This window comes from Lolium perenne, chromosome 1 (assembly GCF_019359855.2).
Source record: "Lolium perenne isolate Kyuss_39 chromosome 1, Kyuss_2.0, whole genome shotgun sequence".
In the NCBI taxonomy this organism is placed as follows: Eukaryota; Viridiplantae; Streptophyta; class Magnoliopsida; order Poales; family Poaceae; genus Lolium; species Lolium perenne.
Window position 1 is genome coordinate 170567522 of NC_067244.2, and position 72089 is coordinate 170639610.

The following is a 72089-nucleotide window of genomic DNA, read 5'->3' on the forward strand; positions in this document are numbered from 1 at the left end:
ACTAGAGAAGAAAATAAATAGGGTTTTGGAAATTTTTATTAAAATAAAGTAAGACTAAATTTGGGAAATATGATCTCAAGAGTAGATGATCACTAGATAATGTAACAATCATTTCCACACTTGGTTTTGTGAGGATTAAACTTGGGTTAAGGAAAAACAAGAGGTAAAAGTGGAATATGTGATCTTAAGTTTAAACAGTGGATATGGTACAAGATCAAGTGAAACATATGGGTTGCAAGGATAGCATGGGACATGTAAGACATTGGAGTTGTAGAGGGAGTTGGATAGATGAGATCCATGCCTTGAGTTCACCCATAACAGTTGTGGGTGCTTAGGAAACAACTGTCAAAGTTTGAAGATTTTTTTAATAGTGCCAAAAACAAGTTATTGACTTGGCTTCAAAACCACCAAGGGATTGTGGGTAGATGGGTGATCTGATCCAAAGAATTGGTAGGGTTGGGAAGTGCACACGACAAGGTAGCTCAAGGGCCAAGTGCACTGCATTATATGGAAACAGGGGTAAGTAAAGCTAGAGGCTCCGAAATTGATTCTGATAAGAGTTTTAGAACTTAGCCAAAATTTGGGTGTTGTTTTCTAGGGTACTTGGATAGGGGACAAAAGGCAGATGGATTTGGGAGCGGATCATTTTCAAAACCTGAATGCAACATGGGGTGAGCTAAAGTGCATCCCAGAGATGATCTCAAGATAGGTGCAAACATGGTTCCTCAAATGGAAGGATTTGAGTTGGTGAGTTACTAGTGATGGCGTGTAACACACACGTTCGTTGGGAACCCCAAGAGGAAGGTATGTTGCACACAGTAGCAAGTTTTCCCTCAGAAAGAAACCAAGGTTATCGAACCAGTAGGAGCCAAGAAGCACGTTGAAGGTTGATGGCGGCGAGATGTAGTGCGGCGCAACACCAGGGATTCCGGCGCCAACGTGGAACCTGCACAACACAACCAAAGTACTTTTCCCCAACGAAACAGTGAGGTTGTCAATCTCACTGACTTGCTGTAACAAAGGATTAGATGTATAGTGTGGATGATGATTGTTTGCAGAAAACAGTAGAAACAGTATTGCAGTAGATTGTATTCGATGTAAAAGAATGGACCGGGGTCCACAGTTCACTAGAGGTGTCTCTCCCATAAGAAATAGCATATTGGGTAAACAAATTATAGTTGGGCAATTGACAAATAGAGAGGGCATGACAATGCACATACATGACATGATGAGTATTGTGAGATTTAATTGGGCATTACGACAAAGTACATAGACCGCTATCCAGCATGCATCTATGCCTAAAAAGTCCACTTTCAGGTTATCATCCGAACCCCTTCCGGTATTAAGTTGCAAGCAACAGACAATTGCATTAAGTATGGTGCGTAATGTAATCAATAACTATATCCTCGAACATAGCATCAATGTTTTATCCCTAGTAGCAACAGCACATCCACAACCTTAGAACTTTACATCCTTGTCCCAGATTTAATGGAGGCATGAACCCACTATCGAGCATAAATACTCCCTCTTGGAGTTACTAGCAAAAACTTGGCCAGAGCCTCTACTAACAACGGAGAGCATGCAAGATCATAAACAACACATAGATTGATAATCAACATAACATAGTATTCTCTATTCATCGGATCCCAACAAACACACATGTAGCATTACAGATAGATGATCTTGATCATGATAGGCAGCTCACAAGATCAGACAATGATAGCACAATGGGGAGAAGACAACCATCTAGCTACTGCTATGGACCCATAGTCCAGGGGTGAACTACTCACACATCAATCCGGAGGCGACCATGGCGGTGTAGAGTCCTCCGGGAGATGATTCCCCTCTCCGGCAGGGTGCCGGAGGTGATCTCCAGAATCCCCCGAGATGGGATTGGCGGCGACGGCGTCTCAGTATGTTTTCTCGTATCGTGGCTCTCGGTACTGGGGGTTTCGCGACGAAGGCTATTTGTAGGCGGAAGGGTAGGTCAGGGGGGCGCCCGAGGGGCCCACACCATAGGTCGGCGCGGCCAGGGCCTGGGCCGCGCCGCCCTGGTGTGTCGCCACCTCGTGGCCCCACTTCATCTCTCCCTCGGACTTCTGGAAGCTTCGTGGAAAAATAGGACCCTGGGCGTTGATTTCGTCCAATTCCGAGAATATTTCCTTACTAGGATTTCTGAAACCAAAAACAGCAGAAAACAGCAACTGGCTCTTCGGCATCTCGTTAATAGGTTAGTGCCGGAAAATGCATAATAATGACATATAATGTGTATAAAACATGTGAGTATCATCATAAAAGTAGCATGGAACATAAGAAATTATAGATACGTTTGAGACGTATCAAGCGTCCCCAAGCTTAGTTCCTACTAGTCCCGAGTAGGTAAACGATAACAAAGATAATTTCTTAAGTGACAATGCTACCAACATAATCTTGATCATACTATTGTAAGCACATGTAATGAATGCAGCGATCAAAACAATGGTAAATGACATGAGTAAACAACTGAATCATAAAGCAAAGACTTTTCATGAATAGTACTTAAAGACAAGCATCCATAAGTCTTGCATAAGAGTTAACTCATAAAGCAATAATTCAAAGTAGAAAGCATTGAAGCAACACAAAGGAAGATTAAGTTTCAGCGGTTGCTTTCAACTTGTAACATGTATATCTCATGGATATTGTCAATGTAAAGTAATATAACAAGTGCAATATGCAAGTATGTAGGAATCAATGCACAGTTCACACAAGTGTTTGCTTCTTAAGGTGGAGAGAAATAGGTGAACTGACTCAACATAAAAGTAAAAGAATGCTCCTTCAAAAAGGAAAGCATCGATTGCTATATTTGTGCTAGAGCTTTTATTTTGAAAACAAGAAACAATTTTGTCAACGGTAGTAATAAAGCATATGAGTTATGTAAATTATATCCTACAAGTTGCAAGTCTCATGCATAGTATACTAATAGTGCCCGCACCTTGTCCTAATTAGCTTGGATTTACATGGATTATCACAGCATAGCACATGTTTCAACCAAGTGTCACAATGGGGTACCTCTATGCCGCCTGTACAAAGGTCTAAGGAGAAAGCTCGCATTGGATTTCTCGCTTTTGGTTATTCTCAAATTAGACATCCATACCGGGACAACATAGATAACAGATAATGGACTCCTCTTTTAATGCATAAGCATTCAACAACAGATAATATTCTCATAAGAGATTGAGGTTTGTTGTCCAAACTGAAACTTCCACCATGGATCATGGCTTTAGTTAGCGGCCCAATGTTCTTCTCTAACAATATGCATACTCAAACTATTTGATCATGATAAATCACTCTTACTTCAGACAAGACGAACATGCATAGCAACTCACATGATATTCAACAAAGAAATAGTTGATGGCGTCCCCAGGAACATGGTTATCGCACAACAAGCAACTTAATAAGAGATAAAGTGCATAAGTACATATTCAATACCACAATAGTTTTTTAAACTATTTGTCCCATGAGCTATATATTGTAAAGATAAAGAATGGAAATTTTAAAGGTAGCACTCAAGCAATTTACTTTGGAATGGCGGAGAAATACCATGTGGTAGGTAGGTATGGTGGACACAAATGGCATAGTGGTTGGCTCAAGGATTTTGGATGCATGAGAAGTATTCCCTCTCGATACAAGGTTTAGGCTAGCAAGGTTATTTGAAACAAACACAAGGATGAAGCGGTACAGCAAAACTCACATAAAAGACATATTGTAAACATTATAAGACTCTATACCGTCTTCCTTGTTGTTCAAACTCAATACTAGAAATTATCTAGACCTTAGAGAAACCAAACATGCAAATCAGATTTTAGCATGCTCTATGTATTTCTTCATTAATGGGTGCAAAGTATATGATGCAAGAGCTTAAACATGAGCACAACAATTGCCAAGTATCACATTATTCAAGATGTTATACCAATTACCACATATATCATTTTCCAATTCCAACCATATAACAATTTAACGAAGAAGAAACTTTCGCCATGAATACTATGAGTAAAGCTAAGGACATATTTGTCCATATGCAACAGCGGAGCGTGTCTCTCTCCCATACAATGAATGCTAGGATCCATTTTATTCAAACAAAACAAAAATGAAAACAAACATACGCTCCAAGCAAAGTACATAAGGTGTGACGGAATAAAAATATAGTTTCACTAGAGGAACCTGATAGTGCTGTCGATGAAGAAGGGGATGCCTTGGGCATCCCCAAGCTTAGACACTTGAGTCTTCTTGATATATGCAGGGGTGAACCACCGGGGCATCCCCAAGCTTAGAGCTTTCACTCTCCTTGATCATGTTGTATCATCCTCCTCTCTTGATCCTTGAAAACTTCCTCCACACCAAACTCAAAGCAACTCATTAGAGGGTTAGTGCACAATTAAAATTCACATATTCAGAGGTGACACAATCATTCTTTATACTTCTGGACATTGCACAAAGCTACTGAAAGTCAATGGAATCGAAAAATCCATCTAACATATCAAAACAGGCAATGCAAAATAAAAGGCAGAATCTGTCAAAACAGAACAGTTCGTAAAGACGAATTTTTAACATGCACCAGACTTGCTCAGATGAAAAAACTCAAAACTAATGAAAGTTGCGTACATATCTGAGGATCACTCACGTAAATTGGCATAATTTTCTGAGTTACCTACAGAGAATTAGACCCAAATTCGTGACATCAAAGAAAACTGTTTCTGCGCAGTAATCCAAATCTAGTATCATACTTCTATTAGAGACTTTACTTGGCACAGCAATGCAATAAAACTAAGATAAGGAGAGGTTGCTACAGTAGTAAACAACTTCCAAGACTCAAATATAAAACAAAAATACTGTAGTAAAAACATGGGTTGTCTCCCATAAGCGCTTTTCTTTAACGCCTTTCAGCTAGGCGCAGAAAGTGTATATCAAGTATTATCAAGAGATGAAGCATCAACATCATAATTTGTTCTAATAATAGAATGAAAAGGTAACTTCATTCTCTTTCTAGGGAAGTGTTCCATACCTTTCTTGAGAGGAAATTTAATATTACCTTCCTTCATATCAATGGTAGCACCAACAGTTCGAAGAAAAGGCCTTCCCAATATAATGGGACAAGATGCATTGCATTCAATATCCAAGACAACAAAATCAACGGGGACAAGGTTATTGTTAACGGTAATGCGAACATTATCAACTCTCCCCAAAGGTTTCTTTATAGCATTATCAACAAGATTAATATCCAAATAACAATTTTTCAATGGTGGCAAGTCAAGCATATTATAAATTTTCTTAGACATAACAGAAATACTCGCACCAAGATCACATAAAGCATTACAACCAAAGTCATTGACCTTCATCTTAATGATGGGCTCCCAACCATCCTCTAGCTTCCTAGGAATAGAAGTTTCGCGTTCTAGTTTCTCTTCTCTAGCTTTTATGAGAGCATTTGTAATATGTTTCGTGAAAGCCAAATTTATAGCACTAGCATTAGGACTCTTAGCAAGTTTTTGTAAGAACTTTATAACTTCAGAGATATGACAATCATCAAAATCCAAACCATTATGATCTAAAGCAATGGGATCATTGTCCCCAATGTTGGAAAAAATTTCAGCAGTTTTATCACAGTGATTTAAATAGCTTTTTTAGCAGTTTCAGGCAGTTTTGCTCGCTTTGCATTAGGAGTAGAAACATTGCTAACACCAATTATTTTACCATTAATAGTAGGAGGTGCAGCAACATGTGTAGCATTAGCATTGCTAGTGGTGGTAATAGTCCAAACTTTAGCTACATTATTCTCTTTAGCTAGTTTTTCATTTTCTTCTCTTTCCCACCTAGCATGCAATTCAGCCATTAATCTTATATTCTCATTAATTCTAACTTGGATGGCATTTGCTGTAGTAACAATTTTATTTTCATTATCCCTATTAGGCATAACTTTCAATTTCAAAAGATCAACATCAGCAGCAAGACTATCAACTTTAGAAGCAAGTATATCAATTTTCCCAAGCTTTTCTTCAACAGATTTGTTAAAAGTAGTTTGTGTACTAATAAATTCTTTAAGCATGACTTCAAGACCAGAGGGTGTATTCCTATTATTGTTGTAAGAATTCCCATAAGAATTACCATAGCCGTTGCCATTATTATAAGGATATGGCCTATAGTTGTTACTAGAATTGTTCCGGTAAGCATTGTTGTTGAAATTATTATTTTTAATGTAGTTTACATCAACATGTTCTTCTTGTGCAACCAATGAAGTTAACGGAACATTATTAGGATCAATATTTGTCCTATCATTCACAAGCATAGACATAATAGCATCAATCTTATCATTCAAGGAAGAGGTTTCTTCGACAGAATTTACCTTCTTACCTTGTGGAGCTCTTTCCGTGTGCCATTCAGAGTAATTAATCATCATATTATCAAGAAGCTTTGTTGCTTCACCAAGAGTGATGGACATAAAGGTACCTCCAGCAGCTGAATCCAATAGGTTCCTTGAAGAAAAATTCAGTCCTGCATAAAAGGTTTGGATGATCATCCAAGTAGTCAGTCCATGGGTTGGGCAATTTTTAACCAAAGATTTCATTCTTTCCCATGCTTGTGAAACATGCTCAGTATCTAACTGTTTAAAATTCATTATGCTACTCCTCAAAGATATAATTTTAGCAGGGGGATAATATCTACCAATAAAAGCATCCTTGCATTTAGTCTATGAATCAATACTATTCTTAGGCAGAGATAGCAACCAATCTTTAGCTCTTCCTCTTAATGAGAAAGGAAACAATTTTAACTTTATAATGTCACCATCTACATCTTTATACTTTTGCATTTCACAAAGTTCAACAAAATTATTGAGATGGGCAGCAACATCATCAGAACTAACACCAGAAAATTGCTCTCGCATAACAAGATTTAGTAAAGCAGGTTTAATTTCAAAGAATTCCGCTGTAGTAGCGGGTGGAGCAATAGGTGTGCATAAGAAATCATTATTATTTGTAGTTGTGAAGTCACACAACTTAGTATTTTCAGGAGTACCCATTTTAGTAACAGTAAATAAAGTAAACTAGATAAAGTAAATGCAAGTAACTAATTTTTTTGTGTTTTTGATATAGCAAACAAGATAGTAAATAAAGAAAAACTAGCAACTAATTTTTTTGTATTTTGATTTAGTGCAGCAAACAAAGTAGTAAATAAAAGTAAAGCAAGACAAAAACAAAGTAAAGAGATTGGATTGTGAAGACTCCCCTTGCAGCGTGTCTTGATCTCCCCGGCAACGGCGCCAGAAAAAGAGCTTGACTGCCTACAACTGGCGCGTGGTTGACGAGGGAGGAAATCCCTGTATTGTAGCTTTTTGTTCCCCGGCAACGGCGCCAGAAAAAGAGCTTGAAGGCGTGTAACACACACGTTCGTTGGGAACCCCAAGAGGAAGGTATATTGCACAAAGTAGCAAGTTTTCCCTCAGAAAGAAACCAAGGTTATCGAACCAGTAGGAGCCAAGAAGCACGTTGAAGGTTGATGGCGGCGAGATGTAGTGCGGCGCAACACCAGGGATTCCGGCGCCAACGTGGAACCTGCACAACACAACCAAAGTATTTTGCCCCAACGAAACAGTGAGGTTGTCAATCTCACCGGCTTGCTGTAACAAAGGATTAGATGTATAGTGTGGATGATGATTGTTTGCAGAAAACAGTAGAAACAGTATTGCAGTAGATTGTATTCGATGTAAAAGAATGGACCGGGGTCCACAGTTCACTAGAGGTGCCTCTCCCATAAGAAATAGCATATTGGGTAAACAAATTACAGTTGGGCAATTGACAAATAGAGAGGGCATGACAATGCACATACATGACATGATGAGTATTGTGAGATTTAATTGGGCATTACGACAAAGTACATAGACCGCTATCCAGCATGCATCTATGCCTAAAAAGTCCACTTTCAGGTTATCATCCGAACCCCTTCCGGTATTAAGTTGCAAGCAACAGACAATTGCATTAAGTATGGTGCGTAATGTAATCAATAACTATATCCTCGAACATAGCATCAATGTTTTATCCCTAGTAGCAACAGCACATCCACAACCTTAGAACTTTCTGTCAGTGTCCCAGATTTAATGGAGGCATGAACCCACTATCGAGCATAAATACTCCCTCTTGGAGTTACTAGCAAAAACTTGGCCAGAGCCTCTACTAACAACGGAGAGCATGCAAGATCATAAACAACACATAGATTGATAATCAACATAACATAGTATTCTCTATTCATCGGATCCCAACAAACACACATGTAGCATTACAGATAGATGATCTTGATCATGATAGGCAGCTCACAAGATCAGACAATGATAGCACAATGGGGAGAAGACAACCATCTAGCTACTGCTATGGAACCATAGTCCAGGGGTGAACTACTCACACATCAATCCGGAGGCGACCATGGCGGTGTAGAGTCCTCCGGGAGATGATTCCCCTCTCCGGCAGGGTGCCGGAGGTGATCTCCAGAATCCCCCGAGATGGGATTGGCGGCGGCGGCGTCTCAGTATGTTTTCTCGTATCGTGGCTCTGCATCGGGGTTTCGCGACGAAGGCTATTTGTAGGCGGAAGGGTAGGTCAGGGGGCCGCCCGAGGGGCCCACACCATAGGTCGGCGCGGCCAGGGCCTGGGCCGCGCCGCCCTGGTGTGTCGCCACCTCGTGGCCCCACTTCGTCTCTCCCTCGGACTTCTGGAAGCTTCGTGGAAAAATAGGACCCTGGGCGTTGATTTCGTCCAATTCTGAGAATATTTCCTTACTAGGATTTCTGAAACCAAAAACAGCAGAAAACAAAGAATCGGCTCTTCGGCATCTCGTTAATAGGTTAGTGCCGGAAAATGCATAATAATGACATATAATGTGTATAAAACATGTGAGTATCATCATAAAAGTAGCATGGAACATAAGAAATTATAGATACGTTTGAGACGTATCAACTAGCTAGCTGGTTTTACCTCTAGATGAGTTTTGCTTTGAGGTAGCTTAAGACAATCTTCTAGCAAGCAGATCAAGGCAATTCATCTAAACAAACAACGCAAGGTAATTCACTTAACAAGCAAATCAACACAAATCATCTCATCAAACTATTTAGAAAAAGTTTTTGTTCTCCTGATTTTTGCACTCTAGACATGTAAATGATGTTGCAAAAGTTGGGGCGTTACATTCACACAACTCGGTGCTTGGTAAGTTGTGGCAACTTCCTCCATCGATGATAACTTTGATGGACTTTCGTCCAATACCAGCACGGGTTTGGAAGATGTTGAACCGTTGGTTTTCTATAGCTTGCGATTATGTAGTCAACACCCTTGTGACCACAAGTGAAGGAGTTGGGTTGTTGTGGGTATACTTCATGGGTATGCCAACGACATGGGTATGCACATCGAGCCTACCAGCATTCTCCCGTTCATCTCACTTGTAAGTCGGGGGCCGCCGAACATGAACGCCGCGACAATCACCGCGCTTGTCGACCGGTGGAGGCCGGAGACGCACACCATCCACTTGAGGGCCGGCGAGATGACCCCTACTCTTCAGGATGTTTCCATGATACTTGTTCTTCCTATTCAGGGCGAGCCACTGTGTATGAACACATCTTCTGATGGATGGCGCGAGCAGATGGAAGGGCTTATTGGCATGGCTCCTCCGAAGCCACCAAATAAAAAAGATAGAGCTCCCGCCGGCGCAAATTACAAGTGGATCAAGAATAACTTTGGTCGATGCCCCGTTGGGGCCAACGAGGACACTGTCAGGGTATACACCCGAGTGTATTTGTGGTATGTCATTTCCAGGACTTTCTTTGCTGACAGTGGTGGGAAGTTGGCTCATTGGTGTTGGCTCAAGGCGCTGACGGTGTTGGAGCACCAGTGGAGTTGGGGAACAACGACACTTGCCTACCGTACCGTTAGGTAATGGGGAGGTTTAGACACAAGAAATTATGAGCAGGGATAAACTTCACACCGACTAGTCTGAAGACAGCTACCACACACAAACAACAACATGAAAGAGTTTGTCCTAAGGTAAGCAATAAAGCCTTATATCGCAAGGCCATCGTTAATTATTGTATCTAAAAGGTGAGCCATTAGGAATAGTGGGGCACCACGGTCTGGAGTTGAAGACGAAAGGCATCTCAATGATTTTGTTGTAATTTCCTTTTTGTTGAGGTGTTTTGTACTATTTGACATTTCTTTTAATGTCAGGTCATTTTTTTCGCAAAAAAAAGAATAGTGAGAATACATGGGTAATAATTTTGGAATCAAAGAACATGGAAATTTAATAAAAAATTGGAATCCAAGAACATCTAGAGGTGGAACGTCATTCGTATATATAGGATATATAAGACTTTGTAATAATTGATAGATGCCAATATTTTCTTAATCAATGGACAATCTCTTTTGTCAAAAAAGCCGAAGAATTTTCTACTGAAAAATGCCATATTATCATGACAAGTTTCTTTATTCAGTTTGGTATCCACATGTTGTATTATGCACTCAATCACTACTTGCAATAGACAAAACAAAAAAAAAATCTATTGTAGATCATGCCTTTTCATCTCTAGATGATGTTGGACTAATGGTTAACGACAAGGAGGTGTTCAATTGCATGGCGGTTGACCATTTAGTTGCTCCGAAAACCCTCACAATCCTACCATCTTTCTCTTTCCACTCAAGTGGCGATGTTTGGTTATGGCCGATGGGACAAGGAGGCGTGTCTCCATGGTTGACTCCTCGGTGTAGAGTGAATATATGCCCATAACCGCGAAGAAGGTGAAAAAAGCACAAAGGAGGAGAGAACATACCATTGATGGTGACTAGTGGGATGGACGTACCTTGGGCTCGTCATGGGTTGCTAGTATTATTGATGTAAATTAGTATTTTATTTCAGTGTGAGGCGGTTTGATAATGCAACATGGTGTGAATGTGATGTCCTTAATATTAGGTTTTTTGTACAACTGTGTGGGGGGTGATGATGGGTCGCTTAAAATGTTTTGGGCTAATAGGCTCTGGGTACATCGGTCTGGGCTAGCAAGGTGGTGACGTCGCACCATCCTGTTGGGCTGGGCTGGGCTGCTCGTGCCGTGGCCGCATTGGGCTTGGGCAGTCCCTCCGTCCGCGGCGCACACGTCTCCTCTTGTTGTCCGGCACGGCTTCTTCCACCCGTAGATTGATTTTCCATCCAACCGGGTCCCTTCCGTTCCACGCCAAGTATCTCTCTCACGCCCACGGTGAGCTGCCAACTCCAATTCTCTTTCTCGTTTCTATCGTCCAACTCCAACTCTAGGGTTTTACTTTCATCTACCTCGCCCCGCCGCATTGCTGCTGCTGCTACTCTACTTGCCGGTTCCCTCCCCCAAACCCTAACGGAAAGCCCTCTTCAGATTCAGGTCCGCCCACCCCCGCCGTCGTCCATGGCGCTGCAGTACGTGGAGGCGCAGCGGCTGGCGCGGCCGGACCTCGCCGACTGGTACGCCGACCTCGCCGACCTCTACCAGCGCAAGCTCTGGCACCAGCTCACCCTCAAGCTGGACCAGTTCCTCCAGATCCCGCTCGCCCAGGTACCTACCCCCAATCTCCACTTCACCCGATGCAGATGTAGGTACTCCTTAGATGCGGCGTCAGTCGCCACGCGTCCACTCATGTGCCCGTCACGCTATAATTCGATTTATTACAGCGCTAATTAGAACCGACTGATTTTGTTTGTCTTCACGGCAATTCGCGCCTGTTTCGTCTGCTACTCATGTGCCTGCTAGGCTACTATAATTCGATCTAGAGCGCTGATTAGAACTGACTAGTTTTTTTTTTTGTCTCCACGGCAATTCGCCTGCTACGCATGTGTCTGCTAGGCTATAGTTCGATCTAGAGTTCTAACTAGAACTGACTGGTTTTTGTCTCTACGGCAATTGCCCTGTTGTTTCTTCTGCAGACGGGCGACACGCTCATACAGCTCTACACCAACTTCATCGCCGACTTCGAGACCAAGATCAACCTGCTCAAGCTGGCCCAGTTCGCCGTGGTGGCCTCGCGCCAGTACGCCGACAAGGGGGCCGCCGTCGCCTTCCTCGAGGGGGTGATCGCCAAGCTCCGCGAGACGAGGGAGCTGCGCATCGACGAGCCCATCCTCCATGTCAAGATGCAGATCGCCGCCATCCACCTCGACAAGGGGACCCACAAGGACTGCAAGAACCTCCTCGAGGAAGGCAAGGCCACCCTCGACGGCATGACCGACGTCGACCCCACCGTCCACGCCAGCTTCTACTGGATCTCCTCGCAGTACCACAAGTCGCTCCAGGAGTTTGCAGAGTTCTACAAGAACGCGCTGCTCTTCCTCGCCTACACCACTGTCGGCACTCTCTCGGAGCCGTTCAAACTGGTCAGTTTTTCTCAGTTAACAACAACACCAATCGTAGTACAGAAGAAACCATTTTATCGAGTTCATATTTGTTTTAGTTTGAAGTCTGCCAGGGATGTTAATTCTACTGATGTTTAATACATATTGGCTTGCAACAGGACCTGGCATTCGATCTCTCTCTTGCAGCGTTGCTGGGGGACAACATCTACAACTTTGGGGAGTTGTTAGCTCACCCTATTGTAAGTATCTCTTGCCCTTTTTGTTTGCCAAATCAAGCATTGCGTGCTTGTGCATGATTTTCTTGTTCCCTGCCCCCATTATTGATGCGTTGGTAGTTTGTACTGCTTATGTCATCTGTTCCACTTGCTTCTGGATGCTGTTACATGTATCTTCCTGCATACTAGATCATCCTGACTGCCAAATAACAATTAATTTTGAATTCTACCCTTCAAGTAGCAAATGATGGATTTGGAGTTGCACCGTAACCGTGTGCCTTACATAGTCACATATTCAAATACTAGCACTATTAGTTGTTGAGTTATCATTGGCAACTGCGTCAATTGGTCTATGCAGTTACAGGCAAGCAATAATCTAAGCTGTGGAAAAGTTTGACAAAATAGTTGTGAAGTGTTTGTTTACAAATATACATGCACAATATTTACTTATCTACCAATATTTACTTATCTACCATGACTGTCAGTACAAAGAGTTCTTTTGGTTTGCGTAAATGTAGCAAACTAGGGAGAACCTTTTAGTTGGGCATGTAATTTGGATATACCACTACTATCACCGTGCAAGACTAGCTGACTCAAAAGAACATTAACACTGTTTCATCTAGATTTGAGTTAAACTTACTTACCTGAATGAAACTTCTTACGCCTGAATGTTGAAATTGCTCTTATTTGTAGATCAATAGTCTTACTGGGACCAAGGTGGAGTGGGTCTATCACATGTTGGAAGCATTTAACACAGGCAACCTAGTTCTTTATCAGGAGCTTTGCAGAGTCCACAATGCTGCTCTTAGTGCACAGCCTGCATTGGTGCAGAATGAACAAAAGTTGCTTGAGAAGATCAATATTCTGTGCCTGATGGAGATAATCTTTAGGTACTATTTCTGGGCCAGTACTTTTCAATATCGCCTCCATTTCCTATGTGTTTTTTACTAATGTTTTGTATTATTTGGCATTCTGTAGCCGGCCATCAGAAGATAGAACTATCCCATTAACTGTTATTGCTGAGCAGACCAAGCTTTCAATCAGTGAAGTGGAGTGTCTCCTTATGAAGAGCCTCTCGGTAATTCTACGTCCTACATTCTTCTGCCTCAAGATTTCCTTTTCATGTTCACTGAAACTTTCCTTCTGGATGTACCAGGTTTACATGTTCTTTGTGTATTTTGTCATATATAAATACCTCTTGTCTTATGCTTTAAGTATTTTGTGGTTGTGGAGTCAAAACCCAACTCATGTTTAGATGGTCAGTTGTTGTGGAATAGCAACGGTTTTAGTAGCTTGTGATGTGTGTCTTGATCAGTTCTTCTCTTCGCTTGTGATGTACTCCCTACGTTCCAAAATAATCAATGTGCTAGATTTGTCCTCAGTGAAACTTCTCTAAGTTTGGCCAAAGTCATTATAAAAAAATGTTTCAATATCCACAGCATCAAATCTATGGAGTATGAAATTTCATTGTATGATTAATGTAATAAAACTAAATTTGTGTTTTTGACGTTGATGTACTTTTCTACAAACTTGGTCAAACTTAAACTATTTTGACTTAGGACAAAACTAGAACGTTGATTATTTTGGAACAGAGGGAGTACTATTTAGGGTTTATTAAAAAAAACTCCCTCTGACCCAAATTAATTGACATAGTATATGGTTGCGTCAATTAATTTGGGCCGGAGGGAGTATTGAATTTTGATTGCAAATGCTTATAGTGTCTGTCTATTGTCTCATTACTTACCATCTGTTTCAGAATGATTGATGCTCACATCTGTTCCAGTGTTTGCTTCTAAAGTCTGTGTATCACATATCCACATGAAAATTTACATATTTCTTCTTTATTGTAGGTTCATCTTATTGAAGGAATAATCGATGAAGTTGAAAGCACCGTGCATGTCTCATGGGTACAACCCAGAGTACTTGGAATCACACAGGTGAAGGCATTGCGTGAGCGTCTCGACTCATGGATCGGGAAAGTGCACACCACGCTGTTGTCAGTTGAGGCTGAAACCCCTGATCTCGTTGCGGCATAACTTGGCAAAAAGCTTTTGCAATACGTTTTGTCGCTTTGGTTGTCAAGCAAGCAGCGGTGTAAAAGGAGAGATGTTCTGGCTGTGATCACTATTGAGAACCTGTTTGCCTTGGGCATCCTATTGATCTAGACTTGTGAACTCTTCGTTATCCTCCCAAGTCTTTACGTTGCAGGTTTCAATGTTGACAAAGTATCACGGATTGAAAATGCCATACTGGTAGGGGGTGTCCCTGTAGTTTTTTCAGTCGAATTTTACAATGTAATCAAGCGGATTGTCTTTATTTATCTTTCTCTTGTGTTACGTTAGACATGAATGCAGGAAAATCTTTGATTTTCGTGTTCTTTGAATAGCTGTGCCTAACTTTGAGCCTTGTTACTTCTGGTATGGTTTGGCTTTGCTACGGTTTCCTCAGTTGGTATTGATTCCTGAACCTATTCTGAAGCTATCGTGCTCTGCAAGCTTTCAACCAAATGCATTGCTACATCCTCAGGGGTTCAGCAATCAACAAATTCGATATGATTTACTCCCTCCATCCCATGAATTTTGTTTCAATTTTGTCTAAATTTGTGTTTATCTACAAATTATATAGCGTCTAGATACACATATATTTAGATAAGAGATATGAGAAGATTCATGGGAGGGAAGGGAGTACAATGTCCGTCTGAAATCTTGTCTGGTATGGCTTATTTTGTATATTTCATTCATATCCCTCATTGAGTCTATGAGTAGAGCACTCATAAACAAGGTTGATAGTAGGCAATAACTATGTGGTGATTATTACTATAGCATGCATAACACATTAATATAGTTTGGAATAGGAAAATGATCAGATTCCCCCGGGGGATCGTAACGTTCCGAACCCCCGCCTTGCCTGTGCGCCGCGTGGCCTGTCCACGTCATGGGGCCCACCAAGACTGACGACCTTTAACGTCTTCTTCCTCCTCCACTCATTCCGGATCCCCTTTTTGCCTTTCTCTCTCCAACTCTCTGCCCATAACCACACCGTGATGGGAGGATCAGGCGCCGGAGATCCTGCCGCCAATGGCCGGCCGCCGCCGAGCTTCGTGGCCCACGGCGCCGCTGCTGCGCGCTACTTACATCGCTGACCGGCCGCCGCCGCTGCGCTTCATGGCCCAGCGCCGGCTGCTGCGCGTGCTGCGACGTTGCGGCATGCCGTCGCCGTTGGGAGCTCGACCGCCTCGCCGCGGGAAGCTCGGCCGCCTCGCCGCCTAGAGCTAGCCCACCTCGTCGCCTGGAGCTCGTCGCGCTTCGCCGTTTCGATGCAATGAAGGGAGGGCCATGCTCGCCGCGGAGCTCCGGCTGGCCCCGAATCCCTCCGACGACGACGACCACCGCTGCATCCTATGCGCCCTTGTTCGCCCCCACGCCGAGCTCCGCCCTTGGCCGCTATCTTCGCCGACCTCCTCCCCTGCAACCATTCGTGAGCAGAGGTTGCCCCAAGGTCTACGGGTGCTACAAGCACCTCCATGTGTTGGCCTATCGCGTCTCTAGGGGCTTGCTGGCCGTGCGTGGCACCGCTACCTTTAGGCACCTCGCGTTGCTGCTGGCTAAGGCCTACGTTGCTACCTTGGTCATATGGAGTTGCTGCCTCGGGCGGGCGGCATTGCTGTAAAGGGCGGTGGCGGTTGATACAAATTTTCTGGCGAAGTCTCCGTCAATTTTTTCGTTCTGTAGATTCTGCTACATGTGAACATTTTTTTGCTATAACCGTTATATGGTTTTGCTATGTTAGTGTATATATTTTGTTACTAAGTATTCCGGTGAAGTCTGTTTTCATACAATAGCAATGACCTCGCCGCAAACATTGTAAAAAATGATGTGATGCTATATTATTTTTGCTATATTTGTTTTGTTGTTTTGCTACTTTAGTATAGAAATTTTGCTAAGAGGTCTCCGGCGGTGTCTCTGGTGAGGTTCTCCGGCGAGGCCGTCATCAATGTCTCCGACGATTATTTTTTTTGCTACATTAGCAAAAAAAAATTGCTACGTGGTCTCCGGCGCGTATCCGGCCAACCTAGTTTTTTTTTATTTTCTTTTCTAGACGAACCGTTTTTTGCTACATGAAGTTGCTGCCGGGGTTAATTTTTTGCTGCCGGGGGGTGGTTTTTTGCTACATGTAGATCTGACCGTCCAGATGGTTGATCCGACGGCTGGGGACCCGGGAGCTGGGGAATCAGATCCCCCGGGGGACGCCCAGCACTTTCCTTTGGAATATCATACTGCTTCCAAAAAAATGTGATACGAAGTCTATACTGTTGCTTCCAAAAATGAGATAGGAATTCTATGCTGTTTTCTAGACACTCGTGTGTGCTGGGAGGTTGCCGTTTCAGCCCTTGTCCTCCTCCCGTAGCGCCGCCGCGCTCGTGCCGGCGGCGTTTGCTTGCGTCGTCCTCGCTGCGACTCAGTAGGTATCCCCGAGCTTCTACTCGCCCGCGTTCACGCCTGCAATGCCAGCCTCTCCGTCCCCGCCCACTCGCTGCTTCTATGCTCCACGCCGCACGGAGGCGGACACCGCCGCTCTCTGCCAGGTTCGCCGCCGCCGCCTTCTTCTCCGCCAAGCCCGAGCCCCAGCCGCCTCCCCTCTCGCCTCGGCTCGTCGAGGCCGCCGTCTCCCGCTGCCCCTCCGACGCCCTCGCCGTCTCCTTCTTCCTCTGGTGCGCCCGCCGCCCCGCCTACTTCCACCCGCCCTCCTCCTTCGACCGCGTCCTCCCCGCCGCCACGCGCCTCGCCTCCCGCCTCCGCACCGCGCCCGCGCTCCTCCACGAGCTCCACAGCCTCGGCTGCCCCATCAGGCCCCACACCTTCCTGCTCCTGCTCAGGCTCTACTGGCGCGGGGGCATGTACCCGCTCGTGCTCCACCTGTTCGACCAAATGCCCCTGTGGGGCTTCCACCACAACGCCTTCGCGCGCAACATCGTCCTCGACGTCCTGCTCAGGACAGGCTGCACCGACGGCGCACTGCGCTTCCTAGGAGACAACCCGTCGCCCAACTACCTCACCTACGCCATCGTCCTGACCCATCTCTGCAGAGCTGGGGATTGGCCAGGGGTGCGCGCATGCTTCGCGGCTATGCTGAGTCAAGGTTTTCTCCCGAGTGCCGCTTCCCTTGCCTCGGTTTTCGCCTGCTGCAGCAAGGCTGGCACAATGCCCGAGCTGCTACAGTTGCTGTCGTACGCACTGGTCTCGGGCCAGCAGCTCACCTCGGCCATGTGGACATGTCTCATCGCTCGTATGTGCACCGAGGGAAGGCTAGACGAGGCCTGCCGGATACTGGGAAATATGATGCGTTCTGGATCTTCTCCCACGGTGGTGACTTACACACCCCTCATCAGAGGCCTCTTCCGAGCTGGGAGGCATGCCAAGGTCGGCCAGCTTTTGGGGTCCATGGCCTCCAACAGCTGCAACCCAGACCTTGTTCTGTATAATGTTCTGATGGACTGCATGATGAGGGAGAAGAGATATGATGAGGCCATAGACATTTACCTGCATCTTCATGGGAGCCAGATGAAGCCGGATGCGTACACTCTCTCTACTTTGGTTCAGGTATTGCAGTTGTCACGGAACATAGATCTTCTTCCTAGGTTGATCTTGGGCACGAGAATCTCCTACGATCTTGTGGCCTGCAATTCTGTGATGAGTGCTCTGTGCAAGTCCGGGTTTCCATCCGAAGCCCTTCAGTTTTACATTGATATGATCGGTTTGGGCATCACGCCAGACAGCTACACTTATGTTGGATTGGTGGACAGTTTATGTGAGCTCGGAAGGATAGATCATGCGATCAATGTCTACCGCAATGTTGTCATAAGCAATCCTGACTCGGACGCCTACGTTCATGCAGCCATCCTCCGCGGTCTTGTTAGAAGGGGCCAAAACCATATGGCGTATAGAATTTTCAGGGAGGCTGTGCGTCAAAATTATGCACTTGATGTTGTGTGCTACACCACTGTTCTGCATGGTCTTTTCCGAGCACGTTTGGTTGAAGAGGCTCGTGATTTGTTTGACAAGATGAAGGATTCAGGAATTATTTCCAACACTTGCACGTACAATGTAATGCTTCGTGGACTTTGCAGAACCAGGGATATGCTTGCAGTCACACAGTTACTTACAGAAATGGAATGTGCCGATGTTGAGATGGATAGTATCTCATTCAACGTGCTAGTTGTGCTCTTAGTGAAGTTGCAACGTATCAGTTCGGCAAAAGCTTTGATCAGAGAAATGCTCAACCTAGGCATGAAACTTAGCACCAAAACTTGTTGGTTAATCTCTCAGTCAATTGGTCATAGATTCGTCTTGGAGGATACTGCCATTGCTGAAAGTGAGGGATCTGACTCAACTAGTGATCTGCTTGTATGCTCAGCTTCATAGTCAACTGTTAGACTGAACAAACATTCTTTATCTGGTATCTATTAATGATGCATACAAAATACAAACTACTAAAGGCTGGACAGGCCCTAATTGAAGTCCTGCCACGCAGAGGTGCTTGCTATACCATTTTTCCCCCTTGTAGCGTCCAACAGAATATACAGTTATTATTGAAGAGATCTTTACCTTATTGCTACAGACCTTTTGAGTATCATCGTTCCATTATGTTGATATATTTAAAGATCTCCTTAATCTTTTGGTTCAACTCAGATGCAGGTTGGTGAGACATATGAGCTGTTTGAATTAACAGGGAATGAAGCTGTTTGTTCTTATCAATATTGTATTGTTCCATGACACGATGCCGCAGTTCTCTATTTCAAGAGGCTTACACCTAAATGATTTTGCCAAATGGCCCATGGACTAGATTTAAAAGGAACTGCAGGTACACTTTACTTGTTTCGCTACAGAAATTTTCAGACTGCACTTGTATGCACTCTAGAGGATACAGTTTAACCAAGTACCATTGCTACAACTATTTGCAACTTTGCAATTCAGGAATTTTGGAGTCCATATTCGTTAATAAACATTCCATGGATCGACTGTTTTTCTAAAGAAAATGGCGTATCTGCATCCATTTTAGCACTATCATACTATATATATTTTTTATTTTTATTTTGAGCAACAGGCAGGAGCATTCACTGCCTATCCATTAAGGAGAAATATAGAACAGCACAAACATTTCAATATAACTGCTACAGCTATTTATTGTCGCTTCTGTGAAATAAATATAAGCCTGAATAGTATGGAGTGGTCAGCCGTAACTCTGAATTGTAGGAAGTTGTTATTCTGAAAGAGTGAATAGTATGGAGTGGACTTGTCAGCTATGACAATCATATTTTCTCAGGAAACAAAATAAGACTTGTGACTAAAGAATGGCATTGAGCTCAAGTGTGAGATTGTGTAATGTGAATTATTAACATACCGACAAAACATTACACTTGTTTGCATGTCTTCATCATCTGTTTTAAGCACATGATCCAAATCAAGCTTTACAAAAAAATTAGGGAAAAAAATCAGAAAGAGGCAAAAATAGTGACAGTACGCTAGAGATAATCCTATATCAATTGTTGTGACGAACATGATCTGGATTCAACTGCAGATGAACCCACCGTGTAATGCAGAATGTGGTTCATATGGTGCTCTTCTGGCCTGCTGCAAACTGTTCTTCATGTTGTACTATTGTCTTTGGCAACTAGTTTGCGAATCCAACAAGAGCTATGAAGCTTCAGCATGAATTGGGTCAAGGGAAAGTGAACGACCCACCACCTAACTGCGAGTTGGCAGCTGCTGATGGAGGATTGATTGCGATCCAGAGCAATGAAATAGTGATGGAAACTAGTCCAGCCCAGACATACACAATGGTGGGTGTCCTGCCTCTCCTGCCCATGAGCCCCTTTGCAAATGGATATAAATGGGCAAGCACCCAGAAGCTGAAAAACACTCCACCAAGAAGCTTGCTCCATTGAGGAATTGTGCTGTAAATTGTCCGGCTGAAGCCAACAGCAATAGCAACAAGGTTGATCATGATGATCGTGAGAGGTGGTATCATCAATGAAGTCCACTTCACTTCATAGAGGTCTGCAAATTCATCATCCACATCATCGCTCACTGTCTTTGATGTGAGTGTGAATGAGATCTCAATCCCTGCAACAACTTTCAGTAACCCTTGCATAACTGCAGCTAGGTGAGCACTAGTTCCACCAATAAGCCAGAATTGTTCGTTCCTCCACCACTCTTCAAGTGCAATCCCAGACCACTTGATCTCCAACATGGCCAGGAGACAAAGTGTGACAGTGATGATAAGTAGGTATACCAGGAAGGTGACATTGAGTGTTTGCACAATGAACTGCCCTGAGAAAAGGGAGAGTGCTGGAAGGAAGCAGTATACAATGAGGAAGATGGATGTGAAGGGGTATATGCCAACATTGAGGTATGCGATCCTTTGTAGTACCTGTTGAAACAGAAAAGGTTTGTCTGATTTTCAGTGAGTCTACATTAGTAAGGAATAGAAAGTCTTGAGGGACATAGTTACATATACCTTCATTTTGGAACTGGCAAGCAATGCATTGTTTCGAGAGAAAAAGATCTCGACAGAACCAGTAGCCCACCGAAGCACCTGGTGAAGGCGATCTGTGAGATTGATAGGGGCGGTACCACGGAAGGCATCACGCTGCGTGACACAGTACACTGACTTCCATCCACGATTATGCATACGGTACCCTGTCACAACATCCTCAGTGACAGATCCATAAATCCACCCCACACGAATGCCCCACTCTGTCTTCTCCTCGTACCAGCATGAAACCACACTGATTGCTTCTGCCACAATGGATGCATCCAGTAGTTCACGTGGAATTGTTAGAGCACCAGGTGGACGCCCATTCTTGACAGATGGATGATCAGCCAAGGGCCTTCCCTGGAACTCTGCTACTGGGATGGAGTCAATCAGAAAGCTTGAATTTCCGAACTTCTTCGGGAATGTGGCAAGGTTCATGCTGTCCCCATCAAAATCACCCATACGGAGAGCCATTGTCTCCTCGGGGTTAGCATTGGAAGCAGATGTCTTGCGGCGTCGTGGGAGACAGCAACCACAAAAGCCTGGGCTGTGATCCTTGGAACGAGGTGGGTCAAAACCATATAAGGCAATTCGGCGGAAGAGGCATCCAGTACCAACATACACTGGTCCTTGCAGACCATCAAGAGCACGCATGTTGATATCAAAGAAAACAGTATTGTGGTTAGCATATCGGTCAGAAGGGTCAATTCCTTCAAACCGCTGAGGGAACTGCACATAGCACAAGCGGTCACCACCACGGTCCATCATGAAGCACATGCCCTCCCTGAAGGCCTTTGAGTTGTAGACGTAGTGATCACAGTCGAGATTAAGAATGAAGGGACCATTCGACATGATGGCAGATGCACGAACTAATGCGTTCATGGCACCTGCTTTCTTGTTGTGATCATATCCCGGACGTTTCTCTCGTGACATGTACACCAGCATTGGAAGTCTTGTATCCACTGCTGAAAAGTCAAGAGATGACTTTTCAATGTTCCCGTACATTGGCATGTCCCTTGGTGGTTTCAGCATAACCTGTGATAGAAGACAGATCATGTAAATAGCTAAATATAGGTTTATACCAGAAATAGTTTTTATGTGATCATCATTGAACCGGTACCTGTATGATTCCTGCATGATCTCCTCGTGCATGATCTTGTGACGAATGAAGCCATGTACCAGGCCAGTGAGTGCTATCAGCCATCCATGTTGCCTTGGGAATCTTCACTGGCTGAAATTGCTCATCGCCTCCAGCTTTTATCTTTTCCCTCTGAAGGTTCATTGCCTGGATTTCCTCGCGGGCATGGTATGCATCAGAACGGCGCCGAATGGCATCTGGCAAGCCATTAACACGGACCTTGAACTCGTCATACTCACGCTTGACCCTTCTCCTGTCCTTGACAAAGTCGGCCTTCACCTTATTCTTGAAAGGATCTCTCTTCAGGTTGAAGTAGCTGTCTGGATTCCTGGGTTCAATGTCATGCTTCCTGCAGAATGGCACCCAGAGATTAGCAAAGCTTGCTGCTTCAGCCATCGCCTCGAAGGTTAGCAATGCTCCCCCATCATCTGACACATAACATGCAAGCTTATCGACAGGGTAGTCGACTGCAAGGATTGAGAGAATTGTGTTCGCTGTGACCAGGACTGGCTCCTTTTCTGGATCAGCAGTTGACACGAAGATATCAATTCCTGGGAGATCAGATTTGCCTGTTGGATTGTTGGGCGTTGGTGTCTCAAATTTTTCCTTAAGCACAGAGAGATCTGTAGCACGGTTAATAGGACAAAGCTTTGGAAGCTGGTCTAACACCCATGAAAATGCGAACCAGAGCTCACAAACAATTGACATTCCCCAGAGCCAGATAGCATCATTATTAACATGCTTAATACGCCACATGAGGAAGAAGGCCAGTGCAACCAAGCGGATGAGAACAAGAAGCCTGCAAGCAAGAGACAGTTCAGACAAGAGGAAGGTTCACAACATGGCAATACACCTATGAATCTATGTAAGCTTGGGATCTCCATATTATCTTTTCAGTTGCAATATGTGAACTTTCAACAGTTATGTGACAGAACACATTTAACTAGTCCATGTACACATGCTATGGTCTTTGGAAGCAATTTACAAGCTCACTTTATACAGGCACACTTTTTAACTACTCTGTCTACACATATTATGATCTTTGACAGAAATGAATGACTCAATCAATATGTGCATTTTATTGGCAGCGAAGCCAATTGGTATTTACTGGGCTTCCTTCTAGCGAAACCAATTGGTATTTACTTGAAATTTTAAGATTAACATCATCTGGCTCTAATCCTTTTTTAACAACTGAATAGTGTGGTATTGCTATATATAAACTTTACTAGGAGTGGGGCTAGTGAGACATGAATGCAAAATTGCAGTTCTGTTAGTTTAATGTAAATTGATTCGTATTTCTTGTGATGGTGGATAGGCTTATTTCTTCCTGGTTAGGCATTAACCTGTACATAGAACTGTAGATTGACAGGTAACAGTAATGACACTTGTTTTCAGAATAAAATGGCACCTGTAAGGACTGATGACACCAGCTGGAATCTGGAGCTTGCGGGTGAGTGGCCGCCATGGTTTGGCCATGAGCTCCTTGGGATGCCCTTGCATCCCATTCCCAGCATCATCATCCACATTGTCGTCTGGCCAAATGGCATTACCATAGCCATACGTCCCCTTGGTCTCGAAGAGCCAGCGGTTATGGTCAAATTCACCAGACTGGTTGGTGCCCTGCTTCACCAGAGACAGGCGCCTCTCCATCTTTCCCCCTGGTCCTTGTGGCAGCGACAAAGCCCTTGTCAGCTCATTGTTGGAGTTGGAGAGGACTTCCTCCCAGTCGGTGTACTTGTAAAGCTCTTTGCACCCGGGGCAGACACCGCCGTTACCCTTGACAGCGTCGGTGAAGCAGTCGACGCAGATTTTGAAGTCACACTCGCAGGGGAGGATGTCCTCTCCGCGGCCGTTGCGCATGATCTTGCTGTCGCACCCCTCGACCATGCAGGTTGAGCCCTTGGGGCCACGACGACCCATTTCGGTTTCGGGCCCCTGCTTGTCCATGACATGGGCGCGAGTGACGCTGTTGAAGCCGCCGGTGAAGAGGGAGCTGGAGACGTACTGCTCGTCAGCCTTGCCATCCTCCATGGGCTGGTTGTCCGGCGTCATGGGGAGGTGGACATGGTAGTCCTGGAAGTCGACGCTGCTGATCTCAGAGTCGAGGTCGTCGCGCGAGTAGCTGATGAACCGCCCAGACTCGGTTCGCCGCCCAAAGACGACCTGCGGTCCTGATGTTGGCGCGGTCGGCGGCTTGCCGGAGCCGCTGTTCTTGAGGATCCCCTTGGACCCCATGGCCTCTTCAGTACGTGCTCTTTACTTTGGCTCTCCTCTTCCTCTTGTTTCTCTACGTTGCTGTTATCTTCTGGCTGATCTGCAGAATGAATAACATACCGAAACAAAAGGAAACCATTGGCATGAGTATCGCTGTAGGAAGACATATTAGGAAAGCACAGTAGGAAACAAATCACAATTGACAGAAATAATTATCAATAAACGCGTCATCCTAGCTGGGTAATGCAGAAACGAAGATTTTGGTGATTCTAATTAATGGTGGTTTCCCTTTTCGTTTCCAGAAACAGGGGGAGAATAAATGGCAAGAGTACGGTGCCTAGTAAGGCAAATGATCAATCAGAGAGAAGAATCGAGGAGGCAGAGCAAGAATTGACGAACCTTTTCCTCCTCATCTGACGTGATGCATTCTGCGGCAATGGCAATGGAACAAGGCTTGGAAAGTAGTAATGAGGAAGCGCGTACACGCCCATTGTTATTTGAATGGTTCCAATCAACCAACTGGAGTGGAATCGAAGAGGTGACTGGGGAGGCGCCAAGGAGAGGGGCGCACGATGTCTCGGTGCTCCATGCATGATTCAGGAGAACATACTACTGCATGCAATCATCATTCTCGTTCATACTGATGGCTTCCTGATTGCCTGGTTGCTTACTTATGTCTTCATTTTAAGGTAATTGTAGATTAGTTTTGTTCACACCTGACACCTGCTACTACTATCCTTACTGTAACTTGGTTAGCTTTTCGCCAAAAAAAAAAAAACTTGGTTAGCTGGTTTTACTTTGTCCAGCAGTCAATGCCGTCTTTCTCCTGGATGCTGACTGCTTTTTTCCCCCTCAAAGGTCCATGACGCCGTGCAGTGAAAACTTGGATTGAAAGATCCAAGTCAATCCGGCAACACACGGACACGGTGGGAAGCTTCGTGCAACAAACGTCCAGGCTCGTGGTCAAAGTATCAAAATGCATCGTGCCCGCTACTCCGAGTCCTCGTTGGAAGCTGGCAGCTGGCAGCATGCACACCCTGCAATCCAACCTCTGAATTCCATGCATAGACAAATATGCGAAAAGGCATATTATGTAATTATTTTTTAGTGGGAAATATATATGTATAAAATAGATTTATTTTTAATAAGCTCTACATGCAAATCATGCAATTTTCTGGATCTCATGTTTCTGATGTCTATTTATTTTTTGTTCTATGCCATTCCATTTTTGACGCCGCAATACATGCTAGAGTTGATGCTTGATTGTTCCTCAATACCAGCCAATCAATGACGTAGTTTTGGTAACTAGAGTATATTCTTACTTGTCTCCATATCTCCTAGAGCGAATATCTAGAACATGGGTACTGGATTCCATGCGAACAGTAAAATCAAATCAAATCTAAACAAAATAAAACTTTGGGAATAAAATCTTGCATTCTTGCTTGGTGTATGTAGAGGTATGTGCATGCCAAATTTGAAACATAAAAACAAAATTATGTAACTTGTACAAAAATAACAAAATGACTGAGGTATTACATACTTTTGTTTCCATGTTTCGAACGAGATCCAGTTTTTATGGGTGCCATATGAATGAATTTTCATTGAATTATGTTTCCATATGTGACTTACGCGAAAGAGAAAAATATGAAGACCAAAAATGAATTTTAGTGATTTTCGTGTAGCCGAAAGTACAACATATTACTCAAGAAGATTTTACACGTCATATAAATCATCTTTATATACTTCTAAACACAATTTTTCATTTCTGGAAAACATCGGGCTACATGTAGACTGGAGTATAGTAGTATGTCAAGCTCAAATGGTAACGCCTTATATAGGTCAACTCATCGAACTTTGTGTGCCTCAACAACATGCATGGCATTACTTCGCATGCACCCTGCCAGCGAGTTGCTTACACGACCAATCTCGTTTCCAACTCGCGTTTGTGCACCTTCACTTCGTGCTCCATTGGGATATTGTACATGATGCTGGGTCTACTTTTTTGGGGGTCAAATTGTGACGCACTTGCCCCCATCAGTATTCGTCGCTAGATTGTTGCCAGTGGTTCATGACCACGACAACAATGTGAGATTCATAGATCATCTCAGGCAGGAAGCAAAACAATGGGCGCTTTCGAGCGGTGGTTGTTTTTAGCCTTACTGCAGAGTAATTGGTGTTTACAGAGTTGTTTTTTTTTTCTTTCCCTTTTCTTTGTGGTTTATCAAACACTCTTGGTAGCAGTGACGGTCGTCTCTTTTCTTGTAGTTTTCTGGCTGTCCTTCTATGTGTAATCTGACGTTGTTCTTTGGCCTTCTTTTGGCCTTTCCTTCTTAATATATACATGTAAAGCTTTTGCATGGTTCGAAGAAAAAGTGAGATGTGTTTCTATCGAACCATACAAAAATTGTGAGATGCGGAAAAAAAACGTTAACGCTCTGTCAGGCACGAGTACTCCCACGGACTCAATGTGGCCAACTTTTGAACCGAAGTTGTCGAAAATATGTGTCTGGTATGGGGCACATCTGATCCAAAAGGTGCCACAATTTTTTTTCGCATGTAAAGGAAGCAGTGTGCCAAATTACATATCGAAATAAAAAACATGTATCGTAGACAAAAATGACAAGTTTTAAATGAACAATGCAAAAAAAAAATCCAGAAAATTCCCTACGTACTTAGAGCCTGTTTCAAAGGATACTAAAACTAGAGGAAATAGGAAAAACATAGGAAGTAAGAGTATGTGAAATCCTATAGGAATAGAAAACGTAAGAATTAGTTGCATTAGTCGTTTTGTTGCACCACAAGAAAAGCGCGGGAAATTTCTATAGAGATTGGGTACATATCACAGTTATGATACACATAGGAATTTTTTTTAATAGTTCAAACTATTGGCAGAAACGATCACCCGTTACAGTGTTATATAGGGTGAGAAGAGCCCTCACCGTGGCCATACATTATACAGGTATATACCGGTGTAGTACTACTCCATACGGTATATCGTTTGGTTTAACACTAACCGCTCGCTAGAAATCCTATGGGTAGCATAAGAAAGCAATCCATAGAAATTTTGAAGGGTTAAATATTTTAAATCAAATGGCCTCTATAGAAAAAATCATTTGGACACAAGAATCCTACAAGATATTTAAAAATCATTTGAATCAAACATGCCCTTAGTGATCGTATAATTGTGTAACCTAAGTATAGTGTAAGTATGATCAGGTTTAGGAGTACCCATGTTTTGAAAAAATGACGTTTCTGCAGCTGTCATACTAATCCGTCGAATGGCTAGCATACAATGAAAAGAGATGGGACACTGCCAAAAGAAGAAAATGAGCAAGGGCAAGTTCCAATTCAATCCCCCTTTTAGCTTCTACTGCCGTTTGTTCTGACATTCTCTACGAAAGCTCTGAAGTATGCCCGAGCTAGTGTGCTCCTTTTATCCATTGCACATCGAACTATCTGTTGCTTCAACTGACGTCATATCGCACATGGTATAATTTTGTGTAAATCAATGGGCCAATACAGAGCATGGACAAGCCAACCACCTCAGTTCTTTCCATCGTAGCCCAAGCAAACTCAAAAGCCTACAGTGCGACGCTGTAACTAAATGAGGTGGACCCTATGCCATCTGACATATCTTCTCAGTTCTCACACTCGCCAGTTGGTGAGCGTCTTGGCTCTGCTCCAGCGGGACGACGCAAGCCGTCCGCGGCGATGCAAACCTGGCCTAAATATGCGCTAGATTTGCGTCTCTGCGGACGCTCCGCGGTCGCCCGAGTGTCCGCCGAAAATGACGTAGGACCCGTGCATCAATGGCAGGGAGATCGAGAACATTCCAGCCAGTTGCCATTTCCGGCGCGAAAAATCAAAGTAGACCGGCGCGAGCAGTTCAGAAGCGATGGACGTCCTCGCCGCCGCAACCACCACCATGGATGTCGAGGTAACCCTCGCACCCGCCGCCGCTCCACACTCCCCCGTAGCCGCGACCATAGCCAGCATGGAGGCTGCAGCTCCGGCGGAAGCAAAGCGGGCCGGAATGAGACAGACATCCAGGCCATGATCTTCAGCGGCGGCTTCCTTGGCGACGAATGGACCGGGACAGGCCTGTATGATGAGTGGGCACCGACGCAAGATGCGAAGGACATCGATCGCGCACAGCTGTTCGCCACCCAGCCCACGCAGCCAACACCCGTGTGCGTCGACGACCTTGAGGACGCGCCAACAGAGCATGTCCTCACCACGTACAATGCTACGAAGAAGAAGGGGGAGAGCCACAAGAAACAAGGATTCATCGACGACGAGCACAAGTGTTTGTGCGACGCGTGGCTGGCAACAAGCCATGACTGTATCAATGACACCCAACAAAAGGGCAAGGTGTACTGGGCCAAGGTCATGCAGGAGTACAACTAGAAGAAGATGCACCCGCCCTACCACATCCCAAGCCCTCGCACGGAAGAGTCCCTCAGAAAAATATGAAACTACATCAAATAAGAGATAGGCAAGTTCTGCTCGGCTGTTGAACATGCAAAGAGGCGTTTCAAAAAAAGAGGTCGTAGCTGTCTGATGACCCAAAAGTATAGGGGATCGCAACAGTCTTCGCGGGAAGTAAAACCCAATTTATTGATTCGACACAAGGGGAGACAAAGAATACTTGAAAGCCTTAACAGCGGAGTTGTCAATTCAGCTGCACCTGAAAACAGACTTGCTCGCAAGAGTTTATCAGTAGTAACAATTTATAGTAGTAGCAGTAGTGAAATATCAGCAGCAGTGTAACAAAAACAGCAGTAGTGATTACAGTAAACAACAGGATTAAAATACTGTAGGCACAGGAATGGATGACGGGCGTTGCATGGATGAGAGAAACTCATGTAACAATCAAAGCAGGGCATTTGCAGATAATAATAAAACGGTATCCAAGTACTAAGCAATCCATAGGCATGTGTTCCGTATATAGTCGTACGTGCTCGCAATGAGAAACTTGCACAACATCTTTTGTCCTACCAGCCGGTGGCAGCCGGGCCTCTAGGGAATCTACTGGAAATTAAGGTACTCCTTTTAATAGAGTACCGGAGCAAAGCATTAACACTCCGTGAACACATGTGATCCTCACATCACTGCCTTCCCCTCCGGTTGTCCCAATTTCTGTCACTTTGGGGCCTCGGGTTCCGGACAGCGACATGTGTATACAACTTGCAGGTAAGATCATAAAACAATGCATATCATCATGAAACAATAACATGTTCAGATCTGAGATCATGGCACTCGGGCCCTAGTGACAAGCATTAAGCATAACAAGTTGCAACAATATCATCAAAGTACCAATTACGGACACTAGGCACTATGCCCTAACAATCTTATGCTATTACATGACCAATCTCATCCAATCCCTACCATCCCCTTCAGCCTACAGCGGGGGAATTACTCACACATGGATGGGGGAAACATTGCTGGTCGATGGAGAGGCGTCGGTGGTGATGATGGCGATGATCTCCTCCACTTCCCCGTCCCGGCGGAGTGCCAGAACGGAGTTTCTGGTCCCGAGACGGAGTTTCCCGATGGTGGCGGCGTACTGGATGGTTTCTGGTGACTTCGACTTCCCCCCTCGCGTTTTTAGATCGAAACCCTTAAGTAGTCCAGAGGGGGGCGTCAGAGGCTAGCCGAGGCGGCCACACGCTAGGGCGGCGTGCCCCCCCTACAGGCCGCGCCGGCCTAGTGTCTGGGGGGCCTGGGCCTCCCCCAGGCCTGCCCTTCTGGCTCCGTGATTCTTCTGGAAAAGTAGGCCCTTTGACATAAATTTCGGGGATTTTCCTGAAAGTTGAATTTCTGCACAAAAAAGAGACACCAGGGCAATTCTGCTGAAAACAGCGTTAGTCCGTGTTAGTTGTATCCAAAATACACAAATTAGAGGCAAAACAATAGCAAAAGTGTTCGGGAAAGTAGATACGTTTTGGACGTATCAACTCCCCCCAAGCTTAGCTTATTGCTTGTCCTCAAGCAATTTAGTTAACAACTGAGTGCGGTAAAAGAAGTTTCACGAACACATTTGCTCATATGATGTAAATATTCTCATGATATGGACAAGTACTTAGGCAATTCATAATAAGATACATGCAAATAAGATCATCTAATAGCTATGTTAATCATGGAAAGGGTACCAACAAATTAATAATAAGCATCATGAATCATGTCTATCAGCAGGATTGCAATGTTCATAAAAGGATATGATAAAGTGGTATCTCGCTTGCCCGTATTTGTACAGCAAAACATAAATGCTCGGGCACCTCTGAAGTTCATGGAAAGACTAGAAATAGAGATTGTCAAAGATAAAAGCATCAAAGTTATACCACAGTCAATCATATTTTGGGACAAGCATATTATACTAAGAATGACAGTTGTGCTCTCAAGAAAGTGCTCAAAGAAAGGATGGTGACACAACATGAAAGTAAAAGATTAACCCTTCGCAGAGGGAAGCAGGGATTAACATGCGCTAGAGCTTTTCATTTTTAAAACAGGAGTAAAATTATTTTGAGAGGTGTTTGTTGTTGTCAACGAATGGTAATGGGTACACCAACTACCTCGCCAACCAGACTTTCAAGAGCGGCTCCCATGAAAGACGTTATTTCTACCAGCAAGGTAGATCATCTCTCTTCTCTTTTGTTTACACACGTACTTTAGTTTTATTATGGGTGACATTCCCCCCAACCTTTGCTTACACAAGCCATGGCTAACCGAATCCTCGGGTGCCTTCCATCAATCTCATACCATGGAGGAGTGTCTATTTGTAAAATTAAGTTGCTTACTGACGAATCAGGGCAAAACATGTGAAGAGAATTATTAATGAAGTTATTAATTGGGGCTGGGCACCCCGTTGCCAGCTCTTATTACAAAAGTATGTCAAAAGTAAATGACAAGGTCGAAAGATAAACACCACATACTTCCTCATGAGCTATAAAACATTAACACCAATTGAGAAGCATTTTGAAGGTTTAAAGGTAGCGCATGAGAATTTACTTGGAATGGGTTGAAATGCCATGCATAGGTATTTATGGTGGACACTCTTGAATAACTTGGTTTTCAGGGGTTTGGAAGCACGAGCAGCGTTCCCGCTCAGTACAAGTGAAGGCTAGCAATAGACTAGGGAGCGACAATCAAGACAGCAGTAACTGTCATAATCATGCTTGCGGCAAAATAAATTAACGGAGGCATAAAAGTGATACAAGAACTCTGAGGCAAAGTAAATCATCGAGGCTTAGTTGACTTTTGTTCAGTCATATGCATGCGTGAGCATGTGCCAAGTCGATTCAAATGAATTATTCAGAGGAGGATACCACAATGTCATACCTATTTATGATTAAAACAATGCAAGCAAATATTAATAAACTGGAGCTAAACATGAGAGATCATGAACTACTAGACTTTCTTAAATGACATATACCTCACATGAACCAGCTAAGCATGCTCACATGGATGAGTATATGTACAAAAATGAAAACAAATAGAGTTCATACCAGCCTCTCACCACAGTCGAATTGTCGTAGATCGTCATTATTGCCTTTCACTTGTGTAGCTTGAATAATATGAAATGAAAACCACGCTCCAGCCACCGAAGACCATTGAACTCCAAAATGAACTTTACAAAACCAAAGAAGAACAGCAAATATTTTTGGTGTTTTTGAATTGGAAACAAGAACAAAAGAAAACAAGCAAACAAAGCAAAATCTTTTTGGATTTTCTTATAGCAAACCAACGATAGCAAATAAAGCAAAATAAAAGCAAGAAACCAAAATAAGCAAATAGAGAAGAGAAACAACAGAAATATTTTTGGTCTTTTTATGTTTTAGGAAAGAAACAAAGCAAAAAACAAGAAAATGAAAACTAGAAGAGTCACATAAACACAAAGCAGCATGAATTCGTCAAACTTGACAGCAGTACAGTAATCGATTTTTAAGAAATTCTTCCGCTGCCCAGATCGAAAAGTGTTCAACTAATGAAAGTTAGATAACAACCTGGGAAACATGCACAAAAATTGGCTTCGCAAAATAACATTCTGGCTGTTTTTGAGAATTTTTTTGGTATCAGTCCAGAATCTGTTTTCAGGCAGCACTTCCCCAAATATCATCTCCCTCTTATTAGAAAACCACTTAAAGAAGCTAAACAAGTATATACAAGTATCCAGCAATCATAATATGCAAAGAATGAGTGATGGCGTTATACCTCCCCCCAAGTTTAGGCTTTTGGCCTAAGTGGAGTTCAACCCCAGCGAGGGTCAGGGTTCCACGTCGGTGGATCATACATGGCGTAGTCATAATAAGGTCCCGGTGCAGAAGAAAAGGGTGAAGGCTCCACATGCCCAAAATGTTGATGCAAAGAACTTGCTGCATCGGATGACGAGTCGAGGTGTTCCTCGGCCTCCTCCGTGCCGTCTCTTGCATGATGGCCTTCTCCCTCTAAGTATGCATTCAGTTCACCTTCCGTGACTGCGCAATCCTCCCTGGAATCAAGGTTAAACAGAACAGGTGCAGGCAATCCTACTAGTTTTTCAGTTTTCTTAGTTGTTCTCCAAGTTTTCTTATAAAATGTTATCTTGTAAGACAGGTTACTCAAATTAGACGAATCAGAAATAAGTTCATGTTTAATCATGGAGACTATGTCAAGTTTCTCTACGGAAAGCTGAATATCAAGATGGTGAGGTTCTACACCAGGCATAGCTAATAAACGAGAGGCGATGAGACCTCCGCAAATTCCTCCCTTCTCACGGTTAGTAGCAAGTCTATAGGCTATCAAAGCTCCCAAATTATAAGTCCTATCACCTTGTAATGCAGCAGCTAGAAAAGCGAAATCCTGGATAGATAACTTACTTGCATTCTTTCTAGAAAGAACGCACTTGGTGATGAAATAAGCAAAGTAGCGAATAGCTGGGAGTTGAATACTAATGATTTTACCACTGACACGCGTACAGCACGCGTCCGTTGGGAACCCCAAGAGGAAGGTGTGATGCGTACAGCGGCAAGTTTTCCCTCAGTATGAAACCAAGGTTTATCGAACCAGTAGGAGCCAAGAAGCACGTTGAAGGTTGATGGCGGCGAGATGTAGTGTGGCGCAACACCAGGGATTCCGGCGCCAACGTGGAACCTGCACAACACAACCGAAGTACTTTGCCCCAATGAAACAGTGAGGTTGTCAATCTCACCGGCTTGTTGTAACAAAGGATTAGATGTATAGTGTGGATGATGATGTTTGCAGAGAACAGTAAAACAATTGCAGTAGATTGTATTTCAGATGTAAAGAATGGACCGGGGTCCACAGTTCACTAGAGGTGTCTCTCCCATAAGATAAATAGCATGTTGGGTGAACAAATTACAGTTGGGAAATTGACAAATAAAGAGGGCATGACCATGCACATACATGATATGATGAGTATTGTGAGATTTAATTGGGCATTACGACAAAGTACATAGACCGCTATCCAGCATGCATCTATGCCTAAAAAGTCCACCTTCAGGTTATCATCCGAACCCCTTCCAGTATTAAGTTGCAAACAACAGACAATTGCATTAAGTATGGTGCGTAATGTAATCAATAACTACATCCTCGGACATAGCATCAATGTTTTATCTCTAGTGGCAACAGCACATCCATAATCTTAGAGGTTTCTTTCACTCCCCCAGATTCACGGAGACATGAACCCACTATCGAGCATAAATACTCCCTCTTGGAGTTACTAGCAAAAACTTGGCCAGAGCCTCTACTAATAACGGAGAGAATGCAAGATCATAAACAACACATAGATATAAATTGATAATCAACATAACATAGTATTCTCTATTCATCGGATCCCAACAAACACAACATATAGCATTACAGATAGATGATCTTGATCATGTTCGGCAGCTCACAAGATCCGACAATGAAGCATAATGAGGAGAAGACAACCATCTAGCTACTGCTATGGACCCATAGTCCAGGGGTAGACTACTCACTCATTACTCCGGAGGCGACCATGTCGGTGTAGAGTCCTCCGGGAGATGAATCCCCTCTCCGGCAGGGTGCCGGAGGCGATCTCCTGAATCCCCCGAGATGGGATTGGCGGCGGCGGCGTCTCTGGAAGGTTTTCCGTATCGTGGCTCTCTGTACTGGGGTTTCGCGACGAAGGCTATTTGTAGGCGGAAGGGCAGGTCAAGGGGCGTCACGAGGGGCCCACACAGTAGGTCGGCGCGGCCAGGGCTTGGGCCGCGCCGGCCTAGTGTTTGGCCACCTCGTGGCCCCACTTCGTCAGTCCTCCAGTCTTCTGGAAGCTTCGTGTGAAAATAGGCCCCTGGGCGTTGATTTCGTCCAATTCCGAGAATATTTCCTTAATAGGATTTCTGAAACCAAAAACAACAGAAAACAGCAACTGGCTTTTCGGCATCTCGTTAATAGGTTAGTGCCGGAAAATGCATAAATATGACATAAAGTATGCATAAAACATGTAGATATCATCAATAATGTGGCATGGAACATAAGAAATTATCGATACGTCGGAGACGTATCAACCACCATCCTCTGAGAAGCTTCTTCCTTGACAAATCATCTTGTAGAGACTCAAGAGCTCCTGCGGTAGTCCCCTTATCTTTTCGCACGATCCCCATTGCGGCACTCTAATTGCTGCACAAAAATCATCGAATGGCAAGTTGACATTTTTATTATAAATTTTGTACTGAACCATGGGGTTAGATTGAGACCAATTGAATTCAAAATCCTGCACTACAGACATAGTCAGCTTTGCATATTGGCATGGTTCACCAACAACAAAACTATCCAACCCTGCACTGGAAATTAGATTTTGAACATCTTGCAAGATTCCTGCACTCCTCATAAAATCTGTGCACGGGTAGTAAGAGGGGTATACTCCCTCTTCGCGGTGAACTCTCATGACTTGTTGCACCTCCAATTCTTGTTGGTTTAGTTGATGACTATTCCACTCCATTTTCTGAAATTTTTCAACAAACATTATAAAATTTGATTTGGTGACATATAATTGAGGGGAACTACTATAGGAACTTGCTAGAGTACTAATCATGCATCAAAACTAGTTTTTACAACTTAGAACAAGCATGCAAGCTCACTAAACATGTTACCTACAGCAGCAAAATATTCAAGATATACTCAACCAAACAAAATTCTACTTGGATAATCGGAGGAGTCACATACCGGAGAGCAAATGTGCCAAATTTCAGACAGAAATCTGGACTGAGCAAAGAGATCGAGAAATCTTGAGCTCTTGAGCAGAAACACGAGTGAGAGAAAGCTGGTGCGAGTTTTTTCGGGAGAGAGAAGAGAATGGGAGAAAGAGATGAAGTAGTGGGGCAAGGAGGGGCCCACACACCTGGGTGGCGCGCCCCCCCTTGCTGGCCGCGCCGGCCTGTGGGGTGCCACCCTGGGGTGCCCCACTGGTCATCCCCAGGTGCTCCCAGGTGCCTCTTCGAAAAATAAGACCAACGGTATAATTTTTGTGAATTTTTGAAAACTTTGAAAAATGCACATTTCTGGGTATTAAATTTATTATTACTGGGCAGAAAAAGATTTTGAAATCTCTAATTGACTAAAGAACTTTGCAAAACAAAAGTGCTACAGCAAGTAGGACAAGTGGAGGAAGAAAGAAATGTTGTTTAGCTCCTCTATGCATATAAAAAGTATTTGTTAACAAGGTTGATCAAGTCTTGCCACCAAATAAATTTTACATAGCATAAGAAGAAATAAACCTCAAATCAATCATGTTACCTTGAATTGTATTGATATGGATCCAATCATAATATTTTGATATCCTTCTTTAGGCTCATATATAGGACAATCAATAGTTCCAACTTTGATAGTTCTCACATTAGAAATTGTATTAACTCCACATACTTTATCAATCCTCTTGGGGAAATAAACGGTATGTTCCTTGTCATCAACATTGAAAGTAACTTTTCCTTTATTGCAATCAATAATAGCCCCTGCGGTGTTAAGAAAAGGTCTCCCAAGAATAATAGACATATTATCATCTTCAGGCATTTCCAACACAACAAAATCAGTTAATATCAAGCAGTTATTAGTAACTTGACCAGGAACATCCTCACATATACCAACAGGAATAGAAGTAGATTTATCAGCCATTTGCAAAGATATATCAGTTGGTATCAACTTATCTAAATAAAGTCTCTTGTAAAGAGAAAAAGGCACAACACTAACACCCGCTCCCAAATCACATAGAGCAGTTCTAACATAATTATTCTTAATAGAACAAGGAATGGTCGGTATACCTGGGTCGCCCAACTTTTTTGGAACTTTGCCATTGAAAGAGTAATTAGCAAGCATAGTGGAAATCTCCTCATTAGGAATTTTCCTTTTGTTAGAGACAATATCTTTCATATACTTTGAATAAGGAGGTAATTTAATAGCATCAGTCAAAGGGATTTGCAAGAATAAAGGTTTCATCCAATCGCAAAATTTATTATAGTGTTCTTCTTCCTTTGATTTTAGTTTCTTAGCAGGAAAAGGCATTTGCTTTTGAACCCAAGGTTCTCTCTCATTACCATGTTTATTAGCAGTAAAATCTTCTTTAGTATATTTTTTATTTTTAGCATGCTTTTCAGGTTCATCTTCAACCTCTTCTTTATCAGAAGCATCATTCTTATCATTATCATTATCATGTTCATTACCACTTTCAGTTTCGACATCAGAAATAGAAATACTATTAGGATCATTAACAGGTTCAGAGGATTCTACAACATTTTTATGTTTCTTCTTCTTTTTCTTAGAAGGAGCACTAGGTTCAATTCGTTGAGAATCTTGTTCAACTCTTTTGGGATGCCCCTCAGGATATAGAGGATCCTGAGTAGAAACACCGCCTCTAGTTGTTACTTCATAAGCATGTTTCTCTTTAGAACTATTTTTTAACAAGTCATTTTGCACTTTAGTGAGTTGATCAATTTGAGTTTGAACCATATGAAAATGTTTAACAAGCATCTTAACATCATTGGAGGTTCTCTCCACAATATCATGCAAATTGCTAATAGCTTGAGAATTTTCCATTAAATGATTCTCTACTCTCATATTAAAATTTTCTTGCTTAACAATATAATTATCAAACTCATCTAAGCATTGAACAGGAGGTTTCGAATACGGAATATCTTCCCTAGTAAAGCGTTGAAGAGAGTTTACCTCAATCATGGATGAAGGGGGAATTATCTTGCATAAATCTTCTATGGGAGGTAAATTCTTCACATCTTCAGATTTAATACCTTTCTCCTTAAGAGATTTCTTGGCTTCCCTCATATCTTCATCATTTTATTTAATCAAACCCCTCTTCTTCAATATTGGCATCGGGGCTGGTTCAGGTGTAGTCCAATCATCATGATTCCGACCTATTTTAGCCAATAATTCTTCAGCTTCGTCTGGAGTTCTTTTCCTGAAAACACAACCAGCACAACTATCCAAATATGCTCTAGACTCAATGGTTAGTCCACTATAAAATATATCAAGTAAATCATGCTTTTCCAGATCATGTCCAGGTCGAGCTCTGATAAGAGAGCAAAATCTTGCCAATGCTTCAGGCAACTTCTCTCCATCTTCCTGGTCAAAGCTATAAATTTTCTGTAAAGCGCAGCATGTTGAGCACTAGCAGGAAAGTATTTCCGAAAGAAAACATCAAGCAAACAACTTGGACTATCAATAGAACCAGGAGGCAAACTATTATACCAAGTTTTAGCATCATCCTTTAATGAGAAAGGAAAAATTTTAGCAACAAAATAAGTACGCATCTTGACATCATCAGAAAACAAGCTACTTAAAGTAGAAAGTTCATTCATATGTTCTACAGCACTTTTATTTTTCAGTACCACAAAAGGGTGTTTTCTCAACAATAGCTATATGAGATAGATCAAGAGAAAAATCATAATCTTTATCCTTAATGTTTATAGGAGATGTGGCAAATTTAGGATCAGGAGACAGCTTATATCTAACAGTATGTTGTGCAAGCAACTTTTTAATTTTTCTTGCATCAGTAGTAGCATTGCATTTATCAATAAAATCATCATAAAGTTCCACATAATCCTCATCAGGATCATCACTAGAATATTCAACAGACTCAGGTGAATTAACAGGTGTAGCAGCATTTTCATTAGGAGTTTCAGTATTTTCAATTTGTCTAGACCTACCAATTGTAGCATCTACAAAAGATCCCAATGAACCACTATCATCAAGCACATCAGAAACATTATCAATATTATAAGAATTTTTAGATTCAGCAGAAGTACCAGCAAGTGAAGCTTGTGGTGGTGAAACAAGTTGACTTATCACAGATGGTGAATCAAGAGCAGCAGAGGTACTCAGAGTTGTACCTTTTCTTGTATTGGATGGTAATATGGCGACTTTAGGATCGCGAGATTTACCCATGATGGAGAATTTGCAGCGAACAATATCAATCCAAGTGAACTTCCAAATAAAGCTATGCTCCCCGGCAACGGCGCCAGAAAATAGTCTTGATGACCCACAAGTATAGGGGATCGCAACAGTCTTCGCGGGAAGTAAAACCCAATTTATTGATTCGACACAAGGGGAGACAAAGAATACTTGAAAGCCTTAACAGCGGAGTTGTCAATTCAGCTGCACCTGGAAACAGACTTGCTCGCAAGAGTTTATCAGTAGTAACAGTTTATAGTAGTAGCAGTAGTGAAATATCAGCAGCAGTGTAACAAAGACAGCAGTAGTGATTACAGTAAACAACAGGATTAAAATACTGTAGGCACAGGGATGGATGACGGGCGTTGCATGGATGAGAGAAACTCATGTAACAATCAAAGCAGGGCATTTGCAGATAATAATAAAACGGTATCCAAGTAATAAGCAATCCATAGGCATGTGTTCCGTATATAGTCGTACGTGCTCGCAATGAGAAACTTGCACAACATCTTTTGTCCTACCAGCCGGTGGCAGCCGGGCCTCTAGGGAATCTACTGGAAATTAAGGTACTCCTTTTAATAGAATACCGGAGCAAAGCATTAACACTCCGTGAACACATGTGATCCTCACATCACTACCTTCCCCTCCGGTTGTCCCAATTTCTGTCACTTTGGGGCCTCGGGTTCCGGACAGCGACATGTGTATACAACTTGCAGGTAAGATCATAAAACAATGCATATCATCATGAAACAATAACATGTTCAGATCTGAGATCATGGCACTCGGGCCCTAGTGACAAGCATTAAGCATAACAAGTTGCAACAATATCATCAAAGTACCAATTACGGACACTAGGCACTATGCCCTAACAATCTTATGCTATTACATGACCAATCTCATCCAATCCCTACCATCCCCTTCAGCCTACAGCGGGGGAATTACTCACACATGGATGGGGGAAACATTGCTGGTCGATGGAGAGGCGTCGGTGGTGATGATGGCGATGATCTCCTCCACTTCCCCGTCCCGGCGGAGTGCCAGAACGGAGTTTCTGGTCCCGAGACGGAGTTTCCCGATGGTGGCGGCGTACTGGATGGTTTCTGGCGACTTCGACTTCCCCCCTCGCGTTTTTAGATCGAAACCCTTAAGTAGTCCAGAGGGGGCGTCAGAGGCTGGCCGAGGCGGCCACATGCTAGGGCGGCGCGCCCCCCTACAGGCCGCGCCGGCCTAGTGTCTGGGGGGCCTGGGCCTCCCCCAGGCCTGCCCTTCTGGCTCCGTGATTCTTCTGGAAAAATAGGCCCTTTGACATAAATTACGGGGATTTTCCCGAAAGTTGAATTTCTGCACAAAAACGAGACACCAGGGCAATTCTGCTGAAAACAGCGTTAGTCCGTGTTAGTTGTACCCAAAATACACAAATTAGAGGCAAAACAATAGCAAAAGTGTTCGGGAAAGTAGATACGTTTTGGACGTATCACTGCCATCTTCCTCAACCTCACAAAAGAGGTCACTGAGATCTAAAGGACGGACATCGAGGCCAAAAAGGCAGACGACGAGGCCAACTTGCGTGACGCCGAGGCCAGGAGGATGGACGCCGAGGCCAAGACCCGTGCAGAGGACACAATGATCATGCTAGCCGACTTGAGCAGCGTTGACAACGACACTAGTGCCTCGTTCATGAAGAGGCGCGCCGAAATCTGCGCGCGAGACACCTGATCACCAGCGCCATGCGCCCAACACCTTGGCCTCCTTTTGAACTTTTTATGATGTTCAGGCCTTGTTGTGCCCCTTTTGGACTCCACTTTGCGCCGTACCATGTGCAAAGTGTGATGAACTTATTTCAAACCTTAATTTGAGGTTGTAATTTCATGCAAATTTGAGCTAATTTGAGGGTACAACCTCTTTTCTGAATTTCCTGAAAGTAAACTAGCCCACGCCGAAAATACGTCGGCCCGCTGGAGCCACCCCCAGACGCAAACGGACGCACGACCATTTCCGTGTCCACCAGGCAACGGAAACGGACGCCCGCGGAGAATTTGGTCGTCCGAAATGAGTCGCGCCGCTGGAGATGCCCTAAGTTCAATTCTTGACAGCTTCATCGTCGTCTTTGCCATCAACGACAACCATTGCTGTCTCATTCTTGACAGCTTCATGGTAGGCCGCATAGCCTACCCTCCACTTTGGCGTGTCCTTCAGCTTCTTCCAGCAATGGACCATATAGAAGCCTATCTTATGTGTTGCCTTGAACCTCTCCAAGGCCCTAGATACCTGCAATTGGTTAAAGCCCGGATCATGGTTTGCTAATGTTGTGCATAGAATGGAATGATGATGCTCGTTTCTTTACCACTCCAAGCACGCCAATGCCGCTCTGAGGGTGGGCAACAATATGCTCGACGGCGACAGGGAACTTCTCGGTCTCTTGTTCGGTGTAGTTCCATCTTTTTTTGATGGACTCTTCCGTGCGATCGCTTTTCAACTCGTAGGGCATGTGACGCTTCCTCTCTCAAGGTACTCCTGGACCACCTTGGTCTAATACTCCTTGCCCTATTGTTGGGCGCCATTTATGTAGTCATAGCTGGTGGCCAGCCACACCTCGCACAAACACTTGTCCTCCTCATCGTTGAAGCCGCAGGTCCTGTGGCTCTCCCCCTCGTTGTTGAAGCCGTAGGTCCCTGGTGAAGGAGATATGCCCAAGAGGCAATAATAAAAGTGGTTATTATATATCTTTATGTTTATGATAAATGTTTATATACCATGCTATAATTGTATTAACCGAAACATTGATACATGTGTGATATGTAAACAACAAAGAGTCCCTAGTATGCCTCTTAACTAGCTTGTTGATTAATGGATGATTAGTTTCATAATCATGAACATTGGATGTTATTAATAACAAGGTTATATCATTGTATGAATGATGTAATGGACACACCCAATTAAGCGTAGCATAAGATCACGTCATTAAGTTATTTGCTATAAGCTTTCGATACATAGTTACCTAGTCCTTATGACCATGAGATCATATAAATCACTTATACCGGAAAGGTACTTTGATTACATCAAACGCCACTGCGTAAATGGGTGGTTATAAAGGTGGGATTAAGTATCCGGAAAGTATGAGTTGAGGCATATGGATCAACAGTGGGATTTGTCCATCCCGATGACGGATAGATATACTCTGGGCCCTCTCGGTGGAATGTCGTCTAATGTCTTGCAAGCATAAGAATGAGTTCATAAGAGACCACATACCACGGTACGAGTAAAGAGTACTTGTCAGGAGACGAGGTTGAACAAGGTATAGAGTGATACCGATGATCAAACCTCGGACAAGTAAAATATCGCGTGACAAAGGGAATTGGTATCGTATGTGAATGGTTCATTCGATCACTAAAGTCATCGTTGAATATGTGGGAGCCATTATGGATCTCCAGATCCCGCTATTGGTTATTGGTCGGAGTGAGTACTCAACCATGTCCGCATAGTTCGCGAACCGTAGGGTGACACACTTAAAGTTGGATGTTGAAATGGTAGAACTTGAATATGGAATGGAGTTCGAATATTTGTTCGGAGTCCCGGATGAGATCCCGGACATCACGAGGAGTTCCGGAATGGTCCGGAGAATAAGATTCATATATAGGAAGTCATTTTATAAGATTTAAAATGATCCTGAAGGTTCTATGGAAGGTTCTAGAAGGTTCTAGAAAAGTCCAGAAGAAACCACTTTGGAAGGCGGAGTCCCAAAGGGACTCCACCTCCATGGCCGGCCAACCCTAGAGGGGGAGGAGTCCCAAGTGGACTCCCCTAAGGGGGCCGGCCACCCCCCACATGGAAGGGGGGAATCCCACCCCAAGTGGGATTCCCACCTTGGGTAGGTTTCCCTATCACATGGAAGGTTTTGGGTTCGGGTCTTATTCGGAGACTTGTAGTCCAACACTTGGGGCTTCCACCTATATAATGAGGGCCAAGGGGAGGGGGCCGGCCACCCCAACAAGCACAAGGTGGCCGCACCACCTCAAGTGGCCGGCGCCCCCCTCTCCCCAAACCCTAGCCGCCCCACTCCTCCACATCCCGCACGCTTAGCGAAGCTCCGCCGGATTTCTCCACCACCACCGACACCACGCCGTCGTGCTGCCGGATTCAAGAGGAGCTACTACTTCCGCTGCCCACTGGAACGGGGAGGTGGACGTCGTCTTCATCAACAACCGAACGTGTGACCGAGTACGGAGGTGCTGCCCGTTCGTGGCGCCGTGATCAAGATCTTCTACGCGCTTTTGCAAGCGGCAAGTGAACGTCTACCGCAGCAACAAGAGCCTCATCTTGTAGGCTTTGGAATCTCTTCAAGGGTGAGACTCGATAATCCTCTCGTTGCTACCGTCTTCTAGATTGCATCTTGGCTTGGATTGTGTGTTTGCGGTAGGAAATTTTTTGTTTTCTATGCAACGAATCCCTACAGTGGTATCAGAGCCGTGTCTATGCATAGATGGTTGCACGAGTAGAACACAATGGTTTTGTGGGCGTTGATGCTCTTGTTATCTTTAGTTTGAGTACTTTGCATCTTTGTGGCATAGTGGGATGAAGCGGCTCGGACTAACTTTACATGACCGCGTTCATGAGACTTGTTCCTCGTTCGACATGCAACTTGTATTGCATAAGAGGCTTTGCGGGTGTCTGTCTCTCCTACTATAGTGAAGATTCAATTTACTCTTCTATTGACAACATTAGTATCAATGTTGTGGTTCATGTTCGTAGGTAGATTAGATCTCTATCGAAAACCCTAAACCACGTAAAATATGCAAACCAAATTAGAGACGTCTAACTTGTTTTTGCAGGGTTTGGTGATGTGATATGGCCATAATGTGATGATGAATATGTATGAGATGATCATTATTGTATTGTGGCAACCGGCAGGAGCCTTATGGTTGTATTTAAATTTCATGTTGAGTAGTATTTCAAAGTAGTTGTAATAGTTGCTACATGGAGGACAATCATGAAGACGACGCCATTGACCTTGACGCTACGCCGACGATGATGGAGATCATGCCCGAAGATGATGGAGATCATGTCCGTGCTTTGGAGATGAAGATCAAAGGCGCAAAGACAAAAGGGCCATATCATATCACATATGAACTGCATGTGATGTTAATCCTTTTATGCATCTTATTTTGCTTAGATCGCGATGGTAGCATTATAAGATGATCCCTCACTAAAATCTCAAGATAATAAAGTGTTCATCCTTAGTAGCACCGTTGCCAAGACTTGTCGTTTCGAAGCATCTCGTGATGATCGGGTGTGATAGAATCAACAAGTGCATACAACGGGTGCCAGACAGTTTTGCACATGCGGATACTAAGGTGGCCTTGACGAGCATAGCATGTACAGACATGGTCTCGGAACACGTGATACCAAAAGGTAGAGCATGAATCATATGGTTGATATGATGAACACTTTGAGTGTTCGCCATTGAAATCACACCTTGTCTCGTGATGATCGGACTTAGGTGCGATGGATTTGGTTCGTGTGATCACTAAGACAATGCGAGGGATATTGTTTTGAGTGGGAGTTCACCTAGATTTTTAATTATGTTGAATTAAAATTTGAACTCAATTTGTCATAAACTTAGTCTAAACTTTTGCAAATATATGTTGTAGAGATGGCGTCCCCAATCAATTTTAACCAGTTCCTAGAGAAAGAAAAACTTAAGAGCAACGGTAGCAACTTCACCGACTGGTTCCGTCATGTGAGGATCTTCCTCTCTGGCGGAAATCTGCAATTTGTGCTTGATGCACCGCTAGGTGACCCTCCTGCAGAAACTGAAACCGACGAAGTAAAAGCTGTTTACGCGACTCGGAAAACTCGGTACTCTCAAGTTCAGTGTGCCATCCTGTGCAGTCTGGAATCCGATCTTCAAAAACGTTTTGAGCACCACGATCCTCATGAGTTGATGAATGAGCTGAAAGCTATATTTGAGACTCATGCGGCCGTGGAATGCTATGAAGCATCGAAACATTTCTTCAGCTGTATGATGGAAGAAGGCAGCTCCGTTAGTGAGCACATGCTCGCCATGATCGGGCATGCGAAGAAACTCAGTGACTTGGGAATAGTGATTCCTAATAGACTGGGGATTAATCGTGTCCTTCAATCACTGCCACCAAGTTACAAGAACTTTGTGATGAACTACAATATGCAGAACATGAACAAGGAGTTACCTGAACTCTTTGGCATGCTAAAAGCTGCTGAGATTGAGATCAAGAAAGAGCACCAAGTGTTGATGGTCAACAAGACCACCAGTTTCAAGAAACAGGGCAAGTCTAAGGGAAAATTCAAGAAGGGTGGCAAGAAAGCTGCCACACCTCCTGTGAAACCTAAGAACGGCCCTAAGCCTGATGCTGAGTGCTATTACTGCAAGGAGAAGGGACACTGGAAGCGTAATTGCTCCAAGTATCTGGCTGATCTGAAGAGCGGCCTTGTCAAAAAGAAGAAAGAAGGTATATCTGATATACATGTTATAGATGTTTATCTCACTGGTTCTCGTTCTAGTACTTGGGTATTTGATACTGGTTCGGTTGCTCATATTTGTAACTCGAAACAGGAACTAAAGAATAAACGAAGACTACTGAAAGATGAAGTGACGATGCGCGTTGGAAACGGATCCAAAGTCGATGTGATCGCTGTCGGCACACTTCCTCTACATCTACCTTCGGGATTAGTTTTAAGCCTAAATAATTGTTATTTTGTACCCGCGTTGAGCATGAACATTATATCTGGATCTTGTTTAATGCAAGACAGTTATTCATTCAAGTCTGAGAATAATGGTTGTTCTATTTTTATGAATAATATCTTTTATGATCGAGCACCACAAAAGAATGGCTTATTTCCGTTAGATCTCGATAGTAGTGATACGCATATACATAACATAGATGCTAAGCGAATTAAATTGAATGATAATTCTACTTATATGTGGCACTGTCGTCTTGGTCATATTGGAGTGAAACGCATGAAGAAACTCCATACCGATGGATTACTTGAATCACTTGACTTTGAGTCACTTGATAGATGCGAAGCATGTCTAATGGGAAAAATGACTAAGACTCCATTTTCTGGTATGATGGAGCGAGCTACTGACTTATTGGAAATCATACATACCGATGTGTGTGGACCAATGAGTGTAGCATCGCGCGGTGGTTATCGTTATGTTCTAACTTTCACAAATGATCTGAGTAGATATGGGTATATCTATTTCATGAAACATAAATCCGAAACTTTCGAGAAGTTTAAGGAATTCCAAAGTGAAGTAGAAAATCAATGTAACAAGAAGATTAAATTTCTACAATCTGATCGCGGAGGTGAATATCTGAGTTATGAGTTTGGCATGCATTTAAAGAAATGCGGAATACTTTCGCAATTGACACCGCCGGGAACACCACAACGAAACGGTGTATCCGAACGTCGTAATCGAACTCTCTTAGATATGGTTCGTTCTATGATGTCTCTTACTGATTTGCCGTTATCATTTTGGAGTTATGCATTAGAGACAGCCGCATTCACTTTAAATAGAGCACCATCAAAATCCGTAGAAACGACACCGTATGAATTATGGTTTAATAAGAAACCTAAGCTGTCGTTCCTTAAAGTTTGGGGTTGCGAAGCCTATGTAAAGAAGTTACAACCGGACAAGCTAGAACCCAAAGCGGAGAAATGCGTCTTCATAGGATACCCTAAGGAAACTATAGGGTACACTTTCTATCACAAATCCGAAGGCAAAATCTTTGTTGCTAAGAACGGAACCTTTCTTGAGAAAGAATTTCTCACTAAAGAAGTGACTGGAAGAAAAGTAGAACTCGATGAGATTGATGAATCTATACTCGTTGATCGAGTAGCGCGATCCGGAAGTTTTACCTGTACCACCTACACCGGCAACAGAGGAAGCTAATGATAATGATCATGAAACTTCGAACGAGGAAACTACTGAACCTCGCAGATCGACAAGGGAACGTGCCACTCCTGATTGGTATGATCCTTGTCTAAATGTCATGATTGTGGACAACAATGATGAGGACCCTGCGATGTATGAAGAAGCGATGATGAGCCCAGATTCCAACAAATGGCAAGAAGCCATGAAATCCGAAATGGGATCCATGTATGATAACAAAGTATGGACTTTGGTAGACTTACCTGATAGCCGCAAGGCTGTCGAGAATAAATGGATCTTCAAGAGAAAAACAGATGCTGATGGTAATATTACTGTCTACAAAGCTCAACTTGTCGCAAAGGGTTTCTGACAAATTCAAGGAGTTGACTACGATGAGACTTTCTCACCTGTAGCGAAGCTAAAATCTGTGAGGATTTTGTTAGCAATAGCTGCATTTTTCGATTATGAGATTTGGCAGATGGATGTCAAAACGGCGTTCCTTAATGGAGACATTGAGGAAGAGTTGTATATGGTACAACCCAAAGGTTTTGTCGATCCTAAAAATGCTGACAAAGTATGCAAACTTCAGCGTTCAATCTATGGACTGAAGCAAGCATCAAGAAGTTGGAACCGACGCTTTGATAAGGTGATCAAAGACTTCGGGTTTATACAGTGTCATGGAGAGGCCTGTATTTACAAGAAAGTGAGTGGGAGCTTTGTAGCATTCCTGATATTATATGTAGATGACATAGTATTGATTGGGAATGATATAGAACTATTAAGCAGTGTAAAAGGTTATTTGAATAATAGTTTTTCAATGAAAGACCTTGGTGAAGCATCGTATATATTAGGCATCAAGATTTATAGAGATAGATCAAGACGCCTAATAGGGCTATCACAGAGTACATACCTGGACAAGATTCTAAAGAAGTTTAGAATGGACGAAAGCAAGAAAGGGTTCTTACCTATGTTACCAGGCAAGGTCTTGAGTAAGACTCAAGGACCGGCTACGGCAGAAGAAAGAGAAAGGATGAGTAATATCCCCTATGCCTCGGCAGCAGGATCTATCATGTATGCCATGCTATGTACTAGACCGGATATAGCACATGCTGTTAGTTTGACTAGCAGATATCAAAGTGATCCAGGAATGGAACACTGGACAACGGTCAAGAATATCCTGAAGTACTTGAAAAGAACTAAGGATATGTTTCTTTGTTATGGAGGTGACCAAGAGCTCATTGTAAGTGGTTACACCGATGCAAGTTGGAACACTGATCCTGATGACTCTAAGTCAAAGTCTGGGTACGTGTTTATATTGAATGGTGCTGCAGTAAGCTGGGCAAGCTCGAAGCAGTGCACGGTGGCGAAGTCTTCAACAGAATCAGAGTACATAGTGGCTTCAGAGGCTTCATCAGAAGCGGTATGGATGAAGAGGTTCATTGTAGAGCTCGGTGTGGTTCCTAGTGCATTGGACCCACTAGTCATTTACTGTGACAACATGGGTGCCATCGCCAATGCACAAGAACCAAGGTCACACAAGAGGCTGAAGCATATCAAGCCGCGTTACCACTCGATTCACGAGTACATCGAAGATGGAGAAGTAAAGATTTGCAAAGTACACACTGATCTGAATGTAGCAGATCCGTTGACTAAAGCTCTCCCTAGGGCAAAGCATGACCAACACCAGAATGCCATGGGTGTTAGGTACCTTATGATACGTCTCCGACGTATCGATAATTTCTTATGTTCCATGCCACATTATTGATGATATCTACATGTTTTATGCATACTTTACATCATATTTATGCATTTTCCGGCACTAACCTATTAACAAGATGCCGAAGAGCCAGTTGCTGTTTTCTACTGTTTTTGGTTTTAGAAATCCTAGTAAGGAAATATTCTCGGAATTGGACGAAATCAACGCCCAAGGGCCTATTTTCACACGAAGCTTCCAGAAGACCGAAGAGTCAACGAAGTGGGGCCACGAGGTGGCCAGGAGGTAGGGCGGCGCGGCCCAAGCCCTGGCCGCGCCGGCCTGTCTCCTGGGCCCCTCGCGACGCCCCTTGACCTGCCCTTCCGCCTACAAATAGCCTTCGTCGCGAAACCCCCAGTACCGAGAGCCACGATACGGAAAACCTTCCAGAGACACCGCCGCCGCCAATCCCATCTCGGGGGATTCAGGAGATCGCCTCCGGCACCCTGCCGGAGAGGGGATTCATCTCCCGGAGGACTCTACGCCGCCATGGTCGCCTCCGGAGTGATGAGTGAGTAGTTCACCCCTGGACTATGGGTCCATAGCAGTAGCTAGATGGTTGTCTTCTCCTCATTGTGCTTAATTGTCGGATCTTGTGAGCTGCCTAACATGATCAAGATCATCTATCTGTAATGCTATATGTTGTGTTTGTTGGGATCCGATGAATAGAGAATACTATGTTATGTTGATTATCAATTTATATCTATGTGTTGTTTATGATCTTGCATGCTCTCCGTTATTAGTAGAGGCTTGATACGTCTCCAACGTATCGATAATTTCTTATGTTCCATGCCACATTATTGATGTTATCTACGTGTTTTATGCACACTTTATGTCATATTCGTGCATTTTCTGGAACTAACCTATTAACAAGATGCCGAAAGGCCGATTCTTTTTCTGCTGTTTTTGGTTCCAGAAAGGCTGTTCGGGCAATATTCTCGGAATTGGACGAAATCAACGCCAAACCTCCTATTTTTCCCGGAAGGCTCCAGAACACCGAAGAAGAGTCGGAGAGGGGCCAGGGGGCCACCACACCACATGGCGGCGCGGGCCAGGCCTTGGCCGCGCCGGCCTAGGGTGTGGCGCCCCCAGGTGCCCCCCTGCGCCGCCTCTTCGCCTATAAAAGCCCTTTCGACCTAAAAACGCAGTACCAATTGACGAAACTCCAGAAAGACTCCAGGGGCGCCGCCGCCATCGCGAAACTCCAATTCGGGGGACAGAACTCTGTTTCGGCACCCTGCCGGGACGAGGAATTGCCCCCGGAGCCATCTCCACCGCCGTCTTCACCGCCATCTTCACCGCCATCGCTGCCTCCATGATGAGGAGGGAGTAATCCACCCCTGAGGCTGAGGGCTCCGCTGTAGCTATGTGGTTCATCTCTCTCCCATGTACCTCAATACAATAATCTCATGAGCTGCTTTACATGATTGAGATTCATATGAGTTTTGTATCACAATTTATCTATGTGCTACTCTAGCAATGTTATTAAAGTAGTTTTATTCCTCCTGCACGATGTAAAGGTGACAGTGTGTGCATCCGTGTTAGTACTTGGTTTATGCTATGATCATGATCTCTTGTAGATTATGAAGTTAATTATTGCTATGATAGTATTGATGTGATCTATTCCTCCTACATATGCATGAAGGTGACAGTGTGCATGCTATGTTAGTACTTGGTTTAGTCTTTTGATCTATCTTACACTATAAGGTTACTTAAATATGAACATTATTGTGGAGCTTGTTAACTCCGGCATTGAGGGTTCGTGTAATCCTACGCAATGAGTTCATCATCCAACAAGAGTGTAGAGTATGCATCTATCTATTCTGTTATGTGATCAATGTTGAGAGTGTCCACTAGTGAAAGTGTAATCCCTAGGCCTTGTTCCTAAATACTGCTATCGCTGCTGTTTACTGTTTTACTGTGTTACTACTGCTGCAATACTACCACCATCAACTACACGCCAGCAAGCTATTTTCTGGCACCGTTGCTACTGCTCATATATATTCATACCACCTGTATTTCACTATCTCTTCGCCGAACTAGTGCACCTATTAGGTGTGTTGGGGACACAAGAGACTTCTTGCTTTGTGGTTGCAGGGTTGCATGAGAGGGATATCTTTGACCTCTTCCTCCCTGAGTTTGATAAACCTTGGGTGATCCACTTAAGGGAAAACTTGCTGCTGTTCTACAAACCTCTGCTCTTGGAGGCCCAACACTGTCTACAGGAAAAGGAGGGGGAAGTAGACATCAAGCTATTTTCTGGCGCCGTTGCCGGGGAGGAAAGGTAAAAGGTACTCACACTCCGGACCTCGGCTACCAAGCTATTTTCCGGTGCCGTAAGTACTCGAAGCTATTTCCTTTAGATCCTGCAATTGCATCTTTTTGTTTCTTGTTTACACTATTTAGGCATAATGGAAAACAACAAAAAAATTGGTGAGCTTTTTAATCTTTTTCCTGATTTAGAATTGTTTGATGCGAAAATTAAAAAACCTATGGAACCTTATTTGCATGTTAGTAGCGATGTTATTAGTATGAATGCAATTACTGCTAATGCTATGGAGAAGTCTAAGCTTGGGGAAGCTAGTTTTTGTGATCTTTTTAGCTTCCCATCTTTAGGGGAGAAAATTTGTTCTGATAATGCTTTATCTCCCATATGCGATAACTCTAATGATGCTTCTGATATTCTGAATCCACCTGCTGAAAGTATTCCGTATAAAATACCTATGAAAATTATTGAACGTGTTATGGATAACCACTATAAAGGGGATGGAACTGTCCATCCTAGAGATCATTTACTGTTTTTGCACGAATTATGCGGGTTATTCAAGTGTGCAGGTATCTCTATGGATGAGGTGAAGAAGAAGCTATTCTTCGTTTCGCTGTCTGGTAAAGCGGCGCACTAGTATAAATTGTTGGAGAATAGTCATTCTCTTGGTTGGGAGGAAATTGCATCTCTCTTTTATTCTAAATTTTATCCTCCTCATGAAGTGCATATTGATAGGAATTATATTTATAACTTTTATCCTCGTGATGGAGAGAGTATTTCTCAAGTGTGGGGGAGATTGAAATCACTAACGCTCAAATGTCCCATTCATGAGCTCCCCCGTAATGTTATTGTTAATAATTTTTATGCGAGGCTTTTAGGACAACACAAGGACTATCTGGACGCGTGTTCGGAGGGATCTTTCACAAGCAAGGAGGTTGAAGCTAGGTGGGATCTTCTTGATCGGATTAAGGAGAACGCTGAAGGATGGGAGAACAATGAAGGTAAAGAGAGGTATAAATTATGATTATGAATGCATTGAAGCTTTTATGGATACCGATAAATTTCGAGATATGAGTGCTACTTATGGTCTTGACTCTCAAATTGCTGCAAATCTTTATAAAGCCTTTGCTTCTCATTTTGAATTGCCTAAAAAGAATTTTGATAAGTATCATGAACCTTTTAAAGAGGCTTGCATGAAGAATGAAATTGTTGTTAATTATTGCAATAAGCATGCTCAAACTCCTAAGAATGCTATTTCCTATAAGCATGTTAATTTTTGTGGAATGCATAGGCCTTGTGGAATTAATCAAGTCAAAGATGAATATTGCATCCATCATATTAATGAAAAAACTAGAAAGTGGTCTAGGGCTCTAGATGATCTTGGTAAAAAAGTTTGTGCCCTCTATCCTTTTATTTGTGAAATTTGCCATGAAGTGGGTCATTTTAATTTTCAATGCCCCTCCAATGATAATTTGAACCCAATGAGTGCTGCAAATTTGTATTGTGATGATGAAATTACTCCTAATCAGCATGATGAACTTACTTTATTTTTGGGGTGTGAAGAATTGTCGAGAAAAATCTCTTTGTTACATATGGGTGATCTTGATATTGATGATGTCCTGCATGGGTGTTTTTCTTATTGCATTGATAATAGCCATACAAATACTTACATACAAAATATTTTAGAAGATGACACCTTGCCAAAATATGATAGGACCGCTGTGTGTTTTCAACTAATTAATGAAAAGGAGGGATCCTCCCAAGTTTCTTCTATTGTTTCTGAAAGTAAATCAGGTTATGCGGACGAGCCACCCTTCAAGCCTCTTCCTCCTAAAGAAGGGAACGAGGAGAAGGAAGAGAAGAAGAAGAAGAAGAAGGGAACGAAGAAGAAGAAGAAGAAGAAGGAGAATAAAAAGAAAGAGGTAACGGCGTATCCCCGCGTGAATGAGATAACGCTAGGTAACCGTAAGTATGTTGCTCCTAATGATTATTGTGATAATGAATCTGAATACGATGATCTTCCTATACCCTTTACATACATTAGCAATCATGATTTGAATGAGCACACTACTTTTGATATTGCAAATCTCTGGGAAACTACTTCTGAAAATGATGATGATAATAATTGCCATAGTGTCAGTGCTATCCATGCTTCCTCCCATAATGATATAGAAAGCTCTAAGCTTGGGGAAGAGGTGTTTGAAAATACTTTTGCTACTGGTCATTATGTTCTTGATACATCTCCTTCTAATAACAATGATGGTATGGACATAGATAAACCAACTGTGAAAGATAACTATTCTATTTCTTATGATGACACTGCGCCTCCGATCTTTGATGATTATTATAAAGAATGCTATGATATAGGTTATAACTATCCTTATGAAACTTGTCATAGTCATGATTGGATTACCAAAAACAATTCCCATAATATGCAACTTGTTTACCATGTTCAAATTCTTGATAATAATCTTACTCCAATTACTATTAGTGAGAAGAACTCTTCTTATGCCAAAATTAATGATACTTCTATGCATATGAACCATGATAAGAATGTTTTAAGTGATGGGTATATTGTGGATTTCATCAATGATGCTACTGAAAGTTATTATGAGAGAGGTAAATATGGTCGTATGCATCTTAATAATATTAAGTTTCCCCTCTTTATGTTGAGAATCTTGAAGTTACTCGTGTTTTATCCTCTTATGCTTGTCACTTTGTTCTTCATGAATTCATTTGTGTACAAGATTCCTCTTCATAGGAAGCATGTTAGACTTAAATTTGTTTTGAATTTGCCTCTTGAAGCTCTCTTTTGCTTCAAATACTATTTCCCGCGAATGGATTATTAAAACTGCTGAGCCCATCTTAATGACTATAAAGAAAGAACTTCTTGGGAGATAACCCATGTGTTATTTTGCTACAGTAATTTGTTTTTATTTTGTGCCTTGGAAGTTGTTTACTACTGTAGCAACCTCTCCTTATCTTAGTTTTGTGTTTTGTTGTGCCAAGTGAAGCCTCTAATCGAAGGTTGATACTAGATTTGGATTTCTGCGCAGAAACAGATTTCTATCTGTCACGAATCTGGGCTGTTTTCTCTGTAGAAAAATCAGAAAAATATGTTAATTTACGTGCGTGTTCCTCAGATATGTACGCAACTTTCATTAGTTTTGAGTTTTCTGATTTGAGCAACGGAAGTATTTATTAAAAATTCGTCTTTACGGACTATTCTGTTTTGACAGATTCTGCCTTTTATTTCGCATTGCCTCTTTTGCTATGTGGGATGGATTTCTTTGTTCCATTAAACTCCAGTAGCTTTGGGAAATGTCCAGAAGTGTTAAGAATGATTGTGTCACCTCTGAACATGCGAGTTTTTGATTATGTACTAACCCCTCTAATGAAGTTTATGAGAAGTTTGGTGTGAAGGAAGTTTTCAAGGGTCAAGAGAGGAGGATGATATACTATGATCAAGAAGAGTGAAAGCTCTAAGCTTGGGGATGCCCTGGTGGTTCATCCCTGCATATTTCAAGAAGACTCAAGCGTCTAAGCTTGGGGATGCCCAAGGCATCCCCTTCTTCATCGACAACATTATCAGGTTCCTCCCCTGAAACAATATTTTTATTCCATCACATCTTATGTGCTTTTCTTGGAGCGTCGGTTTGTTTTTGTTTTTGTTTGTGTTTGAATAAATTGGAATACATCATGCTTGTGTGGGAGAGAGACACGCTCCGCTGGTTCATATGAACACATGTGTTCTTAGCTCATAATATTCATGGCGAAGTTTCTTCTTCGTTAAATTGTTATATGGTTGGAATTGGAAAATGATACATGTAGTAATTGCTATAATGTCTTGGGTAATGTGATACTTGGCAATTGTTGTGCTCATGTTTAAGCTCTTGCATCATATGCTTTGCACCCATTAATGAAGAAATACATAGAGCATGCTAAAATTTGGTTTGCATATTTTGTTTCTCTAAGGTCTAGATAATTTCTAGTATTGCGTTTGAACAACAAGGAAGACGGTGTAGAGTCTTATAATGTTTTCAATATGTCTTTTATGTGAGTTTTGCTGCACCGGTTCATCCTTGTGTTTGTTTCAAATAAGCCTTGCTAGCCTAAACCTTGTATCGAGAGGGAATACTTCTCATGCATCCAAAATACTTGAGCCAACCACTATGCCATTTGTGTCCACCATACCTACCTACTACATGGTATTTTCCGCCATTCCAAAGTAAATTGCTTGAGTGCTACCTTTAAAATTCCATCATTCACCTTTGCAATATATAGCTCATGGGACAAATAGCTTAAAAACTATTGTGGTATTGAATATGTAATTATGCACTTTATCTCTTATTAAGTTGCTTGTTGTGCGATAACCATGTTCACTGGGGACGCCATCAATTACTCTTTGTTGAATTACATGTGAGTTGCTATGCATGTCCGTCTTGTCTGAAGTAAGAGCGATCTACCACCTTATGGTTAAGCATGCATATTGTTAGAGAAGAACATTGGGCCGCTAACTAAAGCCATGATCCATGGTGGAAGTTTCAGTTTTGGACATATGTCCTCAATCTCAAATGAGAAAATTATTAATTGTTGTTACATGCTTATGCATAAAAGAGGAGTCCATTATCTGTTGTCTATGTTGTCCCGGTATGGAGGTCTAAGTTGAAGAATAATCAATAGCGAGAAATCCAATGCGAGCTTTCTCCTTAGACCTTTGTACAGGCGGCATAGAGGTACCCCTTTGTGACACTTGGTAAAAACATGTGCATTGTGATGATCCGGTAGTCCAAGCTAATTAGGACAAGGTGCGGGCACTATTAGTATACTATGCATGAGGCTTGCAACTTGTAAGATATAATTTACATGATACATATGCTTTATTACTACCGTTGACAAAATTGTTTCATGTTTTCAAAATCAAAGCTCTAGCACAAATATAGCAATCGATGCTTTCCTCTATGAAGGACAATTCTTTTACTTTTATTGTTGAGTCAGTTCACCTATTTCTCTCCACCTCAAGAAGCGAACACTTGTGTGAACTGTGCATTGATTCCTACATATTTGCATATTGCACTTGTTATATTGCTTTGCATTAACAACTATCCATGAGATATACATGCTATAAGTTGAAAGCAACCGCTGAAACTTAATCTTCCTTTGTGTTGCTTCAATACCTTTACTTTGAATTATTGCTTTATGAGTTAACTCTTATGCAAGACTTATTGATGCTTGTCTTGAAGTAATATTCATGAAAAGTCTTTGCTATATGATTCACTTGTTTACTCATGTCATATACATTGTTTTGATCGCTGCATTCACTACATATGCTTTACAAATAGTATGATCAAGGTTATGATGGCATGTCACTCCAGAAATTATCTGTGTTATCGTTTTACCTGCTCGGGACGAGCAGAACTAAGCTTGGGGATGCTGATACGTCTCCAACGTATCGATAATTTCTTATGTTCCATGCCACATTATTGATGTTATCTACGTGTTTTATGCACACTTTATGTCATATTGGTGCATTTTCTGGAACTAACCTATTAACAAGATGCCGAAAGGCCAGTTGCTGTTTTCTGCTGTTTTTGGTTCCAGGAAGGCTGTTCGGGCAATATTCTCGGAATTGGACGAAATCAACGCCAAACCTCCTATTTTTCCCGGAAGGCTCCAGAACACCGAAGAAGAGTCGGAGAGGGGCCAGGGGGCCACCACACCACATGGCGGCGCGGGCCAGGCCTTGGCCGCGCCGGCCTAGGGTGTGGCGCCCTGTGTGCCCCCGCGCCGCCTCTTCGCCTATAAAAGCCCTTTCGACCTAAAAACGCAGTACCAATTGACGAAACTCCAGAAAGACTCCAGGGGCGCCGCCGCCATCGCGAAACTCCAATTTGGGGGACAGAACTCTGTTTCGGCACCCTGCCGGGACGAGGAATTGCCCCCGGAGCCATCTCCACCGCCGTCTTCACCGCCATCTTCACCGCCATCGCTGCCTCCATGATGAGGAGGGAGTAATCCACCCCTGAGGCTGAGGGCTCCGCTGTAGCTATGTGGTTCATCTCTCTCCCATGTACCTCAATACAATAATCTCATGAGCTGCTTTACATGATTGAGATTCATATGAGTTTTGTATCACAATTTATCTATGTGCTACTCTAGCAATGTTATTAAAGTAGTTTTATTCCTCCTGCACGATGTAAAGGTGACAGTGTGTGCATCCGTGTTAGTACTTGGTTTATGCTATGATCATGATCTCTTGTAGATTATGAAGTTAATTATTGCTATGATAGTATTGATGTGATCTATTCCTCCTACATATGCATGAAGGTGACAGTGTGCATGCTATGTTAGTACTTGGTTTAGTCTTTTGATCTATCTTACACTATAAGGTTACTTAAATATGAACATTATTGTGGAGCTTGTTAACTCCGGCATTGAGGGTTCGTGTAATCCTACGCAATGAGTTCATCATCCAACAAGAGTGTAGAGTATGCATCTATCTATTCTGTTATGTGATCAATGTTGAGAGTGTCCACTAGTGAAAGTGTAATCCCTAGGCCTTGTTCCTAAATACTGCTATCGCTGCTTGTTTACTGTTTTACTGTGTTACTACTGCTGCAATACTACCACCATCAACTACACGCCAGCAAGCTATTTTCTGGCACCGTTGCTACTGCTCATATATATTCATACCACCTGTATTTCACTATCTCTTCGCCGAACTAGTGCACCTATTAGGTGTGTTGGGGACACAAGAGACTTCTTGCTTTGTGGTTGCAGGGTTGCATGAGAGGGATATCTTTGACCTCTTCCTCCCTGAGTTCGATAAACCTTGGGTGATCCACTTAAGGGAAAACTTGCTGCTGTTCTACAAACCTCTGCTCTTGGAGGCCCAACACTGTCTACAGGAAAAGGAGGGGGAAGTAGACATCAAGGCTCTGGCCAAGTTTTTGCTAGTAACTCCAAGAGGGGGTATTTATGCTCGATAGTGGGTTCATGTCTCCGTGAATCTGGGGGAGTGACAGAAACCTCTAAGGTTATGGATGTGCTGTTGCCACTAGGGATAAAACATTGATGCTATGTCCGAGGATGTAGTTATTGATTACATTACGCGCAATACTTAATGCAATTGTCTGTTGTTAGCAACTTAATACTGGAAGGGGTTCGGATGATAACCTGAAGGTGGACTTTTTAGGCATAGATGCATGCTGGATAGCGGTCTATGTACTTTGTCGTAATGCCCAATTAAATCTCACAATACTCATCATAATATGTATGTGCATGGTCATGCCCTCTCTATTTGTCAATTGCCCAACTGTAATTTGTTCACCCAACATGCTATTTATCTTATGGGAGAGACACCTCTAGTGAACTGTGGACCCCGGTCCATTCTTTATACTGGAATACAATCTACTGCAATTGTTCTACTGTTCTCTGCAAACAATCATCATCCACACTATACATCTAATCCTTTGTTACAGCAAGCCGGTGAGATTGACAACCTCACTGTTTCGTTGGGGCAAAGTACTTGGTTTGTGTTGTGCAGGTTCCACGTTGGCGCCGGAATCCCTGGTGTTGCGCCGCACTACATCTCGCCGCCATCAACCTTCAACGTGCTTCTTGGCTCCTACTGGTTCGATTAAACCTTGGTTTCATACTGAGGGAAAACTTGCCGCTGTACGCATCACACCTTCCTCTTGGGGGTTCCCAATGGTCGCGTGCTGTACGCGTATCAAGACTGTTTTCTGGTGCCGTTGCCGGGGAGATCAAGACACGCTGCAAGGGGAGTCTCCACATCCCAATCTCTTTACTTTGTTTTTGTCTTGCTTTACTTTATTTACTACTTTGTTTGCTGCACTAAATCAAAATACAAAAAAATTAGTTGCTAGTTTTACTTTATTTACTGTCTTGCACTCTATATCAAAAACACAAAAAAATTAGTTACTTGCATTTACTTTATCTAGTTTATTTTATTTACTGCTGCTAAAATGGGTACTCCTGAAAATACTAAGTTGTGTGACTTCACAACCACAAATAATAATGATTTCTTATGCACACCTATTGCTCCACCTGCTACTACAGCAGAATTCTTTGAAATTAAACCTGCTTTACTGAATCTTGTTATGCGAGAGCAATTTTCTGGTGTTAGTTCTGATGATGCTGCTGCCCATCTCAATAATTTTGTTGAACTTTGTGAAATGCAAAAGTATAAAGATGTAGATGGTGACATTATAAAATTAAAATTGTTTCCTTTCTCATTAAGAGGAAGAGCTAAAGATTGGTTGCTATCTCTGCCTAAGAATAGTATTGATTCATGGACTAAATGCAAGGATGCTTTTATTGGTAGATATTATCCCCCTGCTAAAATTATATCTTTGAGGAGTAGCATAATGAATTTTAAACAATTGGATACTGAGCATGTTGCACAAGCATGGGAAAGAATGAAATCGTTGGTTAAAAATTGCCCAACCCATGGACTGACTACTTGGATGATCATCCAAACCTTTTATGCAGGACTGAATTTTTCTTCGCGGAACCTATTGGATTCATCTGCTGGAGGTACCTTTATGTCCATCACTCTTGGTGAAGCAACACAGCTTCTTGATAATATGATGATTAGTTACTCTGAATGGCACACGGAAAGAGCTCCACAAGGTAAGAAGGTAAATTCTGTCGAAGAAACCTCTTCCTTGAGTGATAAGATTGATGCTATTATGTCTATGCTTGTGAATGGTAGGACTAATATTGATCCTAATAATGTTCTGTTAGCTTCATTGGTTGCTCAAGAAGAACATGTTGATGTAAACTTCATTAAAAATAATAATTTCAACAACAATGCTTACCGGAACAATTCTAGTAACAACTATAGGCCATATCCTTATAATAATGGCAACGGCTATGGTAATTCTTATGGGAATTCTTACAACAATAATAGGAACACACCCCCTGGACTTGAAGCCATGCTTAAAGAATTTATTAGTACACAAACTGCTTTTAACAAATCTGTTGAAGAAAAGCTTGGGAAAATTGATATACTTGCTTCTAAAGTCGATAGTCTTGCTGCTGATGTTGATCTTTTGAAATCGAAAGTTATGCCTCATGAGAATCATAATAATAAAATTGTTACTACAGCAAATGCCATCCAAGTTAGAATTAATGAGAATATAAGATTGATGTCCGAATTGCGTGCTAGGTGGGAGAAAGAAGAAAATGAAAAAGAAGATAATATAGCTAAAGTTTGGACTATTACCACCACTAGTAATGCTAATGCTACACATGTTGCTGCACCTCCTACTATTAATGGTAAAATAATTGGTGTTGGCAATGTTTCCACTTCAAATGCAAAGCGCGAAAAACTGCCTGAAACTGCTAAAACTGCTGAAACTGCCTGTGATAAAACTGCTGAAATTTTTTCCAACATTGGGGATGATGATCCCATTGCTTTAGATTATAATGGTTTGAATTTTGATGATTGCCACATCTCTGAAGTTATAAAGTTCTTACAAAAACTTGTTAAGAGTCCTAATGCTAGTGCTATAAATTTGGCTTTCACAAAACACATTACAAAGGGATTTCTATTTTCGTGCCCCTCGTTCCTTAGTTGTGCTCAGTTTTCCCCAGCCTCTTAACTTTTCCTCAGTTTTCTCCTTCCTCTAGTTTAAAACCCCTCGGACGGGAGGGTTGCCGTTAGGTCAGAGGCCTTACCGTTACCGTTCTGACGGGTGGGGCTGCACAGATCGAGGTGGGGCTGCACAGAGGGCAGTTCCTCTCTGACCGTCTCGTGCTGACGGGTAGCCATCCATTTGTCGCTGACGCGTGGGCCGTTTTATTTCCTGATTGTATACGCGGTGCTGCCAATAACAAATGGGGCCGCTCTATAGGGCTGCCGCAGCCAATGACCAGTGGGATCGTCTATTTTTCAAGAAAATACATATATAACCGCTCTGTGTGGCTGCCGCAGCCAATGACCAGTGGGGTCGTCTATTTTTCAGGAAAAGACATATATTACCGCTCTGTGGGGCTGCCGTAGCCAATGACCAGTGGGGTCTTCTATTTATTTAGAGAAAATTATATATTCCCGATCTGTGGGGCCTCCGCAGCCAATAACCGCTGGGGTCGTCTATTTATTTAGAGAATATCATATAGAGCCGCTCTGTGGGGCCGCCTCAGCCAATGGCAGGTGACTATTTTCACAGCTTAATCTAAAGTGAATCTTAGGCTAAACATGGTGCTTCCCGACGGTGACCTAGCAGTGGCGGCTAGCATAGCCGTTCTGACCATGCCGATATCGGCATCGTTTGGAGGCTGTGGTGCTCGAATCATGGTGGAAATTGCGATATAATTTTTTAAATGCATAATATATAGCTAGATCTCTAAATCGATGCATATGAAGCTACATATATATTCTTGGTCATAATTCCCTTATCTAAAGGGGATGGATGCATGGCTTCACGTCGTCGTCGCTTTCATCGTCAGTATCTTCGTCGTCCGAGTAGTAGTACATGTAATATTAATAGAGTCCATTTATTGCCTAATTCTTTCATGGAAAAATTTAGGTGGAATTTTCATGCAAGATGTCTAAGGCTATCATAGTGTCCGGTATTATGCACTTGGCGAGATCAGATGCAAGTGCAACCTGCAGGGTGGTAATTTTTGTTTTATTTGCAAAATAGCAAATTTTCACCATATGTGTTGGCACCATGGTTATTAGTTATTAGCTCCGCCACTGATATTATGCAATAGTAACATAGTCTGGAAACGAAACGGAGGGCGAAATACATGTAGTCCCCATAATTAATCACATGCATCATATATGTCGGAACGCGGACGTACCTTCTTGACCAAAGGATCTTCATAGACGACGATGAAGAACTCCTCTATGATCAATGGCAGTGTTGACGGTGGTGGTGGCAATGATGATAATCCACGTGGAAGCCATGGCAATGGATCAAGTGTATGTGAACGAAGAAGAGAGAGGCAGAACCCCATCGACACAAGGGATGGCCGTTGTGGGTGTTTATAAGGGAGAGATGACCGTTGTAGGGGTTTACACAATAAATTAAGGAGGAGGTGACCGTTGTGGCCTTGTGGGGGTTTACACAATAAATTAAGGCTAGTCATAGTGCATAGTATCATATTGTTGTATCATGCATATGGTATTTGCCTCCCATGATACTATCACTATAGTGGGTGGTATTATAGGGTAATATCATAATCTTCTAAATTTATTGTTTTGTAGAATCTCAATACAAAATGTGTGTACAAGATCTCATTAGGAAAAAGTAGTAGCATTTATGACACTAATTTAGTATCCCGAGATCCCTTCAAATGGTAATTCATGATAGTTTATCATTTTGCCGTAATGGCTACAAGAAATGGGTGATTGTTCATCATTTTACCGTGAAAAGTAATGCCTAAAAGAAATGGTAATTCATGATAGTTTATCATTTTACCGTAATGGCTACAAGAAATGGGTGATTGTTCATCATTTTACCGTGGAAAGTAATGGCTACAATAAATTGGTGATGGTGTATCATTTTTTGCGTGAAAAGTAATGGCTACAACAAATGGGTGATGGTGTATCATTTTTTGCGTGAAAAGTACAAATCGGTGATGGTTTATCATTTTTTGCGTGAAAAATAATACCTAAAAGAGTTTATAATTTATCTTGTGAAAAATAATGCAGAAAACCAAACTTTAGCGTACTGGGTAACCGCCCTTTAGCATACATAGAGGGTGGAAGCTAACCGCCGACAGAGAGAGAGAGAGAGAGGATGGTGGCCCCGACTAGAGAGAGATAGGGGTTATCCTGCCCGTTAAATCATACGATCAACGGTCGGCGGGCACGATCCGCGTGACATGGACTAGACCAATTAGGGCAATGTTGGGCGTCTGTGAGAATTTGTGAAGGGAGAGGGAAAAACTGAGTAGTATCAAGAAACCAAGGGCAAGTGAGTAGTAAACAGACTAAGGAATTCAAATATGAGATTTAAAAAATGAAAAATGCGTGTTTTGTACAATGAAACCCATCTTGGCCTACCTCAAACTATTTGCAATACAAATATACATGAGTGTGAAAATTATGGCCTCATTCAGACAAATTATGTTTTGGGGAAAGCTGTTTTGGGTAGGGCTTATTGTGGAAAACCATGCACCTTCATAGCTACTAGGTGATTTGAGAAGTGGTAATTTGTGGTAAAACATGATTTATCTACGATTTATCTATGATTTGAGAAGTGGCAACTTGTGGTAAAGACTCCATGAGTAAGTGCCACTCTTTTTCGTAATTTTTTGCACATTAAATAACTCATTTAACTGGTTAATCCCATTTGTTGACTCTCTGTTGACCAGCCACTTGAGGGTAAAACTGAGTATATTGCACTAGCCAGTATTAGCACCCAAGGGGAAAACTAGCCAGTATTAGCACCCAAGGGGAAAACTGAGCACACAAAAAATGCTAGTATATGACTCGAGGGTATACCTGAGTATATCTAAATTTCCAAGGTTAGACTCGAGGACGTGTTGCGGTGCAGAAGTGGAAGACGTGCCATTGTTGACGCGTGTCGCGGTGCAAACGTGCACTAGTGGACGCGGGTCGCATTTAGGACGCGTAAGCCCCTCTCTCCCTCCCTCTGCATACAGTACGTCCCATTCTCGCTCACGCACGAAACCACGCCTCTCACGTCCCATCAACTTCTCCAAATCGAAGGAAAAACCCCAACCGCCGTACGAGCCCTGCCGGCGATGGAGAAGAAGAATGCGCCGGCGGCCATCGCCCCCGAGCCCGTCGCCTCCGAGCCCATCGCATCCGAGCCCGTCACCGCCGAGCCCGTCGCATCTGAGCCCGTCGCATCCGAGCCCGTCGCCGCCGAGCCCGTCGCCTCCGAGCCCGTCGCTGCCGAGCCCGTCGCCTCCAAGCCCGTCGCCGCCGAGCCCGTCGCCGCCGAGCCCGGCGCCTCGAGCCCGTCACCGCCGAGCCCGTCGCCTCCGAGGGCGGCGCATCCAAGCGCGGCGCCTCCGTGAGCTGGGCCTCTCTCGTGGGTGATGGACCACTTCACAAGATCGGCGAATGCCATCGGCGAATGAGGAGTACGTGGACGCCTACTCTGCTATGAGGCAAGTCCGTAGAAATTGGCGATCAGGTTTACTCGAGCCCGACGTGCACCTGCACGAATGGATCATGGTAGACCACGCCCTTCCACGCGCCGCTGAGTTCACCTTCCTCCAACTCGGCACATCCCGCTACGTCACCATAGATCTATCGGAAGTTCGTGCAAGGTTCAAATTCCTCCAAATTCCTCCATATCTATAGGGTTAATATATTCTTATTTTCAATCTTAGTGTTGAATGTTATCTTCATCAATATATTTTAGATACTACTTCGTCGGCTTTTGCCGTGGTGTCATCGTGCTTGCCCAGAAGAACCCGCCGCACAAGATACGGCTTCTGAACCCACTCACAAAGGCATCGAACACTATGTTTGAAGCGCAGATGCCATCTGTTTTTGTGAATTCACGCTGTGATCAAATTCCCGACTATGGTCTTAGTTTGCTCACATTACCCGAACGAAATTAGTTGGGTCGATGAGAGCACTCCAACTAAGGATATATATGAAGATTGGGGAGATGGTAGTTTTTCGATGGAGAACCATAGTTTGCGTTGCATTACCCCGTTCAATGGTGAACTGTATGCAATAGCTGTGGATAATTTTGAGTCCGGAAGAATAGTGTGCACCAATGTACAATTGCAGCAGCGCGCGAGCACTGTCAAGATGGAGACACTAATTTCATTTCCACAACTTGGAAATGACAAGTTCTATCTTGTGAAGTCGGATGGTGATCTGCTGCTTGTGTTGTTGGACAACATGCTTTTGGAGGACCAACCATTGGTGTACCGTGTGGACACTCAGAGCCGCTCTCTCCATCCGGTCAGTAACATTGGCAGTCATGCCTTCTTCGTGCATTATATCCGGTGTATCTCCATCGACACCACAGTGCACCCGACACTTCTACCTGGCTGCATCTACTACGCCGATTTGGGTTATATCAGAGAGTACATTCATGATACAAAGGCCTGGGATGAGTGGCCACGATATGTGAATAGAATGGGAAACTACGGTCTGAGAAATGAACACAGGCCATACCGTCTGGAGGATGTATTGGCCGCATACTGCAGACGGAAGGAGTTCAATGAATATTTCCTTGGGATAATGCACGGATGGGACGACGAAGAAATATATGAGCAATGAGGAATCTTCTAGCTGGCCATACATTGCGTGCGTCTTGTATTTTTTTCATCTTAGTTTGTCGTGAACATTAACAATGTTATTGGCTGCTTTTGGCTGCTGTATGCAGTTTATGTATTATACGTTTTCTGATTATGCTGCTGTGAATTTATCATATACTAGCTTCTAGATTTGCTGCCATATTGGGCAAAAAACGAGGGTCAAAAGGCAGAAATAGAGAAGCTTCTCTAGATTTGATACTAATTTGGTGAAAAAGATAGAGAGAGAAAGAGGGGAAAATGTGCTCTTAAAAGGGAAAATGCCAATTTGGGCCGAGAGAGACAAAACTGAGCTCCTGCTCACGTGCAACCAAACGGTATCTCGTCCTGTCCCACGCGGTCCCTTTCTACCAGCTCCACGCGACGAGGGCCCACACGACGCGGCCCCACACGTCAGCACATCACGGAACGGTCAACTTAACGGGAATCCTGCCGTCTGAGCTGCTTCTGCGGGTTTCAAACAAGGACTTGGGGAAAACTGAGGAAAAACTAAGGGGCTGGGGAAAACTGAGCACAACTAAGGAACCGAGGGCACGAAAATAGAAATCCCTATTACAAATGCTCTCATAAAAGCTAGAGAAGAGAAACTAGAACGCGAAGCTTCTATTCCTAGGAAGCTCGAAGATGGTTGGGAGCCCATCATTAAGATGAAGGTCAATGACTTTGATTGTAATGCTTTATGTGATCTTGGTGCAAGTATTTCTGTTATGCCTAAGAAAATCTATAATATGCTTGACTTGCCACCATTGAAAAATTGTTATTTGGATGTTAATCTTGCTGATAACTCTACAAAGAAACCTTTGGGGAGAGTTGATAATGTTCGCATTACCGTTAACAATAACCTTGTCCCCGTTGATTTTGTTGTCTTGGATATTGAATGCAATGCATCTTGTCCCATTATATTGGGAAGACCTTTTCTTCGAACTGTTGGTGCTAGCATTGATATGAAGGAAGGTAATATTAAATATCAATTTCCTCTCAAGAAAGGTATGGAACACTTCCCTAGAAATAGAATGAAGTTACCTTTTGATTCTATTATTAGAACAAATTATGATGTTGACACTTCGTCTCTTGATAATACTTGATATACCCTTTCTGCGCCTAGCTGAAAGGCGTTAAAGAAAAGCGCTTATGGGAGACAACCCATGTTTTTACTACAGTACTTTGTTTTATATTTGTGTCTTGGAAGTTGTTTACTACTGTAGCAACCTCTCCTTATCTTAGTTTTGTATTTTGTTGTGCCAAGTAAAGTCGTTGATAGTAAGGTTCATACTAGATTTGGAATACTGCGCAGAAACAGATTTCTTTGCTGTCACGAATCTGGGCAAAATTCTCTGTAGGTAACTCAGAAAATTATGCCAATTTACGTGAGTGATCCTCAGATATGTACGCAACTTTCATTCAATTTGAGCATTTTCATTTGAGCAAGTATGGTGCCTCAATAAAATTCGTCTTTACGAACTGTTCTGTTTTGACAGATTCTGCCTTTTATTCCGCATTGCCTGTTTTGACATGCTCGATGGATATTTCGATTCCATTGACTTTCAGTAACTTTGTGCAATGTCCAGAAGTGTTAAGAATGATTATGTCACCTCTGAACATGTATATTTTGATTGTGCACTAACTCTCTAATGAGTTGTTTTGAGTTTGGTGTGGAGGAAGTTTTCAAGGATCAAGAGAGGGAGATGATACAACATGATCAAGAAGAGTGAAAGCTCTAAGCTTGGGGATGCCCCGGTGGTTCACCCCTGCATATATCAAGAAGACTCAAGCGTCTAAGCTTGGGGATGCCCAAGGCATCCCCTTCTTCATCGACAACATTATCAGGTTCCTCCCCTGAAACTATATTTTTATTCCATCACATCTTATGTGCTTTGCTTGGAGCGTCGGTTTGTTTTTGTTTTTTGTTTTGTTTGAATAAAATGGATCCTAGCATTCTTTGTGTGGGAGAGAGACACGCTCGGCTGTTGCATATGGACAAGTATGTCCTTAGGCTTTACTCATAATATTCATGGCGAAGTTTTTTCTTCGTTAAATTGTTGTATGGTTGGAAACGGGAAATGTTGCATGTGGTAGTGTATAATAAAATACTTGTAGAACATTGAGCTTTGATAACTTGATTCTTTGCAATTTTTTTGAGATATTTAGATGGTAAGGCTTGCTGGATAAATAAGTTAAAATTAGTAGTGGATTGTTGTCTTTAAGCTTGTGCCGTACTACAAACTCTATTTAAATAGTTGAAGGCGTAGTTGGACTTGATAGCTTTCCATGTCTGAGAGTTCATCGTAATGACTAAGTTGTCCTGAAGGTCGAGGGAGCTAGCGGGGTACTTGTGCCACCGTGAACGGCCCTCCTTGGAGTAAATTTTAATCATGCTCTTAATGATGAACCTGCTAGTTGTTTGCAATAAGCTTGTGAGTTCTTTTTGACTAATGTTAAGCTACGGTTTTTGGCACTTCCACCATCCAAATTTGCTAGCCTCTTGATCTTGTGCATTGCCTTTTGCTCACATTGAGAATTGTGCATACTTCGCCGGTACATCCAAACCCGTGGGAGAACTTTCTCTTGTTCTCCTACACATAAGCCCATACATCTCCTCAAAACAGCCACCATACCTACCTACCACAACATTTTCATAGCTGTTCCGAGATATATTGCCATGCAACATCCATTTTTACATTACATGCCATGTTGTCATTTATTATTTATATATTGCTTTGCATGATCATATACAGCTGATGTGTGGTTTACCCATGTTACGCTAGATCATTGCACATCCTGCTACACTGGCAGAGGCATACAGTTTTATACATCATGTTTCATTCATTATGAGTTATTAGTACCCAAAAGTGTGTTGTCATATTAGGATGTTGCCCCTAAAAATGAAAAGAGCCGTGGAGGCCATCAAAAAGAAAAAAAAAGAAAGAAAAAAAATGAAAAGAAAGAAAAAGAAAAAAAAGAAAAAAGAAAAAAAGAGAATAAAGAAAAAGGGGGCAGCATTACTATCTTTTATCCACACTTGTGCTCATGTTTAGCACCTACATTCATATGAGAGAGTTTTCATGTTTTACTAGTATAACTATGTGGGGAATTTACACTATAGAACTTGGGTTGTATATTCCAATGATGAGCCTCCTCAAAAGTGCTCTAGGTCTTCGTGAGCAACCAAGTTGGATGCACCCCCACTAGTTCCATTGGAGAGCTTTCATACACATATAGCTCTATGTGCATCCGTTGCATGGCAATCACTACTCCTTGCATAGCTTCGATCATAAGGCTTCCTCTTGTCTAATGGTCATTTACAGCTTTGCAAGCCTTTCTTCCATTTGGCCTTCCAAACCCCCATTAACGTTCTTTATGCCATAACATCCTGGTGCTAATACCAAATGCTTGCGCTCACCGGTTGAGTAGACTTCGAAACAGTTGATTCATGACATTCATGTTTATGTTTACTTGACTGAATCCTTCTTATGTTGTGAAAATTTACTTGATGCTTGGAATGAAGGATAGAACTTCTATGTTGAATACTTAATACATCTTTAATGAACTTTGTACGGTTGCATGTCTTTAAAGCAATAGTTCATGAAAACTTCTAGCTTGTCTAACTCTTGCATTATCATCTTGTATATCAATATAGATACTTGCTTTGAATGATTTGATCTCAGCTCATATGCTTTACAATAGTATGATCAAGGTTATGATGGCATGTCACTCCAGAAATTATCTTTGTTATCGTTTACCTGCTCGGGACGAGCAGAAACTAAGCTTGGGGATGCTGATACGTCTCCGACGTATCGATAATTTCTTATGTTCCATGCCACATTATTGATGATATCTACATGTTTTATGCATACTTTACATCATATTTATGCATTTTCTGGAACTAACCTATTAACAAGATGCCGAAGAGCCTGTTGCTGTTTTCTGCTATTTTTGGTTTCAGAAATCCTAGTAAGGAAATATTCTCGGAATTGGACGAAATCAACGCCCAGGGGCCTATTTTCACACGAAGCTTCCAGAAGACCGAAGAGTCAACGAAGTGGGGCCACGAGGTGGCCAGGAGGTAGGGCGGCGCGGCCCAAGCCCTGGCCGCGCCGGCCTGTCTCCTGGGCCCCTCGCGACGCCCCTTGACCTGCCCTTCCGCCTACAAATAGCCTTCGTCGCGAAACCCCCAGTACCGAGAGCCACGATACGGAAAACCTTCCAGAGACGCCGCCGCCGCCAATCCCATCTCGGGGGATTCAGGAGATCGCCTCCGGCACCCTGCCGGAGAGGGGATTCATCTCCCGGAGGACTCTACGCCGCCATGGTCGCCTCCGGAGTGATGAGTGAGTAGTTCACCCCTGGACTATGGGTCCATAGCAGTAGCTAGATGGTTGTCTTCTGCTCATTGTGCTTAATTGTCGGGTCTTGTGAGCTGCCGAACATGATCAAGATCATCTATCTGTAATACTATATGTTGTGTTTGTTGGGATCCGATGAATAGAGAATACCATGTTATGTTGATTATCAATTTATATCTATGTGTTGTTTATGATCTTGCATGCTCTCCGTTACTAGTAGATGCTCTGGCCAAGTTGATGCTTGTAACTCCAAGAGGGAGTATTTATGCTCGATAGTGGGTTCATGTCTCCGTGAATCTGGGGGAGTGACAGAAACCCCTAAGGTTATGGATGTGCTGTTGCCACTAGGGATAAAACATTGATGCTATGTCCGAGGATATAGTTATTGATTACATTACGCGCAATACTTAATGCAATTGTCTGTTGTTAGTAACTTAATACTGGAAGGGGTTCGGATGATAACCTGAAGGTGGACTTTTTAGGCATAGATGCATGCTGGATAGCGGTCTATGTACTTTGTCGTAATGCCCAATTAAATCTCACTATACTCATCATAATATGTATGTGCATGGTCATGCCCTCTCTATTTGTCAATTGCCCAACTGTAATTTGTTCACCCAACATGCTATTTATCTTATGGGAGAGACACCTCTAGTGAACTGTGGACCCCGGTCCATTCTTTATACTGGAATACAATCTACTGCAATTGTTCTACTGTTCTCTGCAAACAATCATCATCCACACTATACATCTAATCCTTTGTTACAGCAAGCCGGTGAGATTGACAACCTCACTGTTTCGTTGGGGCAAAGTACTTGGTTTGTGTTGTGCAGGTTCCACGTTGGCGCCGGAATCCCTGGTGTTGCGTCCCACTACATCTCGCCGCCATCAACCTTCAACGTGCTTCTTGGCTCCTACTGGTTCGATTAAACCTTGGTTTCATACTGAGGGAAAACTTGCCGCTGTACGCATCACACCTTCCTCTTGGGGTTCCCAACGGTCGCGTGCTGTACGCGTATCAGTGGATCATCATCATTGCCACCACCACCGTCAACACTGCCATTGATCATAGAGGAGTTCTTCATCGTCGTCTATGAAGATCCTTTGGTCAAGAAGGTACGTAAGCGTTCCCACATATATGATGCATGTGATTAATTATGGGCATGTTCTAAAAAACCTTTAATTTCAAACGATCGGCGCTCGATCTCTTTGCAGGCACTCCCAAAAAAGTTTGCGGACTATCTTGATGGCCAGGAGCCAGCTAAGGTGTATCTGCGAGCAGCTGACTGTGGTCCTCGTCTCTGGACCGTGGAGGTCCTATTTGACAGTCAAGGCCGGATGTACCTCGACAAGGGCTGGGAGAATTTCGCCATCGCGCACGGTGTGGATTTCGGCTGCTTCGTACACTTCAAATATGAAGGCGATGATGTGCTCACAGTGAAGGTGTTCGACAGAACAATGTGCAGGAAGTACTACTACTCGGACGACGAAGATACTGACGATGAAAGCGACGACGACGTGAAGCCATGCATCCATACCCTTTAGATAAGGGGATTATGACCAAGAATATATATGTAGCTTCATATGCATCGATTTAGAGATCTAGCTATTTTCCTATATATTATGCATTTAAAAAATTATATCGCAATTTCTACCATGATTCGAGCACCACAGCCTCCAAACGATGCCGATATCGGCATGGTCAGAACGGCTATGCTCGCCGCCACTGCTAGGTCACCGTCGGGAAGCACCATGTTTAGCATAAGATTCACTTTAGATTAAGCTGCGAAAATAGTCACCTGCCATTGGCTGAGGCGGCCCCACAGAGCAGCTCTATATGATATTCTCTAAATAAATAGACGACCCCAGCGGTCATTGGCTGCGGAGGCCCCACAGAGCGGGAATATATGATTTTCTCTAAATAAATAGAAGACCCCACTGGTCATTGGCTGCGGCAGCCCCACAGAGCGGCAATATATGTCTTTTCCTGAAAAATAGACGACCCCACTGGTAATTGGCTGCGGCAGCCCCACAGAGCGGTTATATATGTCTTTTCCTGAAAAGACCCCACTGGTTATTGGCTGCGGCAACCCTATAGAGCGGCCCCATTTGTCATTGGTAGCACCGCGTATACAATCAGGAAATAAAACGGCCCACGCGTCAGCGACAGATGGATGGCTACCTGTCAGCACGAGATGGTCAGAGAGGAACTACCCTCTGTGCAGCCCCACCCGTCAGATTAACGGTAACGGTAAGGCCTCTGACCTGGCGGCAACCCTCCCGTCTGAGCGTCTACGAGGGAGGGAGGAGAAAACTGAGGAAAAGTTAAGAGGCTGGGGAAAACTGAGCACAACTAACGAACCAGGGGCACGAAAATAGAAATCCCTATTTTTAATTATTTTTAATGTTGGGATTTCTATTTTCGTGCCCTCGGTTCCTTAGTTGTGCTCAGTTTTCCCCAGCTCCTTAGTTTTTCCTCAGTTTTCCCCAAGTCCTTGTTTGAAACCCGCAGAAGCAGCTCCGACAGCAGGAATCCGTTAAGTTGACCGTTCCGTGCTGACGAGTGGGGTCGTGTTGTTTCTGGGGTCGCGTCGTGTGGGGCTGGTAGGAAGGAACCGCGTGGGATAG

At 43.1% G+C, this 72089-nt stretch overlaps 3 protein-coding genes across 8 annotated transcripts; 2 read left to right on the forward strand and 1 right to left on the reverse strand.

Annotated features, from left to right (window-relative positions):
- The first annotated feature begins 11177 nt into the window (after positions 1 to 11177).
- LOC127312502 (26S proteasome non-ATPase regulatory subunit 13 homolog B) lies at positions 11178 to 14985 on the forward strand. 2 transcript variants are annotated; one of them, XM_051343028.1, is made up of 7 exons: positions 11178 to 11263; positions 11417 to 11593; positions 11962 to 12408; positions 12546 to 12626; positions 13296 to 13492; positions 13581 to 13680; positions 14453 to 14985. In XM_051343028.1, the coding sequence occupies exons 2-7, from the start codon at positions 11447 to 11449 to the stop codon at positions 14636 to 14638; spliced, it is 1158 nt and encodes a 385-aa protein (XP_051198988.1). In that variant the 5' UTR covers positions 11178 to 11263; positions 11417 to 11446; the 3' UTR covers positions 14639 to 14985. The 2 variants fall into 2 exon arrangements, with proteins under 2 accessions (XP_051198988.1, XP_051198982.1); XM_051343022.2 differs by lacking the exon at positions 11178 to 11263 and having other exon boundaries at positions 11305 to 11593.
- Positions 14986 to 16955: 1970 nt separating this feature from the next.
- Positions 16956 to 25693, forward strand: LOC127312541 (uncharacterized). 5 transcript variants are annotated; one of them, XM_071819797.1, is made up of 4 exons: positions 16956 to 19135; positions 19292 to 19463; positions 20181 to 22681; positions 22780 to 23140. In XM_071819797.1, exon 1 carries the CDS (start codon positions 17144 to 17146, stop codon positions 19022 to 19024), a length of 1881 nt encoding a protein of 626 aa, XP_071675898.1. In that variant the 5' UTR covers positions 16956 to 17143; the 3' UTR covers positions 19025 to 19135; positions 19292 to 19463; positions 20181 to 22681; positions 22780 to 23140. The 5 variants fall into 5 exon arrangements, 4 of the variants coding, with proteins under 4 accessions (XP_071675898.1, XP_071675899.1, XP_071675895.1 ...); XR_011744704.1 differs by lacking the exons at positions 16956 to 19135; positions 19292 to 19463; positions 20181 to 22681 and adding exons at positions 23671 to 24520; positions 24792 to 25178; positions 25348 to 25693 and having other exon boundaries at positions 22756 to 23140; XM_071819798.1 differs by lacking the exons at positions 20181 to 22681; positions 22780 to 23140 and adding an exon at positions 23671 to 24518.
- Positions 20322 to 25002, reverse strand: LOC127312519 (cellulose synthase-like protein D1). The gene is made up of 5 exons (XM_051343040.2): positions 24889 to 25002; positions 23684 to 24589; positions 22258 to 23074; positions 21120 to 22172; positions 20322 to 21032 (listed from the first exon to the last, which is right to left on the reverse strand). The coding sequence occupies exons 2-5, from the start codon at positions 24508 to 24510 to the stop codon at positions 20322 to 20324; spliced, it is 3408 nt and encodes a 1135-aa protein (XP_051199000.1). The 5' UTR covers positions 24511 to 24589; positions 24889 to 25002.
- Positions 25694 to 72089: the final 46396 nt, after the last annotated feature.

Bases quoted from the DNA above. Each gene is read 5' to 3' on its own strand.
- LOC127312519 (XM_051343040.2), bottom strand. From the start codon at position 24,510: ATGGGGTCCAAGGGGATCCTCAAGAACAGCGGCTCCGGCAAGCCGCCG. The intron at 23,075-23,683 runs GTGCCATTTTAT...TCTTGCTTGCAG, and splicing joins GGTGTCATCAGTCCTTACAG to GCTTCTTGTTCTCATCCGCT. The intron at 21,033-21,119 runs GTATATGTAACT...CTGTTTCAACAG, and splicing joins TTGCCAGTTCCAAAATGAAG to GTACTACAAAGGATCGCATA.
- LOC127312502 (XM_051343028.1), top strand. From the start codon at position 11,447: ATGGCGCTGCAGTACGTGGAGGCGCAGCGGCTGGCGCGGCCGGACCTC. The intron at 13,493-13,580 runs GTACTATTTCTG...GGCATTCTGTAG, and splicing joins CTGATGGAGATAATCTTTAG to CCGGCCATCAGAAGATAGAA. The intron at 13,681-14,452 runs GTAATTCTACGT...TCTTTATTGTAG, and splicing joins TCCTTATGAAGAGCCTCTCG to GTTCATCTTATTGAAGGAAT.
- LOC127312541 (XM_071819798.1), top strand. From the start codon at position 17,144: ATGCTCCACGCCGCACGGAGGCGGACACCGCCGCTCTCTGCCAGGTTC.